Raw genomic sequence first — 72,089 nt, 5'->3', positions numbered from 1 at the left:
ATTATTTATAACTGACAAGCACCCTTCAGCAGAATTTATACACTGGGGCGCTCATTGCTGTAATATGGATATGTAAGAAAGCTGTGAAATTTCAAGAACTGTCAAAATCTCCATGGAAAGAGCTCATCAGTTAGGAGTACTATTTTCAAAGACAAAAGCAAAACACAAATTTATACGTATTATTGAATAATATGCAGTTAGTATGTTGCCAAGATCAAGTCTTTATGTTCTCGTGGATGGCTTTTCCAGCGGTCACAAATAGATGAAATTTTGAAAAAGTATCCTTTCGTTCACAAGACACTGAATGATCTAAGAGAACAATGATATGAAAGATCCATTGAACTAATTAGTGCTTTTGAGGCTGGCAAAACTTTCCTTAGTTTCATAATAGAGTAATAAGTAATCGAGCTTATAGAAACCTTGAACAAGAGTTTGCAAGTAGAAAACAGAACAGGCTCAGGACTTTATTCATTAGTTGAATTTATAATTGAGGGCCTTAATAAATTCAGGACTAATAAAAGTTTTATTCCTAATACAAAAAATGTACTTTTAAGATATTGGAGCTTATCTTAGAACAGCTGCAACCTCCAAGGAAAGAAGGAGTTCCTAAGCAGTTGTCCAAGGGCATGGATCCACGTCAGTTTCTATCCCTTCAAGAACTTTACAGGCAGGAATATTTTGAAATCATTGATATGGCTCTCCAAGGGCTTAACTATCGAATACTTGACCTGTCTGGCATGAAGAAACAAGTTTCCTCGTAGACATTGTTGTTGGAGGAGCAAGGACATGATGTGGTAGCTCCATACCCAAAAACCGATGTCCAAACTTTGAAGACAAACTCGACTTCTTTCACCTACGATACAACGTAAAATGCCTGAAAGACAGAAAAGATATTTTGATTTCTACACACATCAAAACATGTTTTGCATCACTTCGGTTCCGAAAGTTCCGGAAACCATACATAAAAATCGAATAGAGATCAACATAAACATCATTTCCGCCCTTTTTATTGCTCATGAAAACCACACATTGCATGTTGTACCACCATACAGCGAAACTTTCAGAGGTGGTGGTCCAGATTGCTGTAACACCGGTACCCAGTAGCACGTCCTCTTGCGTTCATGCATGCCTGTATTCGTCATGGCATACTGTCAATAAGTTCATCAAGGAACTGTAGGCCCAGATTTTCCCACTCCGAAACAGCGAATCGGCGTAGATCCTTCAGAGTGGTTGGTGGGTCACGTCGTCCATAAACAGCACTTTTCAATCTATCCCAGGCATATTCGATAGGGTTCATGTCTGGAGAACATGCACTCTAGTCGAGCGATGTCCTTATCCTGAAGGAAGTCATTCACAAGATGTGCACGATTGGGGAGTGAATTGTCGTCCATGAAGACGAATGCCTCGCCAATATGCTGCCGATATGGTTTCACTATCGGTCGGAGGCTGGCATTCACATATCGTACAGCTATTACGACACCTTCCATGACCACCAGCGGCGTACGTCGCCCCCACATAATGCCACCCCAAAACAGCAGGGAACCTCCACCTTGCTGCGCTCTCTGGACAGTGTATCAAAGGCGTTCAACCTGACAGGGTTGCCTCCAGACACGTCTCCGACGATTGTCTGGTTGAAGGCATATGTGACACTCATCGGTGAAGAGGACGTGATGCCAATCCTGAAAGGTCCCTTCGATATGTTGTTGGGTCCACCTGTACTGCGCTGCATGGTGTCGTGGTTGCAAAGATGGACCTCGCTATGGACGTCGGGAGTGAAGTTGGCCAACATGCAGCCTACTCCGCACAGTTTGATTCGTAACACGACGTCCTGTGGCTGCACAAGAAGTATTATTCAACAAAGTGGCGTTGCTGTCAGTGTTCCTCCGAGCCATAATCCTTGGGTAGCGGTCATCCACTGCAGTAGTAGCCCTTGTGCCACCTCTGCGAGGCATGTCATCGACTGTTCCTGTCTCTCTGTATCTTCTCCATATCCGAACAAGATCGCTTTGGTTGACTCCGAGACGCCTGTACACTTCCCTTGTTGAGATCCCTTCCCTGAACAAAGTGACAATACCGACGCAATCGAATCGCGGTATTGACCGTCTAGGCATTGTTGAACAACAGACAACACGAGCCGTGACCTCCTTCTTGGTCAGATGACTGGAACTGATAAGCTGTCAGACCCCTCTGTCTAATAGGCGCTGCTCATGCATCGTTGTTTACATCTTTGAGCGCGTTTAGTGACATCTCTGAACAGTCAAAGGGATTGTGTCTGTGATACAATATCCACAGTCAACGTCTATTTTCAGGAGTTCTGGGAACTGGGGTGATCCAAAACTTTTTTTGATGTATGTATAAAAAAACAGTCCGAGAATTATTTGCGAATGTTGAAACATTGCCAAGACTTATGCCTGTATGCGGAGCTCAAAGTTGGGAAGTAGAACGCAGTTTTACTGCTCTACGACGACAGAAGAACTATCTGCGTTCAACAATGACACAGCAAAGACTCAGTCGTGTAGCAGCTTGCAGTGTGCAAACTTGCTGTTGTATAAAACAGGGCCATGAAATATTTATATCCAATTCTGTCAAAAATAGAAACGTATCTGGATCGCTACAGGATGAACTTTGTAAGCTTATGTTACCTTGTACTCTTGTCGCCGTATTTAATTGTCGCTTCTGACTTTTTAATTTCTTACTTTCTGAATTCTACTTGTCATAATTCTCCATTTGTGTTTTTAAAAATATTTTTAATGTTTGAAAAATAATATTGCAGACTGGAAAAACACTGTGTAAGCAACATCTTCCCAGGGAAACCCATTATGTTCTTCTGTAAGAAACACATCTGAAAACATATTTAGTTTGTCCAGATTTCAGAAGACTAATACATTGTAAATAATCAGATAACGACTACAGTTTCCATGTCTTCAGGAATATTACTATATCTACTATAGGTACACTCCCGGAAATTGAAATAAGAACACCGTGAATTCATTGTCCCAGGAAGGGGAAACTTTATTGACACATTCCTGGGGTCAGATACATCACATGATCACACTGACAGAACCACAGGCACATAGACACAGGCAACAGAGCATGCACAATGTCGGCACTAGTACAGTGTATATCCACCTTTCGCAGCAATGCAGGCTGCTATTCTCCCATGGAGACGATCGTAGAGATGCTGGATGTGGTCCTGTGGAACGGCTTGCCATGCCATTTCCACCTGGCGCCTCAGTTGGACAAGCATTCGTGCTGGACGTGCAGACCGCGTGAGACGACGCTTCATCCAGTCCCAAACATGCTCAATGGGGGACAGATCCGGAGATCTTGCTGGCCAGGGTAGTTGACTTACACCTTCTAGAGCACGTTGGGTGGCACGGGATACATGCGGACGTGCGTTGTCCTGTTGGAACAGCAAGTTCCCTTGCCGGTCTAGGAATGGTAGAATGATGGGTTCGATGACGGTTTGGATGTACCGTGCACTATTCAGTGTCCCCTCGACGATCACCAGTGGTGTACGGCCAGTGTAGGAGATCGCTCCCCACACCATGATGCTGGGTGTTGGCCCTGTGTGCCTCGGTCGTATGCAGTCCTGATTGTGGCGCTCACCTGCACGGCGCCAAACACGCATACGACCATCATTGGCACCAAGGCAGAAGCGACTCTCATCGCTGAAGACGACACGTCTCCATTCGTCCCTCCATTCACGCCTGTCGTGACACCACTGGAGGCGGGCTGCACGATGTTGGGGCGTGAGAGGAAGACGGCCTAACGGTGTGCGGGACCGTAGCCCAGCTTCATGGAGACGGTTGCGAATAGTCCTCGCCGATACCCCAGGAGCAATAGTGTCCCTAATTTGCTGGGAAGTGGCTGTGCGGTCCCCTACGGCACTGCGTAGGATCCTACGGTCTTGGCGTGCATCCGTGCGTCGCTGCAGTCCGGTCCCAGGTCGATGGGCACGTGCACCTTCCGCCGACCACTGGCGACAACATCGATGAACTGTGGAGACCTCACGCCCCACGTGTTGAGCAATTCGGCGGTACGTCCACCCGGCCTCCCGCATGCCTACTATACGCCCTCGCTCAAAGTCCGTCAACTGCACATACGGTTCACGTCCACGCTGTCGCGGCATGCTACCAGTGTTAAAGACTGCGATGGAGCTCCGTATGCCACGGCAAACTGGCTGACACTGACGGCGGCGGTGCACAAATGCTGCGCAGCTGGCGCCATTCGACGGCCGCGGTTCCTGGTGTGTCCGCTGTGCCGTGCGTGTGATCATTGCTTGTACAGCCCTCTCGCAGTGTCCGGAGCAAGTATGGTGGGTCTGACACACCGGTGTCAATGTGTTCTTTTTTCCATTTCCAGGAGTGTATTTATAAAATTTAATGGCTTTAAGATTAATTATTTTAAAAATATATTTAAATAATTCCGCCTTGTGATTGTCTTTCGCTGGGTATTTTCTGTTTTTGGATGTCTTTAACGCAGCCTTTAGTTCTTGCATTACTATAACATCAACTTGCTCATCACTAACTGCAGTTTTCGCATTTATCTCATTACCTGTCGATACTAAAATCTTAAATATAATAGGCTATTCATTTACGTTTCCAATAAAAATCAAACATAATGTAGTGTGAAAAACTATTCAGTTTGAAATAGTTTCCATAGTTGTGTAGGTCATAATGCGTAATAAACATACATACACTGTTGATAAAATGTTAATATTATGTAACTTTTTTGTACTGCGTAATCGCAAAGTGCATTTTAATCCAGGCATAAGTTTGCACGGTTTAGGAATTTTAAATGCCACTGAAATATATGGCCTGAGGCGTCCACAGTGCTCCAAGTAGTGTTCCTAGGTTTTAATTTTTTCAGTTTTTTTCACCGGTGTTTCTTATTCAGAACCCTCTGTCGTCTACACTCTGTCAGTTGAGTTGTCAAATACTGTAGCAGATAGCTAAAACTAATCTTATCTAGCGCCAGGAAAATTTTAGAAAATTATAAATTCTTGAAACTTCTCTGCAATTTAAAACAATGTGGTGGTTCGTCACATAGTTTTAATCTTATGATCATGAGTTTTACTGATAGCATTCCCTACAAACATATATCCCCCAGGGTGAAAACTTTCTAACACTGCACGTGTTATTTATCAATGGCACTCCAGCCTGTTCAGCACAATCAGCGTAAAGGGCAATAACAACAGACAAATCCCAGTCCTATCAACGTTACTGCGAACAAGGTTGCTGATCAGCACCATAAACCAGAGCATTGTCATATTCCTATCTACGTTACTCGAATTCACATCGATCCAAATACGTCTTTTAAGCGGAATAAATACGATGGCTTTCTGGACATAATGCCCAATAGCTTATAAATATTTTTGAAAATACTTCTCATTCAAAACATCACCGAAACAGACAGTAATTTCAAGACAGTTGTCATGCTGCATCAGTCTTCAACTCTCCGAATTATCACAAAGGAATACATTTGCATTAGCAGAAATAAACACAGTAGAACTACACAGATAACGGAGAGTTCAGCTAGAGAAAAGGTGTTATTCTGAGAAAAGTCGGACTATGGAAAATGCAAATGCCATGAAACCTATCCTAAACTACAACAAAAGTAGTTGCAGTTCAGATGGTGGAGTTTCGAATGACATTCCTTTGCAAATATTGAAAAACATGTTTTACTAATAAAATAATCGCTGATGAGTAGGTACCAATAGTTAAGGAGATGTTACTATTACTATTACATATAGACTTCATTTCTTCCTACAACTGTGTCCATAAAGGAAGGTCCTTCGATTTTTTTATTTTCTTTTTTACTAGAGGAAGAAACCAGCATGTGCCCAGGAGGTTGCACTGTGTCGCCCATGTGACATTCCACGTGAGAATTATACCATAACTATGTGTAGGCTGATCTGAAATTATGTATCTGAAACGCAGGAGAACGAAAACATGTCCCAAGAGTCTTCTTTTTGTGTGACACCACAGCAGCTCTGAATTTCTTAAAGGTAATCATTTTCCTGCATCAGCTGTTCTTTTATTTTGAAACCAACGCTATACTGCATTTTCATAATCATCAAAATTTGCAGGTTTGGTTTGGACATCGTTAGCTGTTCCAATTTCAAGTAGATTGCACAGATCTTCTCATCTCTTCTTAGGACGCCTAATATTTCTTTTGTACTATATGTACTCTAGGTATTCGTTCGTTTGACATCTTCTGAATGTGTTCATGCCATTCCTTTCTGCACTCCTCTATATTATGAAGTAAGTTTTTAACCACCAGTTCATTTAAAATTTCACTGTTCTTCTTCTTTTCTATGAGTTTATAACCAGATAGTGATCTGAGGAGTCTCATGTCTGCTGATTCAGTCCTCCTCCATTGACTGACGATTACACTCCAAGTCTCTGACTGCTACTTTCATCATGTTATAAAATTTTAGTACTCTCTCATTCGTAGCTTTTTTGAGGAGAGTGCGATTTGCAGTACCTACCAAATGTTGAAATTTTTGCAATTTGATTTCTTGATTGGATGTAATATATGAATTCCCATATTCCTGGTATTTAAAATTATTTATTTCTTCAAGCGATTTATCATCATTTATTATTTTTGCTCTTAAGTTGTCCTTACCATGGAACGCCATTATCTTAGCGTAATCGTCAGGTATTGTCGTATTACAATAATTTGCTGCCTTGTGGAAGGACCAAGTTTCTCTCTGTAATTTATTTTCCTCGTTAGTGTTTTTGAGGCCAGCAAAATGTACCTGGGTTTCATAATGGGGTAATAAATTATTGAGCTTATAGAAATCTTGGACAAGAGTTTCCAAGGAGAAAACAGATCAGGCTCAGGACTATTCATCAGCTGAATTTATAATTAAACGCCTTAACAAAACTAGGAATAGTGAAAAATTTTGTTCCGAATACAAAAAATGGGGGTTAAGATATCCAAGCTGGACTTAGAGCAGCCTCAACTTCCAGAGAAAAGAAGGAGTTGCTAAGTGGTTGTCCGAGGGCACGTTGTAAGTAGGCTGTTTAGGTTTTCTTATTGGTAACGCCACGTAGCGCTCTGTATGAAAATCATTGGCTGTGCTGTGTGCAGTCTGTGGCTAGTTTGCATTGTTGTCTGCCATTGTAGTGTTGGGCTGCTGGATGTTGACAGCGCATAGCGTTGCGCAGTTGGTGGTGAGCCGCCAGCAGTGGTGGATGTGGGGAGAGAAATGGCGGAGTTTTGAAAACGGATGATCTGGACGTGTGTCCGTCAGAAACAGTACATTTGTAGGAATGGATGTCATGAACTGCTATATATATTATGACTTTTGAACACTATTAAGGTAAATACATTGTTTGTTCTTTAAAAAAATCTTTCATTTGCTAACTATGCCTATCAGTAGTTAGTGCCTTCAGTAGTTTGAATCTTTTATTTAGCTGGCAGTATTGGCGCTCGCTGTATTGCAGTAGTTTGAGGAACGAAGATTTTTGTGAGGTAAGTGATTCATGAAAGGTATAGGTTATTGTTAGTCAGGGGCACTCTTTTGTAGGCATTATTGAAAGCCAGATTGCGTTGCGCTAAAAATATTGTGTTCAATTTAGTGATGATCAGAATAAGTAAAGTGAGAAATGTCTGAGTACGTTCAGTTCTGCTCAGCTGTTTGAAAATCAAATAATGTAAGAAGTTTATCAGCACAGTAATTCAATAATTTTTCTAAGGGGACGTTACAACGTATCCACGTCAGTTTCTATCCCTTCAAGAACGTCAAAGGCAGGAATATTTTGAGATCGTTGATACTGCTGTCCAAGAACTTAGTTATAGAATACTTGACCAGTCTGGCATGAAGAAACAAGTTCCCTTTAAAAAGTGTTGTTGGAGGAGAAAGGACATGATGTGGTAGCTCCATACCTAAAAAGCGATGTTGAAACTATGAAAACAAAACTTGAATTCTTTCACCTACGATATAACGTAAAATGCCTGGAAGACAAAAAAGATGTTTAGGATTCTATTAAAAAAACAGTTCGCCGATTATTTGCTAATGCTGAAGTACTGACAAGACTTACGCTTGTGTGGCCAGTTTAAACCTGGGAAGAGGAAAACAAAGTTTTAATGCTCTACGATGACAGAACTATCTGTGTTCAACAGTGACACAGCAGAGATTCATTCACTTAGCAGCTTACAGTGTGAAAACTTGCTTTTGGATCAAACACGCTTATAAAATATTTATATCCAATTCTGTCAACAGGAGAAATGTATTAAGATCGCCATAGAGTTAAGTTTGTCAGATTATTTCACCTTATACTCTTGTCACCGTATTTAAACATCTCTTCTGACATTTTAATTGCTACATTTTCATTCCTAGTTTTCATAGTTCTCCATTTCCGTTTTTAAATATATTATTAATGTTTGAAAAATAATTTGGCGGACTGGAAAAATATTGTCCAAGTAAGGTCTTCCCATTAAAAACCCAATGTGTTCTTCTGTAAGGAATGTTTCTGAAAACATTTTTAGTCTATCTTGTATCCAAAGTTCAAAAGACTAATACCTCGATAACTGTTACTGCGGGCAGTCTCCTTTCTTAAATAATTGGATAACAACTGCAGTTTGCCAATCTTCGGGTATGTTACTTCCTTTCCAACAAGTATTTACAGAATTAAATAGCCTTCAGAGTAATTATTTTGAAACATATTTAAATAATTCCGCATTTTGATTTTCTTCCCATGGCTATTTTCTATTGTTGCATGTCTTTAATGCAGCCTTTAGTTTTTGCGTTGGTACAAGACCACCAGCCTCGTTACCAACAGCAGTTGTCCATAAACTTTGGAAGCAGTCCAGCGACTCGTTTCCTGAAATGGTGTGAACTTGAATCTCATCTCTTATATCCGTATTAAGTGGTTTCAGCATCTTAACTGTTTTAGTTTGTTGCCCATGTGGGCTCATATCATGCTCCAGTTGACCCAGAAAATACGAGATTCTCTGCTTTGTTGTTTTACTTTAGTTCATTATTTAGTGATTAGCTAATGTCGCCTCCTTGAGCATTATAAAGCTACATCACAACAAAACCTGTTATCTGGATTATATGGCTTGTTATAGTCTACACATCAGCATGCGGAAAATAGGTCATCTAGGATGGTTATTAGGAAAGCCATCACATATTGCTTTTCCCGCACGCTAATGGGTGCTGAACGCACAACTGTATTCGTTGTGATGGAGCTTCACAATGCCCAAGGGGGTGAAATCAGCTGATTGCTAAACAATAAAATAAAGTTTTTATTTCCAAATAAATGAGAAGTCTTCGCTGGAAAATTATTTCCTTTAAGAATGAGATAATTTGTTTCTGTAATTTTGGCACCCATAAATTTTTCCTTTTCTTGTCAAAAAACAAAATTGTATAATAATTATAAAGGTAATTTTCCATAACATCACACAGTTATCCGTTTACTTGCTTGTCAATATCGAATGTTACGCTCTGCAGTAGTAATGCAATTTATTATAGACACTGAAAGTTGGTGGAGGAGGGTACACTGATTCCACCCCGACTCCCACGTCATTGTGGTGCGTCTACTTAAGAGCGACCTTTCCCTGCAGAGAGCAGTGTGTAGACACAAGTGAGTCATGCACGCAGTCAACAACAGCAGATCGAAAGGAGGAGCTGTCGACAGATTCTTATCCGTAATGCGATACGGGAGCTGCGTCAGCTCCTGTCCTGTTCTTCTCTCTCGAAATCCTAACGTCCACATTTACAGATCCAAGTAACGCTGTCCATCTCTTGTTGTATATTTAAGTAAACAAAATTACAACAATTTCATTTTTTATTTCCTTGATTCTGATATACTGTTCAATAACTAAAGAAATCATTATTATTCTTCACTATGTTCTATATATGTGCATGTTTTCTTGAAAGTCCGTAAGGATAAATTATTTTATTGCGATATTACACAGCGAGACAGCTGAAATGAAAATAAGTTGCAATATGTTACGGGGCACAACATACGGCAAACCAGTGGGAGCAACACTGCCGTTGCACACGATTGCCAATGTCCGTTTAAGTTTATGTTTGGAACTGGCCTGACATTGTCCGTTTTGAGCGGCAAAACTCGTCACCAAATGGGGTATATTCTTCAGTATACAAAAGAATTTAAGTGCTCGCAGGAGTCAGTACAGAGCAGTTTTCTGTGTGTCCCGTGATGAGCTTGGCTTGTCGTATAAAATTGTTTGCCATTTTTCTTGAGTTTGTAGAACAGATTAACGTATATGTAACTCGCATCACTTTAGGCGCTTAATTCATGGACATGTTGTTGCTTTCAAGTGTTTTTACACACGTTAGTGCCAAACAACGTGAGTTGGATCCCCATTATCTATTCAGTGGCTCCGTGACCATAATGGCAACGAAACTGAAATGAAGAGAGAGAAGGCCGAAACATTGAATTTAGTATTCCGAAACTGTTTCACCGCGGAAGACCGTAATACTGTTGCTCTTTTCAGATCATCGCACTAACGCCGGAGTGGCAGGTATTGAGATAAGTAATCCAGCAATAAAAAACACAAAAAAACTAAAACCGCCCAATACTGGGAAGGCTTCTGGACCGGATATCTGTTTGTTCAGGGATTATGTGAAGGAACTTGTTTCCAACAAAGAACTAGCTCCCAGTCTAGCCGTAGCTCATCGTAGTGTACCAAACGCCTGGAGAAAAACACGGGTCATTCTTGTTTTGAAGAAGGGCCCATAACAGATACTTATAAGCCTATATTGCCTTCCAAGTATGAATATGAAGGATGTGAACGAAGGACGGAACGAAGGTTGGGCTTTTACGTCCAATCGACAACTGGGTCATCAGAGACAGAATAAAAGCTCTGACTGTTTCAAAGTTGGTGAAGGAAATCGGCCATGCCCTTCCAAAAGATCCATCCTGGCATTTTCCTGGAGCGCTTTAGGGAAATCACAAAAAAACCTGTCAGACCTAGATCCGGATTTCAACCTTCGTCCTCCAGAATTTGAGTCCTGTATGCTAACCACTACGCCGCCTCGGTCGTTGGGTGTAAACTGTAACTGTTTACAACTTACCACAGTGGCATATAGGAAGTCGAGGTGAACAATTTGATATAGGATACTTGTGGTCTGTCAATCACGGAAGCAACCTCAAATTGGCCTATTAATGCCACCTAATCAGCAAGTGGTGTTCAATAAGTAATGCTACACATTTTTTTTTCTAAAAACAGGTTGGTTTTATTCAGGGTACCAATACACCATATTATTACCCAGACTATTCGCTACAAAACCCCATTTTCCAACATAATCTCTATTCACTGCGATAGCCTTACGCCACCTTACTGGGAAAGCGTGTATGCCCATATGGCACCAGTCTACTGGTCGACGTCAGATCCAACGTCTTGCTGCATCGATAACTTCCGTATCATCCAAGTGCTGTTTCCCATGGAGTGCATTCTCCTTGGCTCAAACACATGGAAGCCGGAAGGCGTGACATCCAGGCTGCAAGGTAGATAAGGAAAAGCAGTCAAACGAAGTTTCGTTAGCTTCCCTTGAGTGTGCAGACTGTTGTGAGTTCTTCCATTGTCATGGAGAAGAAGAAGTTCGTTTGCATTTTTGTGGCGCCAAACTAGCTGAAGTCGTTTCTTCAACTTCCTGAGGGCAGCACAGGACACTTCCGAGTTGATGGTTGCACCATGAGGGAGGTAATCAAACGGAATAACCCTTTTAGAGTTCCAGAAGACCGTCGCCATGATCTCACCAGCTGAGGGTGCAGCTTTGAACTTTACTTTTGGGGAGAGAAGATGCAGCACCACTCCAGGGATTGCCGTTTTGTTTCCGGTTAGAGGTAATGAACCCATGTTTCATAGCCTGTGACGATGTTCGACAAAAAATAGCCCCGATCAACCTCATAACGAGCAAGCAATTCCACGCAAATGCTTCTTCGTTGCTCTTTATGGTAACCTCTCAGGCAGCAAGGAACCCAGTGGGCACACAATTTTGAGTACCTCAATTGGTGGACTAGTGTGTTAGCACTACCAGTAGAGACATCCAGTTGAGAAGTGAGATGTCTGATTGTGCTGAATCAATCACCTTGTATGAGTGGCTGCACGTTCCAGTGCTACAGAAGTCACAGCTTCGTGCTGCAGGCTGGCATGCGGGTGACTGGATAGATTTCCCCAATCTTCTTATGACGATGAAAGATGCCTCACCCAACGACTCATAGTGGTAGTAGAGCAACGGCGGTTGTACGCCACATTGTTAGTATGGGTTGCTACATTCAGGGCAAACATGATTGATTTAGGACCATCTCCCCCTATCCTTAAACTGTTGTTTTTTAATTGATTTATGACCCACTGCAGGTTGATTTATTACACCTGTGGATAATCTGTCCTTCTGGGAAACACCCCACCCCTCCCTCTCCACCTCCCTACCCCTCTATAGACCAAATCTCCTCCACTCCCCTCAGCAATACAAGCACACTTTCATACCTGAGTTATTCGAACAGATCCTCTTACTCTATCAATTTGGTTGACTAATTATTTAAATCAATAAATGAGTTAATCCCCTCTGGTAAATACCCCAGTCCCCTCCCCTCCCCAACCAGGAAATTGAATGGGAAAAGAATCAGCCTATGCTGAAGAGGAAGAATCTCACGACTGGAAATTCAAATCAGTGTCAATTACATAGCAATGGATATAATGTTTATTTACACAGAGTGGCGCACATAAAACCAGCCCCTGCACTGAAAGGAATATTAATGAAGAAAATCAACAAACATCATCATTTTCTTACATTTTCATTGTACAGTTTAATTGTTAACTATGTAATTAACAGTTTAAGTAACAGATTTACTTTTATTAGTTTAATAAGCATACTTTAGAAAGGAAAATAAAGTCTGCGTTCAAAATGTTCTCTGCCAACATCCAAGCAAAGCTGTATACATCAAAGCATATTGAGGAAAACACTTTTCAGTGCTCTTTGAGGAATGTTAGAAATTTCTTCACGCATGTTGTCTTTTAATGTGTCAAGTGTCCTGGGATTTTTGCAGTAGACTCTAGCCTTTAGAAATCCCCAGAGGTAAAAGTCATTTGGTGACAAGTCGAGATAGTCGGGTGGCCACAACCCCCTTACTAATGGTCCTCTCTTCTGTAAAATCAGTATGTATACGAGCTAAGGACAGATCCGATATATGAGAAGTTGCCCCATCTTGCTGGAAAGATGCACAACATTTTTCCTTTGGAGATAACAGATCTCTCTTTTAACTGGTGGGAAAAACTCATCACTGTCTGCTCATTTTGGAAGATGCAGCTCTTGTAAAATACATCAAAAAGAAGTAATTAAAAATATCATTGTTTTTTTTACATTTGTGTAAGGAAAACCATCATAAAATGTATGTCAGTAGTGGGGCTACACAGGCATGAGGAGGATTAGTTAGTGTGGGTTGCATAAATTCAGGGGCAAACTTCACTGATTTATAACCCCTCCCCTTAATGACCCCTGGGGATAGTACAACATTTTGAGAAATCCCCCACCTTCCCCCTCATCCTATCGATCAAATAACTAAGCGTTCCCCCCTCTGGGAAATCCCCAAACTCCTCCCCCCCCTCAACCCCACACACCCTTCTGGAAATTGGGTGTCTGTTCAGGAGAGTGTCCACAGCTCGTGGTCGTGCGGTAGCATTCTCGCTTCCTGCGCCCGGGTTCCCGGGTTCGATTCCCGGCGGGGTCAGGGATTTTCTCTGCCTCGTGATGACTGGGTGTTGTGTGATGTCCTTAGGTTAGTTAGGTTTAAGTAGTTCTAAGTTTTAGGGGACTGATGACCATAGCTGTTAAGTCCCATAGTGCTCAGAGCCATTTGAACCATTTTTTCAGGAGAGGAGGGACCTCATGACAGGATATTCAATTACATAACAAAGGATATCCTGTTCATTTATAAAATTCAGTTTGCAGAGGTTGGATCTGTCTTTCTCATCGTTCTCTGCTGTTTGGAAAGATGAAGGTCTTGTAAATTCCACCAAAAACAAGCAGTTAAATCAGTCACTTTAGTTTATTCCGATCACATAAGGAATATGATTAACATAACTCACCACAAGTAACTACCCTGTTAAAAATCTTTCACACTGTCCAGAGGGCATTGCGCACCAATGCCTCGTCCGCGTTGCCGGACCAGCCGCTTTGTGCATTCCAGTATGTGCAGGCAGTATCCACAGTCAACGTCTGTCTTATGGAGTTCTGGGAACCGGGGTGATGTAAAACTTTTTTTGATGTGTGTAGATTGGTGTCGTTTGCGCAAAGGACTAACTGCTGAAGCACTTACTCGCCGGATTTCGTGGTTCCGGGGCAGAACATTGCTCGTCTGGAAACGCTATCGCTGTTTCCTGACCATCTTCGGGCATGGGGGTCGGAGTGGGCATTAAATGTAGCATTACATTGTATGTATAGGGGCTTTAATTCACCTGTCGTACTACACACTTGTAGAGGACTGAAACAGTCGGAAAAGCTTGCAAGGATGTTGTAGAGCAGTTTATACTGAGAATAATTGTTAAGAAAAAATTTCATACGTTGCGCCGTTTCCAACCGTTGCATTCGCCGATTCAACTGGTCCGCCAGAGACGGTGTCGTGAAACGCGTTCTTCGTTTGGTGTCCTAAAACCGAACAAGAGAGCGAAGCAAAAGTTGACATTAGACGATAGTAAGGATGGAACCATAGCCAGAGGCTGAGCAGTCTCTTGCGCTATCATCTACGCTATGTGACCGCATCCGGAAGGTGGGAGCAAGGACACACACTAAAAAAGAACCCGGAAGGGATCAAAATACTATTACGTCCGCGTCGTTGTTCCTGGATAAAAATAAAAGTAGTTTTTAAATTATCAGTACACAAATCAATGAATTGTTCCAAATGATTTCTACTTCAGCGACATCTGTGAAAGAAATTACATCATTAACCTGGATAAGATAATTTATTATGTTCCCAGGAATCAAGGTTTCTTGCTGTAAGAAGCCAGTTTCGCAATACAGGTTTCGGAATAACTGTCATTCTAACCTCCTGTGTCCTTAAGACGATTTGTATTTCTTGTGTTATTATCATTTTTCAACGGTTTTAACCCATTTTGATTTTTAGCGGTTACCGCTGCAATTATCACGCAACGAAAAATAGTTAAATAAAAAAGTTACGTATTTTTCCCAGACAATCCGACTCCGCAGTGGGTGTTATGAACGAAAATACAGGCAATACTGATGTAATACTCTACAATATATTTATTTCACAAACCGGTTTTAGACTTTTACGCCATCAACAGGTATAAAGATAAATATGTGGTGCTGTGACATTTTGTTGGATCAAAGATTTGAAACTAGTGCATCTACACAGTATCTCCATTTCCAGAGATATAATGTCAATGTTAGATTTAGGAATTAAACGAAATGAATTATTTCAGTGTAATTGCTATGTAAGATTATTTGACTAAGGTAAAATATCTTACGCATTAACTAATGAACTATATATAAATTGCAACAATTGTTTGTAGAAGAAAATGAATTTAGCAATAAACTTCGGTGACATGTTCCAAGGGTGTGGCTCAGCCAAACAATCTTGTCTTTAAGAGGTCCTAAATTACAAAGAGATAAGATACACAAGTGAGATTAAGCAGATAAGAGAAGCAGCTATAATTGTACAAAGTAATTTTTTAATATAACAAGCAAAATTATAGTACATGAAAGAAAGGGAAACTGGGGCTTGTATATAACAGGAATAATTTATAACCAGGTCTGGATGGGACTACCAGTAGTATCTGCATGGGACTATCAGTAGTATCTGCAGTTAGAAGTGGCGAGTAAAGTAACTGCGCCTGGTCATTCAATACTAACTTTGGGCAGATGGACATATGTTTATTTATTTCCGTTATTTCAAAAAAGTGCACCTTCCCTCCCGTATGGATGTGATTTAATACTTCATGTTGCACCTTGTAATTATGGCCTTCTTTAAGAATGTGTTCTGCAAAACTAGGATCTCCTTTGGGAACTTAGTATTTTCTAAGTTTCCAAACTCTGTGCTGCCCTCAAGTGGGTGCATATTGCCCCGCCAGAGTGTCCTATATAGAATTTGTCATATTTACGAGTAATTTTATATATTCCACTCTTTCCCAAAGGTGGAGAGCTGTTTTTGCCTTTGGGCAAAGAGTATACAACAGGATTGCGCACATAAAACGACGTTTTTAAGTTCCTCGATTTAAGCTTCCTGGCTACATCCATGCAGTAATACGGGTTTCTATTTAAGACTTCAAAGCTGTCCCACCCCTCCCGCCACCTGGGTCGTGTTTGGTGTCATTGACTGTCCCACTTCGAGACGAACAACGTTTATTACGACATTCTTTAATCCCATTTGTAGTTTTCCAGATATTTCCAAAAACAGTTTTAAACGCCTCATCTTAAATAACGGGAGTACTCAAAGTGTTCAAGGCACAGGAAATTTCAGTTAATGGCTGCTGATGTCCGAATCAAAAATCATCAGATTCAAAATCATGATATTAATTTCTGCGCTACTCAGGACTGACGCAGCAGATTGTGCCTATCTACATCCACAGCTATATTCGACAAGTCACGGTACGTCGTTTGGCCGAGTGTACGTACTGCATAATGTGTCCGATATCTGACCTTTCCGTCTATTTACCCGCATTACGCTTCATGTATGGACTTGTTGCCAGCCACATAACTTCCATTCGTGGAAGGTAAACGGAAAGAAAGATTGTCGGTAGCGTTCTGCACTAGCCCGAATTTCTCTAATTTTAGCGCCGTGGTCATTACAAGAGATGTACGACCTGCTTTCAAGAAGTTACGGGAATTTTGTATTTTCGTGTGTTTTATTAGTCCGATTAGAGTGATTTTTTTCTCAATATGGCTACTTTGCAATCCACTCACAAGTGCTTGGCAGAGGGTTCATCGAACTACTTTCATACTATTTCCCGACCGTTTCACTCTCGAACCGCGCTTGGGAAAAACGAACGCTTATATATTTCTGTGGGGGTCCTGATTTCTCTTATTTTATTACGGTGGTCATTCCTCCCATAACGCGCAGCAATATTGTAAAAGAGAACGGAGCAGTTCCAAATTAAGTTGTTCGTCATTGTAGTCCCTAGGTATTTAGTTGAACTGACAACCTTCAAATCTGTGTGATTTATCGTGTAATTGAAATTCCTTGTAGTACTCGTGTGGATGACCTCACACTTTTTATTGTTTAGAGTCAACTGCCACTTTTTCCACAATATAGGTACCTTCTCTAAATCCTTTGCGATTGGTTTTGATCTTCTAATGACTTTACTAGACGGTAAACGACAGCACCATTTGTAAACAATCTAAGAGGCTACTCAGATTGTCTCCTAAATCGTTTATATAGATTAGGAACAGCACAGAACCTGTAACATTTCTGTGGGAAATGACAGGTATCTCTTCCGTTTTACTTCGTGACGTTCCTCATTTCCTACGAACTCTGTTACTTCATGACGTTCCTCATTTCCTACGAACTCTGACCTTCCTGACAGGATATTGCGAGACCAGTTGCACAAGTGCGACGATAATCCATAGACATGCAATTTAGAAGCGCTTGCGAAGAACGGTACGATAAGCCTTCTGGAAATCTAGAAATATGGAGTCGATTTGAGATCACCTGCCGAAGCACTCATTATTCGTGTGAATAGAGAACCAGCATAAGCCAGCTGTATTTCCTAAGAACGATATTTTCTGAACCCGTGCTATGTGTCAATAGATCGTTTTCTTCCAGATATTTCATGATGTTGGAACACAGTATTTGTTCCAAAATCCTACTGTAAACCAACGTCAGTGACAGGGGTTTGTAATTCAGCTGACTTCTTCTATTTCCTTTCTTGTGGATTGCTGTGTTCTGTGCAGCCTTCCAGTCACTATGTATGGATCTTTCGCCGAGCCAGCGGTTGTATATGACTGCTAAATACGGAGCTATTACATCAACATACTCCGGAAGTAACATAATTGGTAACTGGTATATAATCTGGACCGGAAGACTTTATTAAGTTACTTAAGCTAGCTGGCTGCATCGAGGCTATCTACTTCTGAGTTATTTCTGTTGGCAGCTGTTCTTGATTCGAATACTGGAAGATTTACTACGTCTTCTTTGGTGAAGAGATTTTAGAAAATTGTGTTTAGTAACTCCGATTAAGTGGAACTATTATCGATGCTAAACGTGCCTGAAAAATATCTGTTCAGTGCTGGCCGTACTGAATATTTAGTCTGTTATTAGCTGTGTTTTGTTAGTTCAAATGGTTCAAATGGCTCTGAGCACTATGGGGCTTAACAGCTGTGGTCATCAGTCCCCTAGAACTTAGAACTACTTAAACCTAACTAACCTAAGGACATCACACACATCCATGCCCGAGGCAGGATTCGAACCTGCGACCGTAGCAGTCGCACGGTTCCCGACTGCGCGCCTAGAACCGCGAGACCACCGCGGCCGGCCTGTTTTGTTAGTATCGGTGATTATTTACACTGTGTGATCAAAAGTATCCGGACACCCCAAAAATATACGTTTTTCGTATTAGGTGCATTGTGCTGCCACATACTGCCAAGTACTCCATATCAGCGACCTCAGTAGCCATTAGACATCCTGAGAGAGCAGATTCGGACGCCCCGTGAAACTCACGGACTTCGAACGTGATCAGGTGATTGGGTGTAGCTTATGTCATACGTCCGTACGCGAGATTTTCACACTCCTAAACATCCCTAGGTCCACTGTTTCAGATGTGGTAGTGAAGTGGAAACCTGAAGGGACACGTACAGCACAAAAGCGTACAGGCCGACTTCGTTTGTCGACTGACAGAGACCGCCGACAGTTGGAGAGTGTCGTAAAGTGTAATAGGCAGACATCTACCCAGAACATCACACAGAAATTCCAAACTGCATCAGGATCCAATGCAAGTACTATGACAGTTAGACGCGAGGTGAGAAAACTTGGATTTCACGGCCGAGCGGCTGCTCATAAGCCACACATCACGCCGGTAAATGCCAAACGACGCCTCGCTTGGTGTAAGGAGCGTAGGCATTGGACGATTGAACAGTGCAAAATCGTTGTGTGGAATGACGAATCACGGAACACAATGTGGCCATCCGATGGCAGGGTTTGGGTATGGCGAATGCCCGGTGTACGTCGTCTGCCAGCGTGTATAGTGCCAACAGTAAAATTCGGACTGGTGGTGTTATAGTATGGTCGTGTTTCTCATGGAGGGGGCTTGCACTCCTTACTGTTTTGCGTGGCACTATCGCAGCACAAGTATACATTGATGTTTTAAGCACCTTCTTGCTCCCCACTGTTGAAGAGCAATTCGGGGGTGTCGATTGCATCTTTCAACACGATGAAGCACCTGTGCATAATGCACGGCCTGTGGCGGAGTGGTTACACGACATCCCTGTAATGGACTGGCCGGCACAGAGTCCTGACCTGAATGCTATAGAACACCTTTGAGATGTTTTGGAACGCCGACTTCGTGTCAGGCCTCACCGACCGACATCGATACCCCTCCCCAGTGCAGCACTCCTGGAAAAATGGGCTGCCATTCCCCAAGAAACCTTCCAGCACCTGATTGAACGTATGCCTGAGGGAGTGGAAGCTGCCATCAAAGGTAAGGGTGGGCCAACACCGTATTGAATTCCAGTATTACCGATGCAGGACGCCACGAACTTTTAAGTCATTTTCAGCCAGGTGGCCGGATACTTTTGATCACATAGTGTATGTGTGCAATTTATAAATCAAATTTGCCAGCCGCTTTTTTTCTGTCTGTCGTGAAGGCTGATCGCAGGAGCTACCGTAGTTATTTTGTTAGTTTTCACTAATAGACAGACTGATTCATGAGGAAATTTTGTCTGTATAATTTATTACTGTAACGCTAGATACGTCGTCCGGCTGTAAATACTTAGTACGACCCGTCCGTCGCTAGTTTTGCATAAAAGAGGTGAGATGACTTATAATTAAATTTTGCTATATGAACGGAATTAAGTATAGCAAAGCTTTAGAAATGTTTGGTGAGTGTGTTGTTAGTAAAAGAAGTGTTGACGAGTTGTGCAATCGTTTCGAAGATTGCCGTGAAGCCGAACGTCTTGGACACCACGGCACATCACCAACCCATGTAATCCTGAAAAAGTGAAAGAACTGATTATGAACGATCGCCGAATCAGAATCGGAGAAGTCGATAATTGTGTTGGTATATCGACTGGCTTATGGCATGAAACTTTTTTGACTGTTTTGGGCATGAAACTCATGAGAGCAAAACTTGTTCCAAAATGGAATTTCGAAAAAAAAAAAAACAACGCTCAACAGTGCCTAGATCAGTTCAATAACGGTACAGGACTAATGAAACGTGTCGTAACAGGTAATGAAATGTGAGTTTAAGTATATTACAGCGAAACTAAGCCTCAATCGTCCCACTGGAAGTATTCTGGATCGCAAAGACAAAAAAATCTCGACTAGTGCGGTCTAATGTGGTGGTTATGCTCACTGTGTTCTTCGATCTTAACTGCACAGTGCATCATGAATTTTTGTCACAAGGTCGAACGATCAGTAACGAGTAATATACACAAGTTAAACGATGTTTGCTTGTAGCAATCCGAAAAAGATACGCCCGGATTGGTGGCGAAACAATTGATGGTTTTGCATCACGATAACGCATCTGCTCAAACTTCGCTCTTGCTCGTGAATTTTGGACCAAAAACAATAATATGCTTAAAACTCCACATTCACCAAAAATGGCACAATACCTCTTTTTCCCGTTCCACTAAATAAACAAAAACTTAAACTGTCGTCGTTTTACAAGCATAGATGGGATTCAAAAAGCTGCGCACTAAGAGCTTAAAAACTATCCCAAAGATCTAGTTTCAAAAACGTTTCGGGGTTCAGAAAAAGACCTAGTAAAAGTGTTTAATGAAAACAAAAATTTCCTATGGCATTGTTGGCTGGAATATCCCGCGGGGTGGGTTCAGCTGGCAGGCGGAAGGGTGTTCTTTCTCCGCGCATGTTGACCTCTCTCCTTGCGGTTCAAAATGATTCAAATGGCTCTGAGCACTATGGGACTTAACAGCTGAGGTCACCAGTCTCCTAGAACTTAGAACTACTTAAACCTAACTAGCCTAAGGACATCACAGACATCCATGCCCGAGGCAGGATTCGAACCTGCGACCGTAGCGGTCGTGCGGTTCCAGACTGAAGCGCCTAGAACCGCTCAGCCACCACGGCCGGCTCTCCTTGCGGATATGTGAGAGTTGTGTAGGATGTGTGTTTGCAGATCGTAGGTGGGTTTAATGGATAATTGTGTACTGTAGTACTATGTTTGTGGTATATGATGACAGTGAAAGAAAGGAGATGGTGAAACCCGGTCCCGGCACATAGCCTACGTTTCTCAAATTGCAACGAGGGGGACGCTGTGCGTTAACGTCCCTATCCTTCACGAGACACCGTGGAAAGGTTTGGAATTTAATGCAGGACAGAGGCTCAAAGATTGGCTGTCAAGAAATTTCGATATTCCCTCACCTCCCCTTGCCGGTAAAATATGGGCAGTGAAAGTTTCATCCACCATCAGGCTTCGAACTGTCTTACCTCCGAGCCGAGCCCCACTGCATAAGTGTAATAGTCCAGTCAAATAGCAGATATACCTTGCCAAAGGTGCGGTAGAAGAGTGTAATTTTTCAACTCGTTCATATGATTGGAAAGATTAGAAAACCGAGTTTTGCCAACAAAATTTCGCTTGGGAAAACTTTCTGCAGTAAAAAAACTTGGAAAATTTCGGACTTTTTTCAGTTTTTTCAAAATATCTCAGTTTTTTGCTCCTATCGCTTCAACGTCTAGTTTCTTTTTTAAAGGGCACAAAATTCTCTACAAATTTGATTCTTGCCATTTTTTTCTACGCCCAATACCTATGGCGCTACAGCGCCTCAAAAAATACCAATTTTTCAAATTTTGAGCGTAGTGGCAAGATACCTTATTTTTTAACACGATTTTTTCAGTTTCTGTTTGTTTAGTATAAATACATTGTACATCATGTTATATGTTGGAATTTTCCACCTCACTTTCAGGCATTCAATTTCTCTCTATGCAACATGAGAATTGCTGGGCACCCAACTATTGTGATTCTTACATCACTACCTGAAGTTCACTATGGGCCACCTCAGCCCTGGTATTTGTAAAACTATAAATATTAAAAATACATCATTAAGAGACATACACACACACACACACACACACACACACACACACACACACACACATGCACACTCACACATACACAGGCACACAAAATAAATTGTCTCAGGAGACTGAACTATTATTAGCTGCAATAGGCAACCTAATTAGGTAGGTAATTATTCTTGTGTATGAAAGCCACACATTTGACATTAAAAATAAGTAGCTTTATTACAATTAAAATGCATTGTCAGTTACTAAAAAATGTTGATAGTTCTGGGTGTTTAATACTTGTAATATCGCACTTTAGCGCACTTGAGACAGATATGAGCATCACTTCCAACGTTTTGATGGGCCAGGTTCCTCAGTGTCACCAGAAATACCTTGAGGTACGGATTCAGGGTCTGTACATAGAGTTGATCCCAGATTGACCTCTTCTTTAAACAGCGAGTCAGCCTCAGCAAGTTCGTTGATTTCGTCAGCAGTTTCCTCAACATCCTCCATAATATCTTCTTCACTGTCTTCATATAAAAATTTTGGCACGTTTTCACAGTTGACCCCAATACATTTCTTGCAAATTGAATAACATTTCAAACACGCTTTTCTGCAGGAGCGCGCTCCGCCACAGTTCAGCTTGCACGAGCATGAAACAATGTGAAGAAGTGCTTCAGGTGCTGGATCTTGGCTCAACATAACGGGTATTGGACCGTGATCACTGTGATTTCAGCCCCATTTCTCAGGAGGTTTCCAGTTTCCCATCCAACTTTGGACTTGTTGGTAAGTCCGCAACGAATGATGTTGTGCAGTATCTTGTGTAGGTGGCAACCGTGCGAGATTCAGTTTGCTTTTTGTGGCAGACTTGGCGAATAGCTGATACCGCATATGGTCTAGTGTGTGGGAACTGCTGACACCTCCATTATACAATATGATAGTAACCTGTTCTCCTGCTGTTATTATTTCTTCGCGGGTAGCATGTGGTTTACTGAACGTGCAAAGCGCTGAGGTTAGGTGCTCATTTTTCGCAACAATATTTCAGCACTTAATTTTTCCTTGACCAAAAAAAGCGGATGTTGTATCACATCCGCTAAAGGCGTGAGTGAACAGAATATATTCACTGTCAAACTTGTAAGATGCAGTGGAAAACCACTTGTATTATGCATTTCCTCTTCCTGGTTTTAAGAAAAATAAGTTTTCAATGCCTTGCCCCAAACCGGTCATGAGCACAAGCAGGTCAACATCTTCTCCTACAATGACAACACTTCCAAAATCTTTGGTTCTTGAAATGGCAGATGTTACAATCATAACGTCACCAACTTCTTGTGCCTGGTGCACTTCAATGCTACACTCCTGAAATTCCTTTTTAAGAAGTGTGATCAAACGCATCTCGTTTCGTTCGTTGTACAAGAACTTGTCCTGAGGGACTTGGTTCACCATCTCTGATTCAATCACAATGTCAACCGAAGAATGTTTTTTGGACCTACGAATCCTCTCAGCACTCTTTGTGCTACATTTGTCTCCCTCACATGGATACCCATCAAATACAATAGCAAATTCAGATCCAAAATGACGTTGTAGGTAAGAAACATAGCTTTGGGCTATTGACTTGAAGCAAACATTTCGAGTCCAAGTCACTTTGTGGATAAGGTACCCTCCATAAATGACAAAAAATTTACTCGGTCCACCTGACTTCACATCTTCCACTGGAACGAAGGCATTGTAGAATGAAGATTTTGTTCCTTTTCGCATGCCTTTTTCTGAGAATAGGGACACTGGGTAAGGAGGAAGTTCATATTTCAGAAAGGCTTTTAACTCTTGCAAGTTCATATTTCAGAAAGGCTTTTAACTCTTCTTCATGTTGTTTCATTAAACAAATCCTTTGGAAAAGAGTTAAAGGATCAACAGGAGTAATTTTAGTGCTCCCAGCTTTTACAGAATTGAACGCAGAAAGGAAAGTCACAACTTTATCTTTTCTACGGAACTTTACATCGTGGAAATTGTCACCAACTATTCTTTTCATGCCTTTTCCCCCCTCTTCGTGACACATATGACAATTAACATCCTCCGTTCCGACGACACCACTGCTGATAGACATTATAAAATCACTTTCAGGGAAGAGAGGGTGCACTGAAAACCAATCAATCAGGTTACACAAGTCTATGCCATCTCGTTCGACGCGACAACTTCTTGCACCTACATGCTGTTCTGATGTTACTGCGCTCACTTCGCAATACGACTCAATTTCTTCACAAATGTTCTGCATGTGAATCATATCCAATGTCCGTCTGGTTAATACACTATCCGTAATTCCTCGGCCAGAAGTAAGTCCTCCAGAACTCTTCATGGTTCTCATCAATGTTTGTTCTATAGTCATGGTAGAAGGAACCCCTGACCAATACTTTTCTGATCGCCGGATTGTAAAATGTCCTTTCGTTGTGAACTTCTCATATTCTGATAAATCCATTTTTCCTCGAGTCTCAACATATCCTGTAAGTAGAGGTGGCCACTTTTAGCGTACATAAAATGTCCAGCTGAATGGAAGTAGGGAAGCATTTTTCGCACGCTCTCAAGATGAAGTTTACAATTGCCTGATCGATCTGCTTCAATACATTGTTTCATGAGAGTGACCATCTTGTAGTACTGAACCCATAATTTTGCTGTTGGTCCCTTACTTTCAATCGTTTTCAGGGCAGTTACAAATTTTTTTATGACTTGTTCCCTGAGAACACTGGTATCCTGGCCACCTGACAGTTCTGACTCACCACAAGGAGAAGACAAGTCATTCAGTGTCCCACGTTCATCTTCTGTTAGCTCAATGTGATCCACACTTGACAGGCCAAAGCAAGGTGACACAATAAATGCGCTCGCACAGCCCTGGAATATGCATGTCCTGACAAAATCTTTCCAACGCTGTTTTCAGCGAATATTACACCATATAAGTCCTTTAATCCACTTCCACCCATGATCATACCGATACATCCCATGAACGACATAAGGAAATGGAAACCACCAAGTCGGACCTCCACATTATGAAATTCAGGAAGGTCAATCTCCACAATATCCCTTGCCTTCCAATACAGAGGCTGATCAAATGTGACAAAGCATGTAGTCTGATTATGTCTTTTACATGCATCTCTAGCTATCATCAGAGCAGTATATATGGTGTCAAAATGGGTTGGTGATGAATTAAGAAATGGAAGACACTTTATTTCAGAACGGTCATATTCTTTGCCTGCCGTCAAGCGTTCCATGTAACCATTCCATCCTGAAACAACTGCATTCTGAGACCATTTACAATATAACCACGTAATTTCCGCTGTTGAGATGACGATCTCACCTTTTGCAGGAGCAATTATGTCCAAATCTTCAATTTTTATAGCCTTCAGCCCTCCAACTTGTGTTCTGTGGAATGTCTGTATGTCATTTTTTCCGGCTTCACTAACAAGTTGAGCTGAGGGACGATGATTCACCTTTTTAATATTTTTCTGAGGAAGCAATGCATCATGAGGAGTAACACACATTATACCTCCCATTGCATGAAAAGTACCAGTTCCAACTAGGGTATTGACATTGAAATCTGCATTATCAAACACAAATTGGCCAAATGCGTCACTTCGTTGTCTTTCGTTGTCATGCTGAAGGATTGAAGACACTTCCAATAGGGCAGCTTCCGTATAAGATGCTGCAAAGCCAAGGGAAGACAAAACCTGGATGAGATGTTTTGAGCCAAACTTCCGGTACAAGTATGCACTAATAGCAGTCAAAAGTGATGAAATAAATGACCGTGGCGTCGCAGCACTTATGAGTGCATGAGCAAGAGAAACACATACTTTACCCCATTTTCTGGGAGACCGCTTGTGTTTCAAAATTATAGTTTCAAAGAGCAATCTTACAGATTCTGGTATGACAGACTCTACATCACACGAAAAATTATCAGAGGGAGGGTACTGTTTTACATCGTACACTACTGATCTTATGTCGTCTAATATGATACTTGCAGCTGCTTTGACTATTCATAGTCTTTCTTGCTGAGGATCTGAATTTCTTTTGGTGTACCAATTTTCACTGAGTAGTTGGTGCCCAACATTCTTGAAACATACGACTGCTGGCATTGAAGCTGTTTCAGCTATCACCACATCGTCACCATACTTCTGGAAAAGACGAGCCTTGACAGTTCGAATATGAGGACGAGGTGATGTGGGTATTTGCTCTAACAGATCGTCCATAGAAAACTGACATTCTTCCGTATTGGTTTCCAGGTAGGCAAATATAGCCCTCGTTTCTGTCCAGTAGCTGAAACACGGTGAAAGAACTTTCTGTAGCAAAATCTGTGGTACCACCCATCTGCAGCAAACAAACCATTTACATTTTGAATCCGCTCTATCACTTGTTGACCAAATTCATCATCACGTCGTTTAGCCTGTTCTACTACTGTCGATTGCAATTCCAATTTCATTACTTTGTAAACAAAATTTCGTTTGGCATATGGCAATCTTAACTGCTTGTTTAAAAAGTCATCAGAATTCCCTTTTGCGCATAAGAAGCATTTCTCTTTGAAATTGAACTGACCTTATTCCTGCGACCGACGTAGCACGCCTGTTAGCTCCTGAGGATGTCGGAGGCTAGCTGCTGTCGTTCTCTCATTACTGTACTTATTGTAGCATGCTTCATGCACCATCACTTCACTGAGCGTTTTCAAAAAACGGGTGTGAGCAGACTCCCTGCGTTTAACACTAGAATCGATAAGTGTGCTCAGTCCTTTCTTTTTCACATTGCGTCCACCACTCACCACAGTTTTTTCGCAAATGAAACACAAATTGATGTCAGACATACTCATTTTCAGCACCACAACGTATACTGAATGGAAGCGACTCCAAACTGTAGGACCGTTATTGTTGTGTGCTAATAGCTGTCAACGCGCTGTGAACAATCACCAGAGATAATCTCCTTCCGGCCGCCAAAGAATAAATACGCTTTTGTCCGCTAAAGAACAATTCCTACATACTTTTTCTTATAACTGATCATTAACGTCAATCAACTGTAGAAAATGTACGGCACCTGCATGCAATCGTATCACATATTGTAACACAAATAAACTTCACGCAGTCCGACGTGAATGCATTCGTAGTTACTGAATATGATGCTGTTTGTCCTGGCCCTGCAGCAGATTGAGATGGTAAATTCCAATGAATAACATGATGAGTAATATGTTTATACTACACAAATAGAAACTGAAATAACAGCGTTCAAAAATTAGGTAATTTGCCACTTTGCCCGAAATTTGAAAAATTGGTATTTTTTGACGCGCTGTAGCGCCTTAGATACTGGGAGTAGAAAATAATGGTAATAATCAAATTTGTAGAGAATTTTGTGCTCTTTAAAAAAGAAAATAGACGTCAAAGCGATAGGAGCAAATGAAACTGAGATATTTTGAAAAAACTAAAAGAAGTCCGAAATTTTCCAAGTTTTTTGACTGCAGAAAGTTTTCCCAAGAGAAATTTTGTTGGCTAAACTTGGTTTTCTAACCTTTCCAACAATATGAACGAGTTAAAAAAATAAAATCTTCTACCCACCTTTTGCAAGGTACAGGTTTTTTTTCTCACAGTTTCACTGGACTATAAGTTAAGGACCTCGCCAAGAGAGGCGCGTTAGCGTATAATACCTAATAGCGACTATTTTGAAGAGGTTGACAGATATGTAGAAGTATAAATAACGCTATTTCCAAGTAACAGAAATTCCCGTCATTTTTAACACCCCTCGTACCTTAAAGAAAGTGTATGTTTGTATGTTTCTTGATTCTTTTCAAACGTGGACTCTCGGAATCCATTTGTGTATGGAACGCGTGAAAAATAATTGCTTAAATGTCTCTCCGGAAACTATAATTAATCTTTTCTTCGCGATCCCTGCAACAACTCTACTTATTCCGGGATAGCTTAGCTAATATTGGTACTTGAAACTTCGTGAGTAGTCTGTCGCGAGATAGCTTGCCCCTATCCTCAAGCATCTGCCAGCTCACGTTTTTCTGTAAATTCGTGACGCTCTCCTGCAGATTAAACGAACATGTTCCCGCGCGATCTAACGCACGGCTTTCGGGATTGGGAAGGAGCGCCTAGTCCCCGCCACGAATCCACCCGGCGGACTTGTGTCGTGGTCTGGTGAGCTGGCCAGTCTGTGGATGGTTTTTAGATGGTTTTTCATCTGCCTCGGCGAATGCGGGCTGGTTCCCCCTATTCCGCCTCAGCTACACTATGTCGACTGTTGCTGCGCAAACAAGTTCTCCACGCACGCGTACACCACCATTACTCTACCACGCAAACATAGGGGTTACACTCGTCTAGAGTGAGACGTTCCCCGGGGGTGTCCACCGGGGGCCGAACCGCACAATAACCTTGAAACAGTGGTTCGATGTGGGGCGGCAGAGGAGTGAAGTGGACTGCGGTAGTCGTTGTGGGGTTGTGGATCACTGTGGCTGCGGCGGGGACGGAGCGTCTCCGTCGTTTCTAGGCCCCTGGTTAACATACAATACAAAACAATACAAAAAACATGTGACCACTAGTGATGCCTTTGTCTATATACATTCAGTATCCCACACACTTGAGCAACATTCTAAAGTGGGCCGCACGAGTGTTTTATAAGCAATCTTCTTTGTGGGCTGACGGAATTTTTCCGGTATTCTACCATGAAATGACCACATCCCGACAGCAATGTTTGTTGTGAGCCTAAGAGACAATTTCAAAAGTGAGACTGCAAGTGCTGATTGTAAGCAGGCGCTTACTCATCAGTTTTTGGACGCTACACTATTTTGGGCTAAGAACATAGAGATCATCACAACTACTTCATGATGGATAGTATTCAGGGTAGTCTCATACTCACGGAATAAGCGTACGAACGCAGTTGCAGGAATCCTGCATCACCGTTCTAGGGAATATTCTAGTGTAGGTCGTTTGCCATTGCCTTCTTCCCACCAGTTACGTGGTGACGTGTGTATCTGTGTCGTGTGCAGGACTTTAATGAATGCCGTGCAGTGCAGTTAGGTTTGTGACGTTATGGATGAAGAGAAGGAAGAGGGTGAAACCCAGTGCTGACACATAGCCCATTCCCCTCGAATAGCGCCCAAGACTCCACCGAGCTTAACGTGCCCACCAAACGGAGAAATCACCATCAACAGTGTCGAATTCCCTCACTTCATGAGACACTTGGAGAGGTTTAGGATTTGATCAAGGACATCGGCACAGAATCTCGTAAAAAGCAGCTTTTCGTCACCACCCCTCCTTCCTTTGCCGGTGAAAATATCATCCACCACCACAATTCGAACGGGCGTATCACTGAGTCGAACGCCACTGCACAAGTGCGCGTTGGCGACCTCGGCTCCGTAGACGGGTTGGATACAACAATTTTTGGAAATTATTTCCCATTTTTGACCTAATTTATCGTTTTCTGTTTTTCCATAAACACTAGGACAGAAATCTACAAGTGAAAAATGTTCTACATGAAGTACACGTGGATAAAAACTGACGAAATATTACTGCCCAGTGAGTAGGCCTAAAAATCGCTCTTCTACATAAATTGCATTAATAATGTTGCAGCCTGTATTTTTTATGTTCATTACAAACTAGACACAGTCCGATCAGGCCTATGAAGGCCCAATGGTACTGACCGACCACCGTGACATCCTCAACCGATAGGCTCCACTGGATGGGAATATGGAGGGGCATGTCGTCAGCACACCGCTCACACGGCAGTTGGCAGTTTTCGTGACAAAAGCCACTTCTCCTCGGTCAAGAAGCTTCTGAATTGGTCGCGCAAGTGCTGAGTGCACCCCGCTTGCTATTAGCGCTCGGCGGACCAAGACGGTCACCCATCCAACTGGTAGCCAAGCCTGACAGCACTTAACTGCTGTGATCTGAGGCGAACCGGTGTTACGACTGCAGCAGGGCCAATGGCATGTTTGTATATTACTGGCTCAATAATTTTTAAAATAATCAGAGAAAATGTTTTGCGACATTCTTAATTCTCTGCAAAAGGGCTCCGGACAATTTTTCAGCTGTTGATAAAAGTGGTGAAAGTATCTGCGGTGTGCTGCAACGCACTCTTCCAATAAGTCTGAATATGATATCTACTTCCTCCATGGCGAGATTTAAGTAGGTAGTGGTTCCATTTTTAATCACTCTGGACAGATACTCCTCTAATCTTGAAGGTTGTGATTGATGCCACTGACGAAATGACTAGCATAGTCAAATGCTACGGGACCTTTTCGTCTATTCATGCGCTTTACATTATATTTGTGGACATGGTACCAACAGTGTGCTCAGTAACCTCCATTAACATAGTTGTTGCGGTATTTGAAGGATTTATTACATAATGTAAAACTGCACAAGTATTTACCATGTTTTTGGAGCTAAAATGGAAAAACACCTTCCAAGTGTCATGTTCTCTTTACTTTCAGAAATAAACAGTCAACCAAATCTTGCAAAAAAATTTACCTTCACTCGGCCACATGGATGTGAGTCGACCTCTTCCCAAAACTCAGTAGGTGGCCGTGGCAGTTTCCATTTTTTTGCAGTGGTGGGAGAAATAGACTGACTGACAAAAAAAGTGAAGCACAGAAAATAATTGATCGGGTGTCACTGTAACTTCGTAGAAGTGGTAAGGTACACTACTAGCCATTAAAACTGCTACGCCACGAAGATGACGTGCTACAGACGCGAAATTTAACCGATAGGAAGAAGATGCTGTCATATGCAAATGATTAGCTTTTCAGAGCATTCACACAAGATTGGCGCCTGTGGCGACACCTACAACGTGCTGACATGAGGATAGTTTCCAACCGATTTCTCATACACAAACAGCAGTTGACCACCGTTGCCTGGTGAAACGTTGTTGTGATGCCTCGTATAAGGAGGAGAAATGCGTACCATCCCGTTTCCGACTTTGATAAAGGTCGGATTGTAGCCTATCGCGATTGCGGTTTATCGTATCGCGACATTGCTGCTCGCGTTGGTCGAGATCCAATGACTGTTAGCAGAATATGGAATCGGTGGGTTCAGGAGCGTAATACGGAACGCCCTACTGGATCCCAACGGCCTGGTATCAATAGCAGTAGAGATAACAGGCATCTTATTCGCATAGCTGTAACGGATCGTGCACCCACGTCTCGATCCCTGAGTCAACGGATGAGGACGTTTGCAAGACAACAACCACCTGCACGAACAGTTCGACGACGTTTGCAGCAGCATGGACTATCAGCTCGGAGACCATGGCTGTGGTTATCCTTGACGCTGCATCACAGACAGGAGCGTCTGCGATGGTGTACTCAACGACAAACCTAGATGCACGAATGGCAAAACGTCATTTTTTCGGATGAATCCAGGTTCTGTTTACAGCATCATGACGGTCGCATCCGTGTTTGGCGACATCGCGGTGAACACACATTGGAAGCGTGTATTCGTCATCGTCTTGCTGACGTATCACCCGGCGTAATGGTATGGGGTGCCATTGGCTACACGTCTCGGTCACCTCTTGTTCGCATTGACGGCACTTTGAACAGTGGACGTTACATTTCAGATGTGTTACGACCCGTGGCTCTACCCTTCATTCGATACCTGCGAAACCCTACATTTCAGCAGGATAATGCACGACCGCATGTTGCACGTCCTTTCTGGATACAGAAAATGTTCGACTGCTGCCCTGGCCAGCACATTCTCCAGATCTCTCACCAGTTGAAAACGTGTGGTCGATGTTGGCCGAGCAACTGGCTCGTCACAATACGCCAGTCACTACTCTTGATGAAATGTGGTATCGTGTTGAAGCTGCATGGGCAGCTGTACGCGTACACGCCATCCAAGCTCTGTTTGACTCAATGCCTAGGCGTAACAAGGCCGTTATTACGGCCAGAGGTGGTTGTTCTGGGCACTGTTTTCTCAGGATCTATGCACCCAAATTGCGTGAAAATGTAGTCACATGTCAGTTCTAGTGTAATATATTTGTCCAATGAATACCCGTTTATCATCTGCATTTCGTCTTGGTGTAGCAATTTTAATGTCCAGTAGTGTATATATAGATCGTGAAAAGTGTTCGATGAGTGATCACTGTGAAGGACACAGAGATGTCATGCAGTCGTGTGAGACAGCATTATCAGCACGTGACCAAGTTAGAAAGGGACATCATTGTGGGTGGTTGACTCATGCAGTACGCAGATTTGTGGGACAATCATATGTTACAGTGGCCTGATGTTGGAGTGCATGGGAACGTGAGGGCAGGCGTACTTGTCAAGGTTCCAGTTCACCAAGTCTGACCACAAGGGAGGATCGCTCTAAGCACACTGTAGCCCCTTCAGATCTACACCTGTCATCTGAGAACAAATAAGGGACTCCCTGCGAAATTGTGTGTCATACCGCAGCACTGGTCGGAGACTAGTAGGAGCCAGACATGGGAAGTACCGTCCCATGTGTAGAATGCTGTTAACTCTGCAACAAAAACGGCTGTGTTTGAAGTGATGCAGTGCCAGGAAGCATGAACTGGTGATTAATAGTGTCGCATGGAGTTCAGCGATGAATCGCAGTTCTGCACTACCCTGTATGTCCATCAACGGCGGGTATGGCGACATATGGGGAGAGGTCTCATTCTTACAAAGATTTTGAAAGGTACAGCAGAGTTATTCCTGGTGTCATGGTGTGGGGAGACGTCAGATATGATTTTAGATCATGGCTGGTACTAACTGAGGGAACTCTGACATCCTCATATGTTACATCTCATACAACAGTATCTTGGTGCCATTTTTCACAGGACAATGGTAGTCCACACATTATACGAGTCTCTTTCAGCTGTTTAAGTGATGTGGAGGTACTCCCAGCAATAAAATGATGCAAGATCCCCAGATAAGTCCTTAACAGAAAATGTGTGGGACTAATTCACACATTAACTCCGTCCCTGTACCAGTATATCAAGGACGAGTTACAACAGCTGTGGGCCCATTGTGCCTCAAGATAGGATACAACTACTTTATAATGCTCTTCTCAACCGAATCAGTGCATGCATCCAGGCCAGAGCTCATAAAACTCCGTACTGATAAGTGAGGCCATACTACCAAGTTCTTGGTAAATTTGAGTCGATATTGTAATCACTGCAACAACATCACTTTCCCTCTGAACCCGTGAAGCTTCACTTCGTTTCTTTCTCTACTTCTGGGTGCTTCATTTTTTTGTCACATAGTGTACATAAGCAGAGCAGAGATGACTGGACAGTCATTCTAGCGATGTTATGGACCGCAAATGGGAAAGTCCAACGAAGTAAACTACTTCAACATAAGGCAGACTGATATGGCCCGGCGACTGGGAAAGAGCAGCTTATAAACGGCGAAACAGGATGGGTGTTCATGTGCTACTGTCATGAGGATCTATGGAAAGTGGCTGAAGAACAGTGAAACCACGGGTAGGGGGGCCAGGTGTCATCACAGAACGCTCAGATCAGATATGACGACAGAGTAAAATGCCGGTGCAGGCTGAAGTATTTCAAAAATGGTTCAAATGGCTCTGAGCACTATGGGACTTAACATCTTAAACCTAACTAACCTAAGGACATCACACACATCCATGCCCGAGACAGGATTCGAACCTGCGACCGTAGCGGTCACGCGGTTCCAGACTGGAGCGCCTAGAACCGCACGGCCACACCGGCCGGCTAAAGTATTTCAGAGCACACGATTATGCACACAGTTATTATAAAATCTATAGCAATTTTACTTCCAGGCATATGCCCCCTTTGTGAATGACCACATTACAGAATAGGTATATAAGTCGTCATGGAATATTTCCATTGTGTCACGAAAACAAAGCAAAATAATAAAAATTATAGACCAAGAAGATGCAAAAGCATGATACTCACTACTATAACATAAACGTGTGCCTTACAAATACGTTAACTTCTGATAGTAGCAGACGATGGCACCATTCGCTGATCTTTATCTCTACGCCCACATGAGCCGTTGGCTATGAGGACAGAATTTTGGCACAGACGACGAACTGCATACCAGTGCAGGAAATTGGCAAAAATTACAGGCGGCTGGTTTCTACGACGAGGATACTGGAAAGTTGGCACCACTCTACCACAAATGTTTAAGTCGGAGCGGTGACTATATAGAGAAGTAGCTGGAAAGTGTAGCTAAATGGCGTAAATAAAACTTTATTTTTAAATTTTTACCATAGTTTCCATTTCGTGACCGGTCTGAAATTGAAAAAACAATCCTCGTTATAAAGAACCGATCGAGGTGTTTTGTTAGCCAGTTCTTTCGTGGATGAATTACATTCCCTTAAGAATCTTCCTATGAGTCTCAGCCTAGCACCTGTTTTCTTACAATTTTTTTCTGTAGTCACCCACTTTAGGTCGCTCCAGACGGTTACTTCAAGGTTTTTGCGGTTGTTACTGTTCCAGTGACTTTTCACCAATATCGTAATCGAACAGTAATGGATCTCATTTCTTATATACGGCGTATTACATTTCTTTATGTTGAGGACTTACAAGGGAACATCCCCATCGCACCCCCTTCAGATTTAGTTATGAGTTGGCACAGTGGATAGGCCTTGAAAAACTGAACACAGATCAATCGAGAAAACAGGAAGAAGTTATGTGGAAGTATGAAAAAAATAAGCAAAATATACAAACTGAGTAGTCCATGCGAAGATAGGCAACATCTCGGAACATGTGCGCTTATGAGCGCCGTGGTCCTCTGGTTAGCGTGAGCAACTGCAGTAGGAGAGGTCCTTGGATCAAGTCTTCCCTCGAGTGAAAATTTTAATTTTTTATTTTCAGACAATTATTATCTGTCCGTTCGTTCATTAACGTCTCTGTTCACTGTAATAAGTTTCGTGTCTGTGTTTTGCGACCGCACCGCAAAACCGTGCGGTTAGTAGACGAAAGGAGGTGCCTCTCCAATGGGAACCGAAAACGTTTGATAGCAAGGTCATAGGTCAACCGATTCCTCCACAGGAAAACACGTCTGATATATTCTATACGACACTGGTGACGACATGTGCGTCACATGACAGGAATATGTTGTCGACCCACCTAACTTGTACACTTGGCGAATGGGTAAAAAGATTCTTCTACCTTGCCCGATTTAGGTTTTCTTGTGGATGTGATAATCACTCCCAAAAAAGTGATCGCATCGGACGGACGGATAATAATTATCTGAAAATAAAAAATAAAAAATAAAAATTTTCCCTCGAGAGGAGATTTGAACCAAGAACCTTTCGTATTACAGCTGCTCACGCTAACAACGGGACCACGGCGCTCGTGAGCTTCAGCCGTCCTTTATGTTGCATATCATATGCATAGACTATTCAGTTTGTATATTTTGCTTATTTTTTTTCATACTTCCACAAAACGTCTTCCTGTTTTCTCGATTGATCTGTGTTCAGTTCTTCAAGGCCTATCCACTGTGCCAACTTATAACTAAATCTGAGGAGGGTGCGATGGGGAGGTTCCCTTATTAGCTGCCAGTTCGTGCTCTAATCATTTACCCTCCTCAGGCCTTTCTGATTTCTCTAGTATTCTGGTGTTACAACCTTCCTATTGACAAAACGCCATACAGAGCTTTCGACATCAACTAATGGATCATGTACGTACTGGGTGAACCAGAACTCCACTAACAAACTTCCGGAGGTGATGGTATGGACCAAAACAGGAAATAGGTCTGTCAAATATGTGCTCTATAATGCATACATCAAGAGCTATGAGAACTTGTTCAGCCCGAGAGATGTGTTCACAGAAGCGAAGATGAACAATTGGTCATAGTTCTTAACAACATAGGCATTGTAGAACCCATGTTTACTAGACGGTTTTTTCTTATTAAGGTCCGTACTACCACCTCGGACAGTTTGACGGTGGATTTCTGGTTCACCCTGTATTATATTACAAACAGTAAGGGCCCCATAACATTCCCTTGGGGTCCTCTGGAAATTACCATTACATCTGTAGCTTTTGTCCCGTTTAGAACAAAATATCGAATCCTGTCTCTTAGGAAGTCCTTAATCAAGTTACAAATCTGATCCGATATTCGGTAAGCTGGTGTTTTGTTCGCTAAATGACAACGCGGAACTGTACTGGGTTTTTCATACGTTTATATCCATTCCTATAACCTTAACGAGCACGGGGTCCCGGGTTCGATTCCCGGCGGGGTCAGCGATTTTCACCTGCCTCGAGATGACTGGGTGCTGTTGTGTCGTCTTCATCATCATCATTCATCCCCATTACGGTCGGAGGAAGGCAATGGCAAACCACCTCCACTAGGACCTTGCCTAGTACGGCGGTGCGGGTCTCCCGCATCGTTCCCCTACGCTCTGTCAAGGAGTATGGGACTTGATGATGATGATCATCATCATCATCATCATAACCTTAAACTCGTAACGCCTCATTTTATTCCGCAGATGTCAACGTGCGAGAACAGGTACCAGGAGGGACAACTGCGACGCGCAAGGCAGCAACGGCAGAGCCTGAAGCAGAGAGCCATCCTCAACAGCGCCATGGAGAAAGCAGCGCAGCGGCAGTGGCCTCAGCCACAGAGAAGCGCCGCCCGCTTGGGCCCCATGGTCGCCGGCTCGGCTCAGCCTGATGACCCAGCAAGCTACTCAGACTGCGAAGAGTAGGGGTTGGTTGGTTGTTTTGGGGAAGGCGACCAGACAGCGAGGTCGTCGGTCTCATCGGATTAGGGAAGGACGGGGAAGGAAGTCAGCCGTGCCCTTTGAAAGGAACCATCCCGGCATTTGCCTGGAGCGATTTAGGGAAATCACGGAAAACCTAAATCAGGATGGCCGGACGCGGGATTGAACCGTCGTCCTTCGAAATGCGAGTCCAGTGTCTAACCACTGCGCCACCTTGCTCGGTGAAGAGTAGATGTTCCAGCTGATGTTCCGGTGCTGACGGGATGCGTGCGACGCCTTCCTGGTCAGTGTGCACGACGACTGAGGATATGCGTCTGAGGAAGAAGACTCCTCGAGCGAATCATCTTCGTGGTCCTCAACCGACGCCAGCACGTCTGACGAGTCGACGAATTAGAAGAGCACTACTCCGGCAGTGGGGCCCTTTATGATGGATCCCTTGCAGCTGGACCATGAACAGCATTCAGCAAGAAGGTGTGCTACACAGTATAATTCGACAGTAAAAAATCACACATATTCTCCCTATACATCTACATCTATATTTAGATTACCTCCTTGCCGTGTGTGGTGGATGGAGTTTCTGGTACAACTCTCTGTTTCCTTTCTGTTCCATTAGCGAATGGCGTGTGGTAACAATGAGTCTCGGCAATCTTTAGAATTGATTCTAATTTCTTGGATTTTTTTTTCGTTGCTGTCATTCACGAGGCATGTGTAGAAGGAAGCAAGAGGGTCTGCTGAAACGTAATGTCTCCGAATTTTTAATGCGAAAGCTCTCGAAATTTTTTATATAAAACAAACTTTATCAGCATTCTACATCTTTATCATGCATGTCTAGATACTTATCCCTCAACGTAGTCATCCTGGCGACGAACACATTCCTCCCAAGGAGAGGCCATTTTATCGATACCTTCAGTGCAGAATGTTTGACTTTGTTGACTGGGCCACAACCTCACCTCTGCTTACATCGATTCACCACTATCAAAGTCGTCGAAGGTGTTCTTTAAGTTTTCGCAAACAGATGAAAAGTAGTTGGGGCCAAGTCGAGACTATATGAAGGATGATCGATGACAGTGAACACAAAGCGTCGGATTGTTGCAGATGCTGCAACGCTCATGTGCTGTCTAGCACTGTCTTGCTGAAGGAGAGGCCGCTCCAAGTGTCAGCAAAATCCTCAAATGAGTGCTTTCAGTTTTCTGAGGGTCTCTCACGCACCGTCACAGTTACGTTACACATCTCCATGCTACACACTACAATTTGGAGCCCCCTAGGGACAAAAGCCCCCATTCAGATATCCAGGCGGTGACTACTCAGGAGGGCGTCGTTACCAGGAGAAAGAAAACTGACGTTCTACGGATCGGAGCATGGAATGCCTGATCCCTTAATCTGGCAGGTAGGTTAAAAAATTTAAAAAGGGAAATCTATAGGATAAAGTTAGATATAGTGGGAATTAGTTAAGTTTGGCGCAGGAGGAACAAGACTTCTGGTCAGATGAGTACTGGGTTATGAATACAAAATCAAATAACGGAAGTGCAGGAGTGGGTTTAATAATGAATAAAAAAACAGGAACGCGGATAAGCTACTACGAAAAGCGTAGTGAACGAATTATTGTAGGCAAGATAGACATGAAGCCCTCGTCTACCACAGTAGTATAAGTTTATGTGCCAACTAGCTCCGCAGATGATGAAGAGATTGAAAAAATATATGATGTGATAAAATAAATTATTCAGATAGTTAAAGGAGACGAAAATTAAGTAATCATGCGGGACTGGAATGCGATTGTACAAAAAGGCAGAGAAGGAAGAGCAGTAGGTGAATGTGGAATGGGGGTAAGCAATGAAAGGGGAAGCTGCCCGGTAGAATTTTGCACAGAACATAACAAAATCACAGCTAACACTTGGATTAAGAATCACGAAAGAAGGTTGTCTACATAGAAGAGTCCTCTGACACTGTAAGGTTTCAGATGGATTATATAATGGTAAGAGAGAGATTTAGGAACCTGGTTTTAAATTGTAAGTCATTTCTAGGGGCAGATTTGGACTCTGGCCACAATTTATTGGTTATGAACTGTAGATTAAAACAGGAGAAACTGCAAATAGGTAGGAATTTAAAAAGATGAGACCTAGGAGATGGAACCTGGATAAACTGAAAGAACCAGAGGTTGTAGAGAGTTTCAGAGAGAGTGTTAGGGAACGACTGACTATAACAGGGGAAAGAAATACAGCAGAAGAAGAATGGGTAGCTTTGAGAGATGAAATAGGAAGGCAGCAGAGCATCAAGTAGGTAAAAAGATGACGGCTAAAAGAAATCCTTGGGTAACAGAACAGATATTGAATATAATTTGTGAAAGGAGAAAATACAAAAATGCAGTAAATGAAGCAGGCGAAAAGGAATACAAACGTCTCAAAAATGAGATAGACAGGAAGTGCAAAATGGCTAAGCAGGGATGGCTAGAGGACAAATGTAAGGATGTAGAAGCGCGTATCACTAGGGATAAGGCAGATACTGCCTACAATAAATTTAAAGATACCGTTGGAGAAAAGAGAACCACCTGTATGAATATCAAGAGCTCAATTGGAAAACCCGTCCTAAGCAAAGAAGGGAAAGCAGAAAGGTGGAAGGAGTATATAGAGGGTCTATACAAGGGTGATGTTCTTGAGGACAATATTATGGAAATGGAGGAGGACGCAGATGAATATGAAATGGAAGATGTGATACTGCGTGAAGACTTTGACAGAGCACTGAAAGACCTAAGTCGAAACAAGGCTCCGGGAGTAGACAACATTCCATTACAACTACTGACAGCCGTGGAACAGCCAGCCTTGACATAACTCTTCCATCTGGTGAGCAAGATGTATGAGACAGGAGAAATACCCTCAAATTTCATGAAGAATGTAATATTAGCAATCCCAAAGAAAGCAGGTGTTGATGGGAAAATTACCGAACTATCAGCTTAAGTCACGGCTGCAAAATACTAACACTAATTCTTTACAGACGAATGGAAAAATTTATAGAAACCGACCTCAGGGAAGATTAGTTTGGATTCCATAGAAATGTTGGACCACTCAAGGCAACAGATTAAGAGAAGCTTTTGGCAATATTGACTGGAATAAGCTCTTCCAAATTCTGAAGGTGGCAGGGGTCAAATACAGGGAGCGATAGGCTATTTAAAATTTGTACAGAAACCAGATGGCAGTTATAAGAGTCGAGAAGCATGAAAGGGAGGAAGTGATTGAGACGGGAATGAGACTGGGTTATAGTCTATCCCAGACGTTATTGAACCTGTATATTGAGTAGGCAGTAAAGGAAACAAAAGAAAAATTTGGAGTAACGCAGCAGTGTATAATTGCTGCCGTCCATGCCAAACCGTTTAACGGTGCACGGTCTCTCTTCTCGATAGCCATACCATTCGCTCACGTTATGTCTAGTCAGATGACAGCTTAGATGCCATATCGTCATAGTGTACGACACCAGACTTGTACCTGGTGCCCAAAACTGTAACTAATTTTTTCCAGCCTAAATCGGTTTCGCATTAACGCATGTACATATCTGCCAAGTTTCACTGCCATTGGATAATTTTGTGTAAGAATTAAAGTTCAGGCAGAAGAAATACAAAGTTTGAGATTTGCTGTTGACATTGTAATTCTGTCAGACAGCAAAAGACTTGTAAGAGCAGCTGAATGGAATGGAGTGTGTCTTGGAAGGAGGATATTAGATGAACTTCAACAAAAGCAAAATGAGGATAATGGAATGCAGTCAAATTAAATCAGGTGATCCTGAGGGTTAAATGAGTTTTGCTATTTGGGGAGTAAAATAAGTGATGATGGTCGAAGAGGAGAGGATATAAAATGTAGACTGACTGTGGAAAGGAAGGCATTTCTGAAGAAGAGGAATTTGTTAACATTGACTATAGACTTAAGTATTAGGAAGTATTTTCTGAAAGTATTTGTGTGGAGTGTAGCCAAGTATAGAAGTGAAATATGCACAATAAACAGTTTAGACAAGAAGAGAATAGAAGCTTCCAAAATGAGGTGCTACAGAAGAATGGTGAAAATTAAATGGGTAGACCACGTAACTAATGAGGAGGTACTGAATAGAATTCCTGCTGTATTTGGGTAGAGAGAGATTGTGGGATATGGAGAGGGAGAGGGAGAGGGTGACCTTGACGGAGGGGTGTCATTGAGGAGGAGGGGAGAAGGGAAATTCTTTGTTCCGGAACTCTCCTTCAACCACTGTTTCTTCTTCAGGTCTTCCTGCAATGTGCTACCGTCTTCCAGTGTTGCTACCTCCTTGTAGGCAACTGTGTCATTTGCAAAAAAACGCCATGAAGTTTCTGACATTCACTAAATCATTTATTACTACCAGTCACGTCTGGACCACACAATGTACAACATTCGGCGTTTTAAAATTGTTCTTATAGCTTTCCTTTGTACCTATAATACTTTTCATTGTCAGTAGAGGTGGCTCTCTTCCAATCATCAGACTTAATTATTCCAGTCTCCTTGGGTTTTTCTGCCAGGCCAAGTGTTCAGTTGACGACTTAATGGCTACAATTTTTTGTGTCTGTTACACTCCTGGAAATGGAAAAAAGAACACATTGACACCGGTGTGTCAGACCCACCATACTTGCTCCGGACACTGCGAGAGGGCTGTACAAGCAATGATCACACGCACGGCACAGCGGACACACCAGGAACCGCGGTGTTGGCCGTCGAATGGCGCTAGCTGCGCAGCATTTGTGCACCGCCGCCGTCAGTGTCAGCCAGTTTGCCGTGGCATACGGAGCTCCATCGCAGTCTTTAACACTGGTAGCATGCCGCGACAGCGTGGACGTGAACCGTATGTGCAGTTGACGGACTTTGAGCGAGGGCGTATAGTGGGCATGCGGGAGGCCGGGTGGACGTACCGCCGAATTGCTCAACACGTGGGGCGTGAGGTCTCCACAGTACATCGATGTTGTCGCCAGTGGTCGGCGGAAGGTGCACGTGCCCGTCGACCTGGGACCGGACCGCAGCGACGCACGGAGCACGCCAAGACTGTAGGGTCCTACGCAGTGCCGTAGGGGACCGCACCGCCACTTCCCAGCAAATTAGGGATACTGTTGCTCCTGGGGTATCGGCGAGGACCATTCGCAACCGTCTCCATGAAGCTGGGCTACGGTCCCGCACACCGTTAGGCCGTCTTCCGCTCACGCCCCAACATCGTGCAGCCCGCCTCCAGTGGTGTCGCGACAGGCATGAATGGAGGGACGAATGGAGACGTGTCGTCTTCAGCGATGAGAGTCGCTTCTGCCTTGGTGCCAATGATGGTCGTATGCGTGTTTGGCGCCGTGCAGGTGAGCGCCACAATCAGGACTGCATACGACCGAGGCACACAGGGCCAACACCTGGCATCATGGTGTGGGGAGCGATCTCCTACACTGGCCGTACACCACTGGTGATCGTCGAGGGGACACTGAATAGTGCACGGTACATCCAAACCGTCATCGAACCCATCGTTCTACCATTCCTAGACCGGCAAGGGAACTTGCTGTTCCAACAGGACAGTGCACGTCCGCATGTATCCCGTGCCACCCAACGTGCTCTAGAAGGTGTAAGTCAACTTCCCTGGCCAGCACGATCTCCGGATCTGTCCCCCATTGAGCATGTTTGGGACTGGATGAAGCGTCGTCTCACGCGGTCTGCACGTCCAGCACGAACGCTGGTCCAACTGAGGCGCCAGGTGGAAATGGCATGGCAAGCCGTTCCACAGGACTACATCCAGCATCTCTACGATCGTCTCCATGGGAGAATAGCAGCCTGCATTGCTGCGAAAGGTGGATATACACTGTACTAGTGCCGACATTGTGCATGCTCTGTTGCCTGTGTCTATGTGCCTGTGGTTCTGTCAGTGTGATCATGTGATGTATCTGACCCCAGGAATGTGTCAATAAAGTTTCCCCTTCCTGGGACAATGAATTCACGGTGTTCTTATTTCAATTTCCAGGAGTGTATATCGAGTTGTGTTATTCCTGTTTCCTTCAGATCTACTTACGCGTCACAGGTTCATTTTATTGTTTAGGTTTTTGCTTTACTATGAGTTTCACAGGATTCCACAATCTGTGTAGCTAATCAAGTTGGTTCCATTTTTCATTATGTCTGCAGAATTACAGTCTGCATGTTTTCATATCTGAGTACATGTTGGCATGCTGTTCAATTTCTTTATTTGCTCTTAGTCTGTAAGTTCCTTCTTCAGTATAAATTGTACCTAAAATTTTTGATTACTTTTCATTCCCCTTCTTTCTAGATTTCTTTAATGTCTCTTTATGTCTAAAATCAGTGTTTCAACCCCATAAACATACCTGATTTGATGGCTGTATTTTAGTGTCTTGTCTAGTGTATTTAGAGATGTATTGTTTGTTATAAATGCCTTTTGTAAGCCAAAAAGCTGTCTTCTTTTTTAAACAACGAATTTCGTCACCAACCTTCTCCTCGCCAATTTCCTGAATTGTTTTACGTAAATATTTGAACTGAGGAAGTCTCTCGATTTTCCTGCATTTAGAATTTGCCGTTTTGGCGTCAGGTTGTTGTCATACACTCATTTTGTATTTTCAAGTGCTATTTGGCGCCCTACTCTTCCTGCTTTTTCTGTAAGAATTTCTGTTTGTTTTTGTGCCATTTAAGTTTTATGCTATAGAATCGCCAGACTATCTGCAAAAGCTAAGCATTCTCTCTCTGTTGCTGTTTTTTTTCTAATTAGATTATTTAGACAATTTTAACTCTGATTTTAGTTTCTGCATTTTTTGGGTTACTTTTTCTAAGACACAATTGAAAAATAGTGGAGAAAGTCCGCGAGCTTGTCTCACTCCTGTTTTAATTCCAAAATGTTCGGAAATTTCTCCCCTGCATTGTATGCAAAATTTTGTAGTATTTAGTGTTTCACTAAAACTGCAGTGGTTTTGAGGTCCAGACCTTATTTCTGAAGCTGGATGAAAGATTAAGGTCCACTGAGTCTCACGCTTCTTAAACTCCACTGAGGTACAAATTATTTATTATACATTTTAAAGACTAAGAATAAGTTTCGGAATGAAAATTTGTTCTGGACAAACTCTCTTTGGCCTGAAACTTGTTTGACATTTGCCGATTTATCATTAAAGTTGTTGATGTGCTCGGTCCAGGAGGCATTGATACAGAATTTTGTATGGTGTCCAAAGAAGGGGAACCCTCCTATACTTATTAACATCCGCTCTGTCTCCCTTTTTATGTAGTGGGTGTATCAGGGAAGTTTCTCAGTTTACTAAACTTTTTGCATGAGCAACGTACTTTTTTTTTTATTTATTTTTTTTTTTTTTAGGAATTCGAGCCAGCTGATTTCAGAGGTGGTGTAATAATTCCGTCTTCACCAGCTGCTTCGTTACTTTGTAACCCTTTAATTTATCTAGCAATTTCATTCCATTTGATGCTGGTGAATCTGGATTGATTTTTAGTAGAATTTCTGACGGAGCTTATGGCAATTTTTATTTTTTTAATATCTGCAACGTTGTATGCAGTTTTCTTAGCTGTTAAGTGTCATTTGTCTATTTTCCTACTTGACACAGAGATTCTGGGGCTGATAACCATTTAGCTTTCTTCTAAAAATTTTCTAAAGTTCCTGGTTTTGTTTCTGCAAGTATCATTCTGTTTCGTGGACTTGACTTTTCTCACCTTAGTGTTTGTCTAACTAAGTCTCATTACTAGTTTCCAGGAACATATCGTATGCAGTTTCTGTTTGGTTACTATTCCTTATATTGTGATGGGATTTATTGCCTGTTCACAATCTTTATTCCAAGGTGGTGTTTTTCTCCCACGTTTGTGAAGGAATTTCGTTTCAGGGAGGTTTGATAAGTTTGTGTTTGAGATGTTCCCAATTTTGTGATTGCGTTCTATTCAGATCGTTTAGAAATAGTAGTGGTCGGATTTTACTTCTATCCAATTTAGTAATTACTGGAATCCTTTTGCTGAATTTTTGGAGTTTTAAATTTAGTCTTCTTGTGATGTGGTACACAGTTGCGATACGGTCAATTTCGAATTCACCTGTGTTGTTGTTGCATGATCGCTATGTTTTTTCAATTGTTTTTTTAGGAGTGTTTCTTAAGATGAGTTGACACAATTTTGAGACTGAAAATTCTACAGAGTTCTACCAATCTCCTTGTATTTTCACTGGGCCACTGGTGTGCAGGGATCTCACCGATTTTTTTCCCGAATTATCTCTGTGTTCTAACTGTGGATTAAACTCGCCATTACCATGTTTACACGATATTGTGAAATTTTAGATATTGTATTTTCTACCATGACTGATTTCCGTTTTTTTGTTTGATTTATGTTCTTGGTCCATCAGCATCTGTGCATTAATTATTGTGCACATTTTTATTTTCAGTTTCAGGTAAACTCCCACTAATCTGTTTTTCGCGCGCTTTGCTTTGGTTATGCAACTAAGAAAGTATTGTGAAACTGCAAATGCAGCCCTCAGATAAGGCGTATTTTTAAGGATTATTTTCTCTCTTTTACTTTTGAATAGTTTGCAATTTCCAAAATCCATGGTATTGTCATCTGCCATGCAGGTTTGTTTGACGAAGGTGCTGAAAGAACTGAACTGGCAGATGCTTGAAGATAAACACAGACTATCACGCGAAAGCCTACTTAGAAAACTGACTCTAGAAATAAATTCCAGCCACCTACTTATCACTGCTAGAGCTATCACGAAGATTAGAGTAGAATAATTACAGTGCACACAGAGACATTTAAGCACTCATTCTTCACGCACTCCATACAGTACGTGAAAGGATTGGGAAAAAGCCCTGATAACTGGTGCAATGGGACATACCCTCTGCCATGCACTTCACAGTGGTTTACAGAGCATAGGTGTAGAGATACACTAGTGCGCAAAACTTGAGGACGAAAGTAACTTTCGCTTGATGTGCCACTTCCAACTGACATACCTCGATGAAACTTGGACCATACATAGAAAGAACTGCTACAAAATAGTAAACAAGGTAACTGTAAGAAATACACGTAACGAGACGAACAGAAATTAAACTTTTATTCAAAGACAATAATTACGCTGAAGTCACCTGGCGGCTGGTCCCGGCGGAGGTTCGAATTCTCCCTCGGGCATGGGTGTGTGTGTTTGTCCTTAGGATAATTTAGGTTACGTAGTGTGTAAGCTTAGGGACTGATGACCTTAGCAGTTAAGTCTCATAAGATTTCACACACACACACACACACACACACACACACACACACACACACACACACACACACACTTAAAGTCATCTGGACGTAAAAGACGGTGAGACATCGTTCTTAATGGGGTGTGTTGTCACTAAGGACAGCAATGCACGCTCTGCAATGTGCTCCCATGCTGGCCACAAGGTTGATAAGGAGTTCTTGCGGAAGGGAGTTCCGTTTCTCCACCAGTGCGATGCAACTGCTGAAATGGTCGTTGATGCATGTGTACGTGCTGCAATATGCCTCCACACCACAACCTATATGTGATCGATGGGATTTAAGTTAGGAGAACCGGCAGGCCAGTCTATTCGCCGAATACTCTCTCGTTCCAAAAGCTCCTCCACCTGCGCTGTTCGATGCGGTCGCGCATTGTCATCCACAAAAATGAAGACAGTGCGGAATGCATCTCTGAAAAGAAGCACAGGGGGAAGGATTCCAGTGTCACAATAGCGTTGACCAGCGAGTGTACCGTGTTCAAAGATGTGGAGTTCAGTACGCATGCGCAACATTATACTCCCCCACACCATTACACCTAGATCACCAAAACGATCATGCTCAACACTGTTTCTGTATGCGTAACGTGTTCGCACCTTTCGTCATACGAAGTAAGTCCAGAATCGCAACTCACACTGGATTTGCTCCCATCCGATAACAGCATGCGACCCCACTCGTCCGTTGGTTCAGTTCTTATGCTCTTGACTCCATCGTTAAAACTGCCGCCGATGTGCAGGTACCAAAGGAACACAACGTACTGATCGCTAGGCAAAGAGACCAACCCCATGCAGTCGCCGTGCCACTGTGGAGTGTGACATATTGCGTGCCGTGCAGTTCTGTTAAATGTGGATGCAATTGCATCCGTTTTCTGACGTGGGTCCTTTCTTGTCTTTTGCACAATGCCTACTGCTGTAGTTTACCGTCCTCGACCACCTCCTCTCTTTAGGGTAGCAGTGCCTGTGGTTCACAACGTTCCCCATGCACATAAAACAATGCTGCGATAATAACAAACCCCTGGGCTAAACCCGTCACACTTGTTCCTTCGTCCGGTTTCCTGATGATTCTTCCCCGTGTGAAGTCATCCACATGCTGTCTCCAGGCCACGTTGTAGTGAAGAACTCCACCAAAGTGCACTGTAACAGCTCGCTGGTTGACACACACTGTCTTTTTCTGTTCCTTCAACTACCTCGTGTTGCGGGACCAACCCCATTTAGCGCTATAGTTATGCTTGACCCCACGCCATTTGACGTCCAGCTTTCTGTGCACGATTAGAGGGCCTTTGGCGACATGCTCCCACACTCGCATTCATTTAAGTTAGTTGTTAATTTGTTGTTTTGCTTTATCTATCTCGACCTTAAGTCTTGCGTGGTAGTGACGATGTACACGAAGGCTTCTCTGGTTGCTCTCCTCACTCTCATCTTTCTTTTCTTCAGATTTTGTTTCTCACCTAGTGTTTGACTTCGCTTAAATCATTGAGGAAGCTCTTTTTGGTGCCGCAGGAATTTTCTAACAAGGCAACTAAGCCATTGTATTTCCCATCCCTAAAAGTTTTGCTCGGCCTATGTTTGTCAAAGGCATATTGCAAAATGCTTTTGCATTTTATCCATTTGAGCTCCACATCTGCATTCTCAGTGCTGAATATTTGACTTGCTTCTTTGAATCTTCTGAATCTATTCCATTAGTCTAGCTTGCTAAAAGTCATAGACATAGTCGTTGTGGTTTACAGGAGGAAGACTGGTTTGATGCAGGTTTCCACGCTATCTACCTTGTGCAAACTTTTTCAAAAAATGGTTCAAAAGGTTCTGAGGACTATGGGACTTAACATCTGAGATCATCAGTCCCCTGTAACTTAGAACTACTTAAACCTAACTAATCTAAGGACATCACACACATCCATGTCCGAGGCAGTATTCAAACCTGCGACCGTAGCAATCACGCGGTTCCGGACTGAAGCGCCTAGAACCGTTCGGCCACGGCGGCCGGCAAACTCTTTCATATCTGCATGTTTACTGTACACTATGTCCTTTCGAACAAGTTTACTGTATTCAATCTCTATCTATATTTTTCCCACACACTTCATTCTTTTACCAAATCAATTATGTCTTAATGCCACAGGATACTTTCTATCAACCTGCGCTTTCTTCCAGTCGAGTTGTGCAATATATTTACTTTCTCTACAATTCGATTCATAAATCGTCATTAGCTGCTCTTCTATAGCACCATACTTATACACCGTAATTCATAATCTATGAAGCACTTTCCTTTGTATCACGTACGGGTTATTACAAATGATTGAAGCCATTTCACAGCTCTACAATAACTTTATTATTTGAGATATTTTCACAATGCTTTGCACACACATACGAAAACTCAAAAAGTTTTTTTAGGCATTCACAAATGTTCGATATGTGCCCCTTTAGTGATTCGGCAGACATCAAGCCGATGATCAAGTTCCTCCCACACTCGGCGCAGCATGTCCCCATCAATGAGTTCGAAAGCATCGTTGATGCGATCTCGCAGTTCTGGCACGTTTCTTGGTAGAGGAGGTTTAAACACTGAATCTTTCACATACCCCCACAGAAAGAAATCGCATAGGGTTAAGTCGGGAGAGCGTGGAGGCCATGACATGAATTGCTGATCATGATCTCCACCACGACCGATCCATCGGTTTTCCAATCTCCTGTTTAAGAAATGCCGAACATCATGATGGAAGTGCGGTGGAGCACCATCCTGTTGAAAGATGAAGTCGGCGCTGTCCGTCTCCAGTTGTGGCGTGAGCCAATTTTCCATCATGTCCAGATACACGTGTCCTGTAACGTTTTTTTCACAGGAGGAAAAGGGGCCGTAAACTTTAAACCGTGAGATTGCACAAAACACGTTAACTTTTGGTGAATTGCGATTTACTGCACGAATGCGTGAGGATTCTCTACCGCCCAGATTCGCAAATTGTGTCTGTTCACTTCACCATTAAGAAAAAATGTTGCTTCATCACTGAAAACAAGTTCCGCACTGAACGCATCCTCTTCCATGAGCTGTTGCAACCGCGCCGAAAATTCAAAGCGTTTGACTTTGTCATCGGGTGTCAGGGCTTGTAGCAATTGTAAATGGTAAGGCTTCTGCTTTAGCCTTTTCCGTAAGATTTTCCAAACCGTCGGCTGTGGTACGTTTAGCTCCCTGCTTGCTTTATTCGTCGACTTCCGCGGGCTACGCGTGAAACTTGCCCGCACGCGTTCAACCGTTTCTTCGCTCACTGCAGGCCGACCCGTTGATTTCCCCTTACAGAGGCATCCAGAAGCTTTAAACTGCGCATACCATCGCCGAATGGAGTTATCAGTTGGTGGATCTTTGTTGAACTTCGTCCTGAAGTGTCGTTGCACTGTTATGACTGACTGATGTGAGTGCATTTCAAGCACGACATACACTTTCTCGGCTCCTGTCGCCATTTTGTCTCACTGCGCTCTCGAGCGCTCTGGCGGCAGAAACCTGAAGTGCGGCTTCAGCCGAACAAAACTTTATGAGTTTTTCTACGTATCTGTAGTGAGTCGTGACCATATGTCAATGAATGGAGCTACAGTGAATTTATGAAATCGCTTCAATCATTTGTAATAGCCCTAGATATGATTTTTCCCCGTTAATTGCACGTGTGGAGCGTGGGAAGCATGTCTGCTGGAATGACTCTGTGCGCTCAGTAATTAGTCGATCTTGTGTTCACGTTACCTACGTGAGCGATATGTAGGAGGCAGTAGGTTATTCCTACATTACTAATAGTGGTTCTTGAAAGCCGGCCAGAGTGGCCGTGTTGTTCTAGGCGCTACAGTCTGGAACCGAGCGACCGCTACGGTCGCAGGTTCGAATCCTGCCTCGGGCATGGATGTGTGTGATGTCCTTAGGTTAGTTAGGTTTAATTAGTCCAAGTTCTAGGCGACTGATGACCTCAGAAGCTAAGTCGCATAGTGCTCAGAGCCATTTGAACCATTTGGTTCTTGAAACTTCCTAAGTAGGCTTGTGCGATAAATTTGGTGTCTACCTTCAATTTTAGTTTTTCGGCATTTTTGTGGCACTCTCTTGAATCAAACAAACCTGTGGCCACTCTTGCTGCCTTCTTTCTACACGTTTATACACTCTTTTCGACATATTTGGTATAGTTTCCACACACTGCAGCAGTATTGTAGGATGGTTTGCATGAGTTCTGTAGGCAGTCTTTAGACTGACTGCATCTTCCCTGTATCCCACAAATGAAACGAAGCTGACCAACTCATTTACCTATTATTGAGCCTACGCAATCATTCTATTTCTATTCCCATAAATTGTTATACACAGATATTTGTGTGAGTTGCCTGTTTGAAAGGGTGGCTCCTTGGTATTGAAATCATACAGTACGATGATTTTGTGTTTTTTGAAATCTGCAATTTAATATTTCTGTATATTTAAATCAATTTGCCAAACTTTGCACCACATTGAAATCTTAGCAAGATCCGAACGAATATTTATGCAGCTTCAGTCAGTCAGTATCTCGATACAAATGATTATATCGTCTGCTAAAGGTCTGAGTTCGCTATTAATATTGAACACTAAGTGATAAATATAAAAGATGAACAGAAGGGCCGCAGCACACTTACCTGGGGCACGCCGGAAGTTAATTCTACACCTGTCGATGATTTTCTGTGCTTTACTTACAGGAAATCCTCAATCATGTCACAAATATCGTCTGATATCCACAAGACCGTACTTTCGTTAACAGACATTAATTCAGTACTGAGTCAAACGGTTTTCTGAAGTCATGAAATACTGCATCTACTTGATGGCCTTCATGTGTGTCTTTGAGATACTTGAGAAAAGCAGGAGTTGGGTTTCTCATGGCATACGTTTTAGCGACGATTGGCATGGAGATCAATCTGCTACAGATAAGTCATCGTTTTTTAGCTCAGAATTTTTTTTAATATTCTACAACAGATGTATGCCATAGATATTGGACGGTAGTTTTGTGGATCATTTCTGCTACCCTCCTGGTAGACAAGTGTGAGGGTTGGGGTTGGGTTGTTTGGGGGAAGAGACCATACAGCGAGGTCAACGGTCTCATCGGATTAGGGAAGGACGGGGAAGGAAGTCGGCCGTGTCCTTTCAAAGGAACCATCCCGGAATTTGCCTGAAACGATTTAGGGAAACCACGGAAAACCTAAATCAGGATGGCCGGACACGGGATTGAACCGTCGTCCTCCCGAATGCGAGTCCAGTGTGCTAACAACTGCGCCACCTCGCTCGGTGTAGACAAGTGTGACCTGCACTTTCTCCAGCTACTCGAAAAAGTTTCTTTCTTTCTCTCTTTTTTTTAGCATGTACTACAGTTTATTATTGTTAGAAGAGAACGTAACTTAACCGCAAATTGAGTACTTTATCTGATAGGGTGTCCATTGCTTCCTGAAACTTTGCTCTATTTGAGAGATTTTCAGCTGTTTGTCAGTGTCAGTGACACTGATATCTACTTCGCTCTTTTTTGCAGTCGTACAAGACAAACTGGGCAGTACTCCTGCATTTTCCTTTGCAAGGGAACATTATTTTTTCAAACGTTGTAGACTGCATTTTGCTCCTTGGTTCAAATGGCTCTGAGCACTATGAGAGTTAACATCTGAGGTCATTAGTCCCCCAGAACTTAATGCCTACTTAAACCTAACTAACCTAAGGACATCACACACATCCATGTTCGAGGCAGGATTCGAACCTGCGACCGTAGCAGTCGCGCGGTTCCGGACTGAAGCGCCTAGAACCGCTCGTCCACAACGGCCGGCTTTTGCTCGTTGTATTTATCTACTTATCGTATAATTTTTAAGCACAATATTAAATAAAATAGAAACAGTAGCACACGTAATCTACAGACATTCACAATTTTTTTCATTCGTTGTCATCAGGAAATAGTTGATGTTCCACGATATGACCTGTAGGGACATTATGTAACAATGTGGCAAACTGTTTGCCTGGCAGCCCCAGAATCGCATACTGGAGAGTGAGCCTTACCCCTTCTATAAAGACAGCTGCTCTTCTGCCATGATTGGTGCGCTTTCTGTTAATAGTTGTCTATGTCCTGCACGATTTGTCAAAGGTCGGAGGTTTCTTTCTTACAGAGTAAAAGTTTTGGCAATGCGGGCAGCAAGCCTTTGTATAGACTCTTTCCAATACTTCGGTTAAGTTGAACTGAGATGTGTGGAGTTCCATGTTTGTTTTCAGGTGTGGTTTTCTCGATACAGGTCGGTTTCTTTCTAAGATAACGGCGTTTTGATGGATAGGGAGATAGGGCTGCCTTGTATGCGCTTAAACTCACTGACAAGAGTTGCTTCTCGTGGAAGGCCAGGAGGCCGATTGTGGCTCAGTATGGGCAGCCATTATGCGAGAGCTGGTCTTAATGTACCACTGATAATTTTCACTGTTTTGTTCAGCTGTGCGTTGAGTACTCATGTGTGCGCGCTATTTAGCCGCACAGGAGAACCATATTCCTTGTGTTTAGTTCCTGATAGGTTAAGAATTTGTAAGTTTCCCTTTCTTTAATTTCAGTTCTGAGAAGTCTTAGCGTCAGTATTGATTCGTGTGTTCCTTCATTTCTTCGGAACTCTAAGTGGTCAGCGTATACTAGACGTTCTATCTTCCAGTATTGAATTCGCGTTAGTATTTTACAAGCATCACTTATTAAACAAATGGTTCGGTAGTACTAATGACTGTCACCTCTTGCCTTCTTTTGGAGGACTATTGGAATATTTGCAGACAGACGATCAATACCAATGGTTTTTACGCAACCTCCGTAGTAAGTGATTTACGCTTCCTTGGTATTTTGTCAGTAAATATTATCGTGGTATCTGTTTTCCTCACACATTAGTTTCTCATTAAGTCGTATGTGCTTACTCCCTTTAAATACGTAACGGTTCGTCGCCATATTGCAATCAAATAGTATTCCATGTTTTCGTCTATTTGCGGTATTATACATTATGGATGCTGACGGTCATTTGAAAGTCATTTCACCTGATAATGTCTCCCGATAGGTAAGTTGAGAATGTAGCACCTCTGTGAGGCATATGAGAAGGCATTCTGCGGGTGTTATGCTTAGCCATGAAAAAATTTCTTGGTTACATGATAGTCACCTTAAACTGAGACAGTGAAAAAGATTTTGTGGCTTAAAGACTTCCTGTTGACTGGGTAATGTAACAATGACCAAGTAAATTCAACGTACCTAGTTGAAGCAAAGAAGTCCATAGTTACATCGAGCAGTCATACTATCATCTGACGTGCGGTAGTAATCGAAGGCATCATGACAGCAGATATGAGAGAACTTTTTTCATGTATTGACGTATAGGTGATGCGTAGTTGTACTGAATAAATCTCATTTGTAGCAGCATTTGTTGCATTTATCCAAAATAAATGGACTATGAACTTTACTTGCGACCACCTCCGTTCCTTCATGCTTGATGTCTTCTCCGACGGCGATGGCATTTTCCAGAACAGTGGTACAATGGTTTCAGGAGGATGCTAGTAAGCTAAAGTTGATGCCTTGGTCACCAGATTCGCCTGCTCTGAGCCTGATGGAACACATCTGGGACGCTACTGAGCGACGCCAGCTCCGCATCTACAGACGACCGGTCCTTAATATGCGATAATTGCCTGACATTAGTAGACAGACGGTCACATGAGTCCGGAAAGCTACAAATAACTTGTCAGATACTTTCCACGAAGAATAGATTGTGTTATTGCATTGCAAAAGTGGACCAATATGCTATTAAGCGAGTGGTCATAATCTTTTGGCTCATCAGTGAATATGTCCAGTGGTTATAATTGAAGTTTCCCTATTTAACGCGTTATAACACGGAAAATAACTACCGTAGGAGTATCAAACCTGGTAGTATTAACGTCCAGGGTATGGGGTGCACGATTTCTGTGTGTCACAGCGCCACCGTCAAGTTCCAACTTTGGCCACCAGGTGCCGTGATCAGTCATTGTGATTCATAGTCTCATACACCTGACCAGTAGCCTTGCACTTGTTGACGCGTCAACATGAGGTTGGACAAAAGGAGCAGGGCATTACTGGTGAAGCTCGATTATCAGAACAACAATGATGCTGCAGCTGCACTTCGAGAATATCGCTGGCAAAAATAATTATGTAAAGGTCCTCTTTCTGCATCTGCTGTGCGGAGCATGATGAAGAAATTCAAATCAACTCGAGAACTGGGTCTCTCTCCGGGAAGAAGCCGACGACCGGTTGCACCACAGGTGGTTGATGAAATCGCTGTTGCTCTGGCAGACAGCACCATGCGCAATTCCCGACCGTCGGGCAGTGCGCGTGCTGTGTCACGGCAGTTGAACATCTCGTGGTCCACTGTACAGAAGGTGCTTCGAACCATTCTCAAATGGCGTACGTACAGCAACTTGCACCACATGACGCACAACGACCTGTTGACTTCGGTCTCCACTTTCTCCCAAGGATTGAAGTTGACGAGGGCTGGCCCTGGACCATACTATGGACCGACAAAGCTCATTTTTCTCTGACGTGTGAGGCGAACACACAGAATTGCCGAGTGTGGGGATCTTCACCACCAGACACGTGAATGAAGTTCCTCTGTGTGGTGAATGTGTCTTCATATGGTGTGGCTTCACGGCTACATTCATCATTGGCCCATTCCATTTTGAACTGCTTGTTGCTCAATGACCAAAGACGTTTAGTGTGACTAGCCAGCGTTACTGCGCTATGCTTCGCCAACATGTCATGCACGCCCTACAGGAGAGAGACGCATTGAGCTCAACAGTTTTCATGCAAGACAGGGCCCTACCACACATCGCTCGTCAAGTTCACCTGCCTCTCCGAAACAAATTTGGAAAAGATCGAATTATCAGCCGATCATTTCCAAACGCCTGGCCGTCACGGTCACCTGATCTCACTCGTTGTGATTTCGGTTATGGGGCTACCTGAATGACACGGTTTACCATGGGAACATCCACATATGTGCTGATCTGAAGCGCAGCACATCAAGAGAGCAGCATATCTACGGACATGCGTCGTTCTGCTGTGCAGAATGCATTCCTGCGCTTTCAGACTCTTCTGGACACTGATGGACGCCAAATTAAGTCCCTTTTATAGCAGTAATGATACCAGTATGTAATGGTATAATGTACCGTAGCAGCACATTAAAAGTGTTTTAACTGAATTGATTCTGCATTTTTTCTCTTCCCCATATCGTCGAAATTAATGCTACCAAGTTTGGTACTCGTACTGTAGTTAGTTTCCTTGCTGTACCGTGTTAAATAGGGAAAGTTTAATCACTACCACACGGTATGCCTACTACCGTAAAGCAAGTTGTGTATCTGATATTTCTTGTAATTTACTTACATCACTATTTTCTATTCAACTGATGAGAAAACTATATATTTCTAATAATATTTATTGTTCCTTCAGCTAAAAGTTTCTCAGTGACACTAATTTCGGTTATAACGTTAAAGATAATTCCGTTCCCTGTCCCCTCAGTGATCTGTGAGATGAAACCACACAGGTTCTTGATGGTTGGTAGTTGGGGAGATGATAAATTTCTGAGAGAAATACGACTCTTCGCTGTGTGTAGGAGACTGGATATGATCTACTGTAGAAAATTAACACGAGATATAATTGTCATTTAATATAGAATAGTAATAATTCACTTATTAACTAAAATGTAGGTATTAGGCTGTGCAAAAAAAGAAATACAACTACATATATGAGATCACTTTTTTCATGTATTGACGTATAGGTGATGAGTAGTTGCTCTGAATAAATCTTATTTGTAGCTGTATTTATTGCATTTATCCAAAATAAATGACGCAGTAGAATCCTATTCCTCCCGTGTTTTAATTTCATTTGTTGCTCGTGAGAAGAAGAAACTACTTATCTTCCTATGGAGTAATTAGTATTAATTGTACAAGACAGCAGTTATTTCTTTTGGACTGCTAATACGAGCAGTCATCTAGGCTAGTGCTAATGCAATGCAAATAAATTCAAACTATTGTCTTTTGTAGACGATGGTACGTTAAAAGTCTTCAGCTCGAATTTACATATCTAAAATCTAATTATTTGGAAAGTCTTAATTTAGTAGACAGTGAGATTCAGTCTGATCAATTCCATTCTGAAACTGACGTTAGGTTTTGTGTGAGACATTTTCAGGCGTATAATTATGTCGCTGGTGATAGTCCTCCATGGTGAGGTTGCAAGAAGCCGGCGTTCTGCATATAACCATCGGCTCTACGACCACTTTCTGAACTAACAAGGTAACTTGTTCCTTTCCTTGGCACACCAGAACATGAGCTGAAGAGAGCCCCCATGAAACTAGCAATCATCTTGAAGAATTAATTGTGCGCGTGAAGGAAACCCCTTTTATCCTGCTAGATAAAATCGTGGCCGTAATCGCTAGTTTATGGTGAAAGAACCTATTGCAGCCCGTGTAGAAAGGTTGCAAGCCATCGCTTCCTTTGATCATAAATATATCTCCGAGTGATGCTAAATGTTATTGTCTTTACATAAAGACTCAGTAACCTTCAAATCGTGAGCTACATGCTCAGTTTTTTTAATTATGAAATTACTGTATTTACTCATGGCACTTTTGTTGCTTATGTCTGTGATCACTTTCAGAATTCAAATAAATAATAAAATTTACTAATTTAATCAGATTAAGGTTTGATTTGCTGCTGTACCCATGTATTACCACAAAAAAATGAAAACGATGAATAGTTGAGGGAGTATGAATGAGAACAGTGGCGTATTTAAGTTTACAAAGATATGTCTAGTTATTCTATTCAAATGGAATGAACTACGACCAAGTACAGCACAAACTACAGTTTACTGGAGAGCAGGGAGCAATGAATATTATTGACAACTCTACTCTGGTGCAGAAATGCTTTACCCTTTCACCTTGTTTCAGGCGGCAGCGGAAAACGGCACACTGTGGGCGAGGAGCGGCGCGCTGCGGCAGCTGTAATGTTCTGACGCGTCCATGAAAATTTGCAAACTACGCGGGTTGGCATTCTCATCATTAGAACGCGGGAACCTACCCTATCATAACCCTGAAATCCTGGCAGATTTCAGTGTGAGGTGCACCCTTTCGCTGTTGTGACCAAATCAATTTGACTCACAGGCACGACAGTACGTGCTGGAATTGTCAAACGTCAGATGTCCGACTCAGGATGAATAAGTTCACCTTCGTTACACGCGATATGTCCGAGATGATATGCAGTTACACCGTCGGTACAGTTGGAAACTGCCACTCGCTCTTAGTCCACCACAATTTGAAGAGCACAAGTCTCACCCACTACAGAAAAACTAAGTTCTGCACCAGAAGAGGACCAGACGACAAAGAAGCAAAGAATCACAGTCACTTTCCACCAAGCCTCGGTACAGGATCCAAATTAGCAAATAAAAAAGAAAAAAACGCCTCCACATTCTAGACACGAATCGAACTATCCTCTACTCATTGAATCTCCTCTGTTGACTGTTCTATTGGCCTGTTAGCCAATCAGGACACAGCACCGGGGTTCCCACGCTGAGGGAGCAAGCCTCTGCTTTGCATATCCTGAGAGGAGCTAATCACCGACTAAAAATCGGTCTTGTCTGATTAAGAAGAGAGATCTAATCTTTCCAGGCCGACCATTACCAATTTCTGACAGAAGACTGTTAAGCTTTCCAGACAGCCGTGCCCGTGAAATATATGTTTTTAGCCGCTTGCTAAAAGAACCCAGCGACGTTCGGGCGTCAGGGGAGTCACAGTCTTGCCTCCACTAAACATGTGCACTAGCCGCTCTGCTCGTATCGTCCCAGCATTTAACATGACAATGCTTGGAATCTTATGACTGTCCCACGGTTTGCACAAAAGCTCTGATTACTCAGTCTGTCTTAAATGGCTTCCTCCACCCACTTTCCGCCAACTGGCCACCTCCGCGACGTTCTGTCACCTGGCCGAGGTAAAATGTTTTGTGCACCAGCGCCCTCCTGCTCCGACCCTAAGTGGGAGGAGGGGAGTGCCATGGCCCAAAGTCCCTCAGCAGGTACAATTCACAGAGCGCTGCTTCCCAGAATCATTCACACATCCAGGTCGCTGTACACCGCATTTACGGCCCTCAATCCATCTTTCGCCATGTTCTCCATCGTCTCCACTATGGCCCCTTGGGTACAAGTTCTCTACAGGCAACACAGGCAGTTACATGAACATTCTGCCCACAATTTCTCCATGTATAAAATCATAAACCATACATGCCAAATGTAGTACTGTGGAACACCAAGATCTTGACCAAAAATATGAGTATTAATCTGACTGACACTGTTGTTGAAGTGAGAGAGTGGCGTGTCAACTCTCAAGGTTTCCCTTACAACTACTAAATGAAATCCATGGATTTGACAAGACATTATTTATTCAACAAGAAAGTAAGTAAGATTAATGGCTTGATAATGAAACAAAATTCAATTAATGCAGAACAGTGGAAGTCGCTACACAATTAATATCCAAATGGCAGTCATTAAACAAATGGTATGACATTAAAGTTTATAAATTGACAACTGAGTACAAAACAAAAACAGAGGACAAAAACCAGCATCCATCGAATCTTTTAAGCATTTATGTTTCACGACCTCATTAAAACTGGAAAGCATGATTGAATTATTTACATGCGATACAGTTCTACGTTGATTAAAAAATTTGAGGAAAAGATCAAGACGAGGCCGACGCCTCACAAGGTAATATTCCGTGGAACAGTGACAAATTTATTCAAGTTTGAATCATATACTGATGTATACAATGTAGGCAGAACACTATATGAAAATGAAATTGATATGCTAGTGTGCCTCCAACTGGTAAAACATTTTAAACTGCTGTAGAAACTTGTCTATGTGAATCATATAAATTGGTACATTAATTAAGGGAAATCTACAGAAAACTACATAGCCGGCCGGTGTGGCCGAGCGGTTCTAGGCGCTTCAGTCTGGAACTGCGCGACCGCTACGGTCGCAGGTTCGAATCCTGCCTCGGGCATGGATGTGTGTGATGTCCTTAGGTTAGTTAGGTTTAAGTAGTTCTTAAAGTTCTAGAGGACTGATGACCTCAGATGTTAAGTCCCATAGTGTTCAGAGCCATTTGAACCAAAACTACATAATCACATGTGTGACAACTGGTACTTTGTATACTATAAACAACGAATGCACAAACGATAGTAAAAGAGCGCTAAAATATTAAACACAGGTAAAAGACAATCTTACTTAAAGGTGCAATCACTCTCTCCCAATCTCACGTTCACCCACCCAGTCACACTATCATACATCCTTTACGATACTCCAAATTTCGTCATGTCTTCTAAAACGTTCTATTAAAATACAGATAATACAAGATAGAGGCTAAAATTACTACACAGAGACATAGACATTGCTGTTCACTTACATAAAACGCGGATGAGTGACCCAGACCCTGATAACACATTAAAAACTCCTCCCTAATAGTATAGGAAGCCAGTTGGAAATTTCACAGAATCTTTAAAGTCTGTACCACATTTCACAAAACCTTTAAAGTCTGTACCACATTCGTCTCATTGTCAGCTAAAATAGAGGGCAAATCTCCAGGCACATCAACTGCTGCCCTCTTGTCTATAATGTGGCATACAGATCTATACTCCACAAGCACTACACATTGGAGGACACTCTCGCTAGATCAAGACGCCATGCACCATACGGCTGTGTCTAATACAAAGACGAATGACAAGTATTTTATCTCATCTGTGTTGTTGGAAGGAGGACAGCTGCAGCCACTTTATTAAATTAACTAGCCACAGCTTGTCTGTAATTTTCACCTATCCTTCCTCCTATTTAGGAACGACTGTAACTCAAGAGCGAGGTGGTAGCATATAGGGGGACAGCACACCAAGCCATCTTAATGCCACTACATGCATCCTTGGTTACTATATCTGCCAGTTATTTTCCCTGTCTACCCACATGCCCTGGTACCCTGCAGAATGACACCCTCTTCCCCAGCCTTTATAGGTAAAGAATGGTATCTTGACTTCTTCAGTAGTGGAGCAAAGTTCGTCCTGGTGCAGTCTGCATTTTTGAGAAATTTATTCAAGATGGCAGCTCTTATGGGTGGTCCCCCACCACTACTCCCTGGGGAGTGGATGTGGCAATATCACAACTAAGTTGATATGCAAATTAAACTGGTACACAAATTAATTAATTTAATTATACTAATTAAATTAATTATACTAATTAAATTCAAATGCTGGGAAATTCAAAAATTGTGGCAATTTCGAAAAATGGCAGTGAATTAAAAAATTGTGGGAATTTCAAATTTTGGATCCCTGATTGACAATACCACCAACATAAGATGCTGTTGGGTTCCCCCTCTCCAACTTCCCCTCTCCCCACCAATGCTTCCCCACTTATGAGTTGGTGGATTGGTGCAGAAAATACTCAGTCTGCACTGAGCTGCCGGAAAGGACTGATGTAAGTCTTTATTTTAATGTAGGTGCGATGTGTTCAATGAATGATATGTTGGTGTCAGACATGGACTTTAATAGATATGATAGTTGTTATCATACAGATGAGTACTGTATTCGTAGCTCCCTACATATGGACTGCAAAGCAAAGATAATGGATGAGCATAAGAAGAGCACTTTTCAACAAATAATGGTGATCATTGGGATGGGTTAAAGACATATTTCGCAACCCATGCACATAGATGCTTATGCTGGAGCTGTCTACCTTCTTGAATTGCCCAGTCAGTATATCTAAGGGACGAATGTGTGTTCTTCATCAACAAATCCAGACCACCACTTGACACAGCAACCAAAAGGAGCACAGCATACCCCTCGCAGTGAACTCCAGCGTGTTTAGACCGGCAGCAAGCTCCACTGTGTTCAGACATCCAGTGTGTCCAGACTGGCAACGAAAGCCAGCATGTCCACTCTGGCAGCGACCTATGTGTCCGGGGCGGCGGCAACCTCCAGCGCGGCCGGACCGGCGGCAACCTCCAGCGCGGCCGGACCGGCGGCAACCTCCAATATGAGTGGACTGGCAGCAACGTCCAAGGTGTCAGAACCTGCAGCGACTTCCTGTTTGTCAGCAGCATTTCAGAAGCAGTGCAGCGAGTTTGTGTTATCCATCCCAATCATCGATTTTAACTTATGCTGTTCCCCAATCCCTGAAGGAGTGTGTTGGTATCCAACACCACATGGTGTAGGTCATACTGGTCTGTGACATATGTGCCATCTCGGAACATTCCAGTGTTACGGCAATGACAGAGTTGGGATGTGGTGGGTGAGAAGCTGTTGGTTCCTACCAGTGTTCTAATGCTATTCAGTTCAAGTCTTAATTTAACAGCTACTGGTTCAAAGCGTTTATATGTCAGTATAAAAGCATCAGTGGACAAAAATGGCATGTTGTATTAGAGACCAAAATGCTCAGTGTTACAGTGAAGTTTATTTTTATTTATTTTTTATTTGTTGATTTATTTAACTTGGCAAGATTAGGGCCATCAGGCCCTCTCTTACATCTAACCAGGCATTCTACTTATTTTACATTAATATCATTTAGTAGGCATGTTAAACTACATCTAGTACAAAAAGTGAAATAAACAATTACAAAGGCCCACTTGGAAAAATACATACATATAGAGTTTATATTCGTAGATGATAAGTACTGTACATTATGAAAGAGACAGATTTTAGATAGGAGTGCTAGCAGCAGGAAGTATGAGGGAGACTGATGGTGAAGGGAGGAGAAGAATAGAGACATGATGTAACACAATTAAGCTAATATAAAGAAAAAGAAGATCGCGTAGTTAATAGAGATACATGAAGAGGAAGAAGAGAAAGGAGCAAGATAGGAGACACTAGCTTTGCTATTTGACAGAGGAGAGGATTGGCCTTGTACATTAATTTTGTTGAAAACGCAATGAGGATGATAGTAGGAAATGCTTCAACTTTTTCTTAAAAACAGCAGGAGATTGAATTTTGCGCAAGATAAGGGGCAGTTTGTCCCAGAGGCGGACAGCGGCAACTGAGAAGGAGTTTGCAAAAGTTTTAGTTTTGTGAGTGGGCACAGTTAGGATACTAAATAAAAGTGACCTCGTGTTTCGATTATGATAGCATGAAAGGTGTTTAATCTCTGAAGCTAGATACTGGGGTGCTTGCGCGACGAGTAGTCGGTGATGTAGACAGATTGTGGTAGTCACGCAATTTGTCCGGCCGCAGCCACCCTAGCTGGGAGTGTTAGGCACTAACATGATCATATCGACGAATGTTGCAGGTGTAACGCACAGAGGCATTCATAGTTAGTTCTAGCCTTTGGTTGTTTTCACTACTCATGCCCTGCTGAATTACATCACAATAGTGGAGGTTCGGTAGAATGAGTGCTTGCACGAGCTGGGGTTTCAAGTACTGTGGAAATACGTTCCGAAACTTTTTGAGAGCATGGAGACAAGCTGACGTCTTCCGGCACACTGCGACTGTATTCTCCTTCCAGCTGAGATGCTCATCCAAAGTTACACCCAAGTTCTTAACTGTTTTCTGATATGGCATTGGAATACCGTCGAGCAGAGTAGGAGGCAGCCGTTCGCGGAAATCTGAACTTATTAATTTCTGATGTGCTATTAAGATTACTTGTGTCTTTTTTGCATTTATTTAAGCCCCAGGTTTTTCGCCCATGTCACTACTGAAGACAGATCATCATTCATCTGAGCCATTGCAGTGTTTATATCTTCAGGTCTGACGCTTAAGTAGAGCTGGAGGTCGTCGGCATAGAAACGATATTTCAATGTTGGAATGGGACGAAATGTGTAATGCAGTACCCTATATCAGTCAGCATAATTCAACAGAGTAGAATACATCCTGCTCTCCCTCAGACATTTGCTGTGTAGATCTAAATCTATGTATAACATCACTGTATGATGGCACTGCACTCATGTGATATTGGGTGGTCGGTACACTTATTTAAAGCACTCCCCCGTTACAGTATTGTTCAGTCTATGGATGGAGCTATCCATTATGCTGGAAAGACTGAACATATGATAAACATTGTAAACTATCTCCATACATATAGCGTGCATGCAGATGATTTAGAACAACACATCAACACGATGCCGAAACCGGAAACTAATTGAGTACCCATACAAGCCTTTGTTTCGCGCTGGAGGAAGGCCGTAGAACTGGATGGAGATTACGTGGAAGAACAGGGTGTGGCGATAAAAAATTCTTCCCTATGTGAAATTCTCATTATGATCAATACAGAGTTGTTGAAGAAGAAAATGCGGTGCATTACTTTTCGGCAACTCTCCTACAAATTTCCATCCCATTAAGATAATTAGTTCATGGTGTGTCGTTTCTTTCTTTCCTTTTTTCGTAGAGTACATATTCGTAATGTTTTAGAAAGTAAATAAAAATATTTTACGAAATCTTGCATAAATGCATTGTGTTGTATACGTGCCGTATGTCAGTTTGTGGGGTGGAATTCCATGCCCGTTGCACTTGTTTGATCAATACAGGGATGGGTAAAGCCACTTGTGAGTGATGCTGGAGTTGTCATCGGACGATGTCCCATATGTGATCGACTGGAGACACATCTGGTGATCGAGCAGGCTAAGGCAACATGTCAACACTCTGTAGAGCATGTTGTGTTACCACACTGTTATGTGAGCGAGCGTTATCCTGTTGGAAAACACCTCTTCGTATGCTGTTCATGAATGACAGCACAACAGATGTAACCACCAGACTGATGTATAATTTTTTAATCACGGTGTGTGGGATATCCATGAGAGTGCTCCTGCTGTCATACAAAATCGCACCCCAGGCCGTAACTCCTTGTGTAGGTGGAGTGTGTCTAGCATGCAGACAGGTTGGTTACAGGCCCTCAACTGGCCTCCTAACGAACACACGGCCACTGGCACTCAGGTAGAAACAGCTTTCATCATAAAACACAACACACCTCCACTCTGCCCTCCAATGAACTCTTTCTTGACATCACAGAAATCACAAATGTGTTTTGGGTCAGTGGAATGCACGCTACAGGGTGTGTGGCTCGGAGTTGTCCTTTAAGTAACCGATTTCTAACAGTTATTTGTGTCACTGTGGTGCCAGCTGCTGCTCAAATGGCTGTTGCAGATGCAGTACAATGCGCCAGAGCTATACGCCGAGCACGATGGTCTTCCCTCTTGATAGTACAATGTGGCCGTGCGGGACCGTTCTTCTTGCGATCGTACATTCTCGTGGTCAATGCTGCCAGCACTCATGTACAGTGGCTAATTTCTGCCAAGTCTTTCTGCAATGTCCCAGAAGGAACATACTGACTCTCATAGCGCTATTGCTTGCACAACCTCGTTCTAACTCTTTGATAATGGCGTCTTTGTCACCTTAAAGGTCATCTTGGCTATCAACTCACCACGCCCAATCTCAAAGGTAAGTAACGCTCGCGACAGTTAAAGCGTGTTTTTCAAAAGAAACCTGAGTTGCGCTAATAGCACCACTCTTATGTGTCTGGTGTGATGTATGAATAGGTATCATCTTTCAGAAGTAACAGCATGCCTACCAATTTTCGTTTATACGCACAACTCTCTATTGATGTTGCGATTTTGTTTTAGCGTAGTTAGAAGATGAAAGCAAATGGACTAAGTAAAAATCTTCTCACTAATAAGAATGACGAAAGTTTTCGGCGATGTCGTGTTTGTGTAATAAATCTAACGATATATTTCACTGGTATCTGTCTACTGAAATGTTGTAACATACACTAGCATCATCATCCCACACAGAACTGTAGACAATATCATTATCCGCATAGAAACCATTTACATCAGTTCATTTAACAACGCCAACCGTGCAGAATGCATGTAAAATTAAGTATTCCCAACTCCATGCACTGTATTCATGGAATAATTTCCCGTAGCATTTTCTAAAACAAGGAGCAGAATTGTTTCATTGTAGTCCAAGCAAATGGCGACCCCAGCACATTTGTAGTTTGCGATGTTGGGGCGTAAGGTAAACAATCTGATGGAGGCATACTCCAGAGCAAGAAGGTTTTTTGAATGCATTTTTAGGGTAGTGAATAAATTGAGAAAGGAAACAGAAACACCCATCAATGCAGTTACGCGCATTTACCTACTAGGTAACCCTGCCATCCATAGGAAATGTTGAAACTGAACAATTTTGCAACAAACTTAATACAAACGTTTAACACGACATACGACACGAATTCCACGTTACACTGGAAACAGAATTTCTTTTTTGGAATGTTTTGTCAGAAATGCAACCTGAATATTGTCGATTATCTTTCAAGACAAGCAAGAAATTTGAAAAAAAAAAAGAAGTATTTACTCTACTGATTAGTTCTTTGAAAAAAAAATAGAGTATGACTTGTACTGTGAGACACTTTATATATTCATGCTTCCCATCTGAAACTAAGTAACCATAGCAAACCGACAGGAATGAAAGACAAATGTGCTAATTCTTGATGTCGCATCCATAAACTCTAATTAAGTTATCATAATAAAACAATTTAATTACATGGCAATTTCAGCGCTCCTGCAGTAAGGTAAAAACATTAAGTTCCGCCTTCTGCCCCTAGACGGGTCATTGGGGCTCGGCAGACCGCAACGTCACTCTACCTACGCGTCAATGAATGCGCTATTGAGGGGCATGTGGATAACAGACCGCTCTCTCGGCCGTTGTTTTGTTTCTTGACCTTGTAACACCAGTTAATCGGTTGAGTAGTTCCTCAGCTGCCCTTTAGCAAATAAACTTTGAAAATGTGGCATTCTGAAATTCGAATTTAGAATTTATATTTTTCGATGTGTTTAAGAATTTAAATGACCCTAAATAACACACACACACACACACACACACACACACACACAATCCATACCTTAAAGTTTTTTTTCTTTTTTATTATTAGTGTTCCTTTTAACAAAAAAATTGAGGAAATTAATTCTTTCTCTAGCATACGATACTGTTAGTTCTCATTCAAACTGAAGCACAGTATAGGCCTATACACAACTGTTTGTCTTTTGAATGCAATCACTGAAGTTATTTCAATAGTGTCTAGCTTCACTGACCTTCTCCTGTCACAACTAAACTATACATTGAGTATTATCTCTCTGTATCGACATTATTTCCCAAATTGCGGATAAAGCAGATCTTCCAAATTCACTGCATTTGACTTTTCACAGAGTGTGTTATACTATATCAGTCCTCTCATCACGTCTCAAACAGTTAACAAGGTATTGCTGGAATGACGACTACGCTTCCAAGAAACTATCTGATAGAATTCTTTCAAATTACGGAAATTTTTTGCTATGTTAACAACAGTAGATTCGTTCAAATATAGCTTTGCACCACAAACTACAGGGATGAAGAGCTTGCCAATGTTCTTGTTAAAATATTCGCTAGACCGAGTGTTGTGTGGTTACACAGCCTTAATAAACTTTTCAAAGCAGCATATTTGATACAATTTTTTGCAGATGCTTTCTGTGCCTCGTTTTGGAGTGTCAAAACAATTAATAGTGCCTTGTGAAAACAACCTTCACACTTTCTTTTTAACAGTTATTTAATACTCTCAAGTTCCTCCCATAACAAACGTGCAAATGGGTAAGTCGTGCCTTCTAGTGCTGTAATTAAACTTTCAATGCTAGCACATTTGTCACTCACAAATCTGTATTGCAAGAAGACTAAAGCTAATTCAAGTTCATTTTTAAACGAACAAGAATGAGCTCAATGGCAGCATTTTTTCCTCAACGATCTGAAATAAATCTATGATTGCTGGTAAGTGTGTGCCCAAGTACTGCAATGTATGGAACCAAGAAGACCAAGTAGTTTATTTCGTGGTTACTGGAACGATTTTTTTTTTGCAGGTGAGGAAATTTCTCTTGAAGAAACAGAAGGTATGCGCTTTTCATTTTGTGGGAGTGCCTAGTTTTTTTTTTTTTTATCAAGATGTCACCAACTAGTTCATTTCAAATGATGGATGCACAAAATGAATTTAAATGGTCTCCGATCAATATTTCACGTGCGTGAAAACAAGATTCCATGTATGCAGCAGAGTCTGTCACTAAACCCACAACATTTTCGTATTTAATGCTTTTTTTAGGGTTTCTACTATGGCCTGGACTCTAGTACTTCTGTTAGCAACATCTAAAAAGTTACCAGAAACCAGATGCAGTTTCAGTTCTGATGCTACAGATATTGTCTGAAACAAAACTGCAAATACGCACCTTCCATTTGTGCCACAAGTTCCGTCGTCAGTGATCACAACAGGAACGTCCTTCACAGCATCTTTGATTTCATCTCTCATTTTTCACTGTACTGTCTGATGTATTCTCGGCGTAATCTATCTGAACTGGGTATACAAACAACACTCTGGATACATTTATTTAAAAAAATGATCGAACTTCAGCATTATCTAGTTTAGTCAATGGGATTCTTGCCCTTAAACTCATTTTAACTACGATTTAACTACAATATCGTGGTGCACAGATATTCTCTCTCTGTCTCTCTCTCTCTCTCTCTCTCTCTCTCTAGCAGCCACTTCAGTGTCTTTTTTACCTCGTGACTAGTAGTTTCAATGCTTATTTCTGAACTGTCCTTTTTCTCCCAGTCACGTTTCACATAGCAAAAGAGACACACAAAAGAATTTTTGTCTCAACATAAAACCTTTCTTCTTTCGGAGAGGCACTGTATCGCTCTTGGAAACTGAATTTATGCGTACCCATTTTAACTACAATCACTTCACAACATCCACGAATTAACAAAACACTACACATCAAAAGTTAACTAAGAATGTGCAATTCCAGCTTTACTATGGCTATCTGGCGAAAATATTTACAAAAAAAATCGTTGCTTTACTCATATTTTAGAAAATCTTGTTCAGTAACGACGAAAAGTAAAGAGAAAAGAATGAAGCAGATGACATAAAAAAACAGCCATTGCAAAATCGCTTACTGTAACTTTGAATGCCGCTAGCAGGAAATGCGGGGAACAGGGAAAGCGCATAGGATTTGCGGCGGGGAGATGTGGGGTGCGGGAGGGTAATAAGCTCCGTCTTCCAATTACGCAGCACAAGTAACACAAACCTGTGTTTTGAGCTTCCATGAGCTTCTGATAAATGTTTCCATTTTTTGAACTGGAGTAGAAGGTAGACCCGCAGCTGATCAACAACCGCAGCAATACACAGGCAACGACAGCACACCTCAGTGACAAAAGCGGACGACAAGCCAATCTACACCGGCTGACAGTACGCTGCACATTTGGCAACGACCATCTGCAAATCACAGCAGACTCCCGACTTTTTGCAGACTACAGCCAACCACAACTGGGGAGTCCCCATGCCAAGTTTTAGTCCCCACATAGTGCGCGAGCCGCTTTCTTAACAAAGATTTCTGTGTGTAGTGCAAGGATGCTGTATTTTTATCTCGACAGGGATTGAAGAGAAAAAGAGCGAAGCAAAAAATTGGAAAGCATTAATTCAAAAATTCTACGCTACTGTTGTCTCATACGCAAGGCAGCTTGGCAACTGTTCGAAGTCATCTAGCGAAGTTTTGTAAGCTGCAAAGGCTGATTTTCTACTTTGTATCTCGACTTTGATACCTGCCTTTTGCCTCACTTTCCTGAGTTCGTTATTCCATTCAGGTATAAATAACATATTTTCGGTTTAGCGCTCACTTTTCTATCACGTAAAATATCACAGAGACGTATCTTATTTTATCTGCTCCGTGGTAACTCTGTAGTGCGAAAATGTGTGTGCTTCACAGGTTAGCAGAATGTTATATCTCGCATATATGTATAGTTACGCAATAAGTAATTGTTTACAATAGTAATGTTCGTTCTTTCGTCATCTCTTTATGGTGATTTCGCATATGATCTTCGATATATTATAAACATTACAAGTCTAGTGCCTCTATTTTCAGATATTTTAGCACTTAAGTAATAAATTTCTCTGAAATATACTAATTTTAATACATTTCTCTGAAATACACCGATTTTGCATTTTACCGCACTTGGAAATCGACCGAAACCATAACACTATACCGAGGTAGCGTTGGAATAACCATTTTTTCACTTTCAAAATATTTAGCATTTACAGCATATGCGAATTTCACGTACCTCTAATCCTGAGGCTATGTGAACCCTGTAGTACACCTCCCACGAAGGAAAAACCCTTGATAGTACCGGGAATCGAAACCGCGTCCTCTGGATAGTTATCAGCCGCCCTGACGACTCACATACGGACACCCACCCACTAATTATCCCTGGCATTAGCATCTTAGTACTGATGGCGTCTAGAGATCTACTAGCTTGGATGTTTTTGTACTAATTCGATGAACTGTGTATCATCCATTTTGAGCTGCGGAACTGCCAGAGAATGACTGGAACGGCGATACCAACGCCTCCGACTGTGCGCGTCAGTTACGATTGCATTGCTCGGAAGACCAGTCGAGTCTCCCGGTTCTAGACGCATCTCTGAGGCTGATTCTGTTGTGTGGCTAGGGAAGGGTTGCACTCACTGGAATCGCACCTTATAGAGGTGGACTCATGTGCGCAAACCGTCTCTACATCGTATAAATATTGTGAGTTATCGTTTTTAAGCTAGTTGTGTACATTTTATGAGGCGGAAACTCTGGACCAGCCCAGAATTTGCCTAAACGTGCGTGTAAAACCCCCTAATAACCGTTATCAGGCTGGCTGGTGTACGTGAGCATCAGCTGTTAATCTTCGTGAACCTTTAATCGAGATGAGACTCACTACCCTGTTACGCAAGGTAGTGCGATGCGGGAGGAGTCCTCTATGGTGTGCGTGAATTTTATAAATGTTTTATACTGGACAACAATATGAGATGATAGTTTCTTATATATTAGATTATCACGATTGCTGACTGGGCTGCAATGTTGTTAGTATATAAATATAGATGTGGAAATGGCTTCCGAATGATCAGCAGTTATTTTGATACTGATCGTGATTTGACTTTGCCAAAAAAGGTAAGAGAAGAACTTCATTTAAAATAGCTATTCACTTCCATGAATTTCCAACAGCTATTCCTAAGTTCCTGCTTATAGCAAGTTCGTACCATTCGTTGATTTTACTTTTCAAACTTCTTCAAAACACAAAAGCAAGCAATTCCAGTACTTGTTCGGAATACTTATAACTATCTAGAGGAGTGCTTCCCAGCCCGTCTGAGACCTTCGCCGTTGAGTACAATTAGATATTACATAGTTCTAGCACCTCCCTTCACTACCATCATGAACATTTGCGCTTTAGTGAAAATCAGAAAACTTCTTTGAAAACTTCTTTGAAAACTTCTTTGAAAACTTCTTTGAAAATTTCTTTGAAAACTTTTATTTTAAAAAGCAAGGAAGGTAAATGCTACTTAGTTTTTGTAGGTGTTTGATTGAACTACGAACTAAAATGTTAGTGAGACAATTGGTACTCGTTATTAGTAACAAGCTTTTCTGTATAGAATGAAGAAGCAATTTTCAGTGCATAGCGAATGCTACGTACGATTCCTTCTCAGAAATGGAAGCTAACTATCCACATTGGAGGTAGGCGTCACGAAACATGCTACACTATGTGATCAAAGGTATCCGGACATCTGGCTGAAAATTACTTACAAGTTCGTGGTGCCCTCCATCGGTAATGCTGGAATTCAGTATACTGTTGGCCCACCCTTAGCCTTCATGACACCTTCCACTCTCGCAGGCATACGTTCAGTCGATGAAAAACACGACCACGCCATAACACCACCGCCTCCGAATTTTACTGTTGGCACTACACACGCTGGCAGATGCCGTTCACCGGGCGTTCGCCATACCCACGCCCTGCCATCGGATCGCCACATTGTGTACCGTGATTCGTCACTCCATACAACGTTTTTCCACTGTTCAGTCGTCCTATGTTTATGCTCCTTACACCAAGCGAGGCGTCGTTTGGCATTTACCGGCGTGATGTGTGGCTTATGGGCAGCCGCTCGACCATTAAATCCAAGTTTTCGCATCTCCCACCTAACTGTCTTAGTACTTGCACTGGATCCTGATGCAGTTTGGAATTCCTGGATAGATGTCTGCCTATTACACATTACAACCCATTCAACTGTCGGCGGTATCTGTCAGTCAACAGACGAGGTATGATTTTGTACTGTACGTGGCACTTCACATTTCCTCTTCGCTATCAAATCGGAAGCAGTGGACCTATGGGTTTTTATGAGTGTAGAAATCTCGCGTACAGACGCATGACAAGTGACACCCAATCACCTGACCAGGTTCGAAGTCCGTGGGTTCCGCGGACCGCCCCATTCTGCTCTCTCACGATGTGTAATGAGCACTGAGGTCGGTGACAGAGTAACTGGAAGTAGGTGGCAGCACAGTGCACCTAATATGAAAAACCTATGTTTTTGGGGGTGTCAGGATACTTTTGATCACATAGTGTACTTACAGATACCTGTTATTACAACCTCTGTTTACCGTCCTGTGGGACTTGGCTACAGTGGTTGTGCTCTAGCAAGATCAGGTAACACCAGGTCTGAAAGGTCGGAAAGGCATCCCGTGGGCTGCAACTGTGGAAACCTCTAAGTGTCCTCGTTCAGCACTGGATCCGGCGCTCATTGCAGTTGCTCTGCTTGTGGTACGACACAGTCTAACGATGTTGGACATTCTGTGAACTCGATCAGCTCCAAGTCATACCGATGGTCGTCTTGTTCCCACTTCATTCTGACAGCAAATAATGATGCACATGCAATGACATTATAAAAACATTATCAAACGGCAGGGAGTTGAGGTTGTATGCCACTGGCTGCAGAATGATGGCTGGGCGGGGGGGGGGGGGGGGGGGGGGGGGGAATGTTCAACTGTCTCAGCTGTAATATGGCACCGTAGATACAAGTGCTGAGAGCTGCTGAGTTTTTTTTTTTTAATTTTTTTTTTATAATGTCCACTGCCCTACCACTTACCATACTCAGACTCTTCGTTCTTACTTCCACAGGGAGTACTTTTTTCACTTTGCCTCATGCAAAAAGGCTCTCC

Source organism: Schistocerca serialis, chromosome 3 (genome assembly GCF_023864345.2).
Source record: "Schistocerca serialis cubense isolate TAMUIC-IGC-003099 chromosome 3, iqSchSeri2.2, whole genome shotgun sequence".
NCBI classification, from domain to species: domain Eukaryota; kingdom Metazoa; phylum Arthropoda; class Insecta; order Orthoptera; family Acrididae; genus Schistocerca; species Schistocerca serialis.
This window is presented reverse-complemented; position numbering follows the sequence as displayed.